This window comes from Elephas maximus, chromosome 19 (assembly GCF_024166365.1).
Source record: "Elephas maximus indicus isolate mEleMax1 chromosome 19, mEleMax1 primary haplotype, whole genome shotgun sequence".
In the NCBI taxonomy this organism is placed as follows: Eukaryota; Metazoa; Chordata; class Mammalia; order Proboscidea; family Elephantidae; genus Elephas; species Elephas maximus.
In genome coordinates, this window is record NC_064837.1 from 43,197,162 (window position 1) to 43,259,585 (window position 62,424).

Here is a 62,424-nt window from a genome sequence, read left to right on the forward strand (position 1 = left end):
ACTAGCCAGTGGGAACTAAGAGGTATCAACCTCAGGTTGAGTTCCCTGATCTGCGTGAGGAATATTCATTTAGGGGTGGAGGGAAACTGTAGGCAGGATCAGAGGTTTTACCTATTCATAGTTTCTACTGATTATTTATTACGAGGCTGGGCTAAGACTCAACCCGGAAGTGGCTGACAGACCAAGCGCTTTTGAAATGGGCTCGACTATTGTTGATGATGCAATTCTGGTGATTTTGGTTCCTTGGCATGAGTCTTTTGGTTCCTTGACATAAGTTCTTTTGTGTCACTGAGCAGGTGTGGCAGGACAGGGTCGTTTGTCAGTCATCGTGGTCTGCTCTGCGCGTGTCAGGCTACTCTGAGCTGGTTAGATCTGGACTCTTCCAGTGCTCTCTCGAGGGTCTGAAAAACAACTTAGAGGAAGTGAGTGACGTGGTGGGGAGGTGACCAGGAGTGGCCTGATACCTGGTGGAGTGCTAATTAATTAGGTGTCTTCAGCCTCCAGAGTCCCCTAACGCTAGGGTTAAGAATGCCCTTCATTGGTGGAAAATGCAGAACAGAATTTCAAATTTTCATGGAATCCAGACTTTCTGGAGCCATTGAGGCTGGATGAGCACCCAAAACTATTGCCCTGAGGTAATCTTTAAACCTTAAACCAAAATTATCCCCTGAAGTCTTCTTAAAACCAAACAATAGTTTAGTTTAACTAGTAAGGAATGTCTGCCTTGAGCATTGTGCTCCTTTAAGATCTACCTATATGGGATCAAATTGACAACAGCAACTTGAAAGACTAGACAGGAAACTTAGGGGGTAGTGAGTTTCTGTTAATGCGAAAGGAACAACTCAGAAAAGGAGCGTGAGAATGGCTGCATGACTCAAAAGAATATAACCAATGTTACTCAATTGTAGGTGTAGAAATTGTTGGTATATGTTCAGCTGTGTATATTCTCAACAACAACAAAAATAAATTATACATACATTTAAAAGAATGCCTTCCATTCAAATTGGAGACATTTGGAAAAATTGATCGTATTTGGTATTGATGAGGCTGTAGAAAAATGAGCACTAGCAAGCTGGCAGGAGTGTGGGCTGAGCAGGCTTCCTGGAGGGCAGTTTGGCATTCTGTAGCCAAAGAATAGGTATATCCTTGGAGTCAGCAATTCCTCTTCTTGGAATTTATCCTAAACCTAAGGGAAAGAGCAAACCAACGCATAAACATATTTCCATAAAACATTCAACACAGAGTTTATAATGATCAAAAATTAAACCCTCGGCTTCATCAAAAAGGAATTTCATCAAAGTAAGCTGTTCACCCCTTTTATTTGTGTTCGTGTGCAGGTGATGGGGTGGGGGCAAGCGAAAAGATGACAAGCAGAGTCCAGGTACAGACGGAGAGAATCCCTTTGATGGATGAGCCATGGAAGGCCCAGGGTACAGAGGGCAGGAACCTACTCTCGCTTAGTCATGTCTGGAAGCAGCCATGTCCCCCTTGTTCCTCCTGACCCCAGCTTCAGGAGGGAAGGCTGGCATCAAGTAGGATGACAGCAATCAGGGCTCCCCAAACTGGACTGATCTTTAGAGCAATTTAGGAGGCATTTAAAAACTAGATTTCTGGATACCACCTCCTGGAGATTCTGATTCACCTGGTGAGGGTGGGCCCAGTCTGAGTCACCCAAAGTAATCAGTGCCACCTCCACTGGCCCTGGGTCCCACCTAGCTCCGCTACAGACGCCTCATGAAGTACCAGCAAGGAGGGCCCAGACAGCTCAAGTGGCACGAGCCCTGGCAGCTGGGAGAAACCCGAGTGGGCCCAGGGTTTTCTGATGGCACACCTGCTCTGGCCCTGTGCTCACTTCTGGAATATCAAGATCAGGGGAAGGCTCAGGGCAAGGCTCCCCCAGGACAGCACAGGTCACCCTGCAGGCTGCCCCAGGCCCAGGATCTCAAGGACACCAGGAGCAGAGAAAATAGTAAGAAAATTGTGTCCCCCTTTTCCTGCTCCGAAGCCCCTCAAAACCAAATGCACTCCAGGCTCCCCCAATTCCACCCACACATGTTTACTGACAACCCTGAGATTTCTCTTTATCCATCTATCAACTTGGCAGTGAGTTCCTGGAGGGCTGGGACAGGTCTGGTTCCTCTCTGCATGCCCTGTGCAGTACTTGGCACACCTTTAGTGCTTGTTAAATATTTCATGAATAAAGGAAAGGAAGAACACTTACCATGTTACCACAGGGTCAAAAAAGGACTGATATCCACACCCAGTAGGCACACGGGAAATGGACATGCTAACCTGGGGAGGGGGACCCATCATTAGTCACCCAGCTAGAGGCTGAGCTTAATATGCCTTGATTTGCAGCAGTACCACATTGATTTGGGCAGCATGGTACCTTCTGATAAGGTATGAAGGTTATGGAGCCTGTGCGCAGGAAAATACCTCGCTTGCAAGACACACACACACACATACACACAGCCTACGATTTCCAGGTTAAGAGCCTCAGCCCTTGCAACATGGATAAACCCTGAAAACATTATGCTAAGTAAAATACGCCAGACACAAAAGGACAAGTATGGTATGATTCCACTTATCAAAATAGAACAGGAAAATGCAGAGACAGAGAGTAGATTGCTGGGGCTGTTTAATGTCTACCTGTTTCTGCCAAATGGTTCAGCAGAAAATATACTGTTATGGATTGAATTGTAGAGACCTGGTGGCACACTGGTTAAGAGCTACAGCTGCCAACCAAAAGGCTGGCAGCTTGAATCCACCAGCAGCTCCTTGGAAACCCTGTGGGGAAGTTCTACTCCGTGCAGTAGGATGGCTATGAGACAGAATCGACTCAATGGCAACAGGTTTTTTTTTTTTTTTTTTTTTAATTTAACTATGTCCCCCCAAAATAGGTGTTGTAAATACTAACCTCTATGCCCCTGGTTAAAATCCCATTTAAGAATGGGTTCCTTGTAATGTTAATGAAGCAGGATTAGTATAGGGTATATTTTGAGTCAGTCTCTTCTGAGGCATAAAAGTGATTAAATGCAAGCTAGAAGCAGAGATGGGGGAAGGTTGATGCCAAGCCACATGGAGATCTCTACAGAAGAAGGAAACAAGCTGAAGAGATAAGGACATTTTCCCAGAGCCCACAGAGAGAGAAAGCCTTCCCCTTGAGTGGGCACTCTGAATTCAGACTTTAAGCCTCCTAAACTGTGAGGAAAATAAATTTGTTAAAGCCATCCACTTGTGGTATTTTTGTAATAGCAGCACTAGACGAATAAGAGATACGAACATAAACTAAATGTGGCAAAACATTAACAACTGATCAATCTATAGGACGATCACAAAGTCCGGAAACACGAATATTTTATTTCTTTATAGACTGAAAATGTCCTTGATGACGTTGTGAATACTGGCCCATTTCTGGACGTTATGGATACCCTGTAGATGAAGGATCTGTGATTTACGTTGAATTATTTTTTCAGCTTTTCCGTAGGTTTGAGATCTTTCAAAATAAAATCTACAGGGGAGTATCTGAGCCTTAGACTAAGCCTCTAGCCCCCCAAATCAGGACCTCACACTCCACAAAGAAGCCCAGATCAAAGACAGACCACAGGCAAGGCAGGCTCCAGATGGATTTATTAGGCTATTTAAATAACACTCATAACCATTTCTGCAAGTAAAAGGACAGAGGAGGATTACAAACCTGAATTCTTCTCCCCTTCCCCTTTCCCTTCACTCTCAGTGGACAGGCTCGGGGGTGGCAGAGGCGGGTAGGACAGCAGGCACTCAGGAGGGTGTGTGTGGCTCCTGCCACCACAAACATATCCTGGCTGCCAGAAGAGAAGGGGTGAGGCTTGCTCTGATCTCGCTCACGGTTCTTGGAGTGCAGCAGGCTGCGGTACTGGATTACAGTTGGTGCCACCAGCAGACTCTTCTATGCTCTCTCCTGTACCGCAGGGGCTGGAAGCCAGAGAACTACATTCCCCAGAATCTCCTGCCAGCAAGCATTTGCTTCAGAGTCCATCAATGACAGGCACTCCCAGCAAACATGAGGTTTTGCAGCATCTTCCAGGTGTTTTCTTGTAAATCATCTGCTTGAGTGTTGCTGGCAGCTGAGAATCCTGCAACGTTCTGTGTCCTGACGGTGGGCAGTGGCTTTCTCTTTCACTTCCCTAGTCCTTCCCCTGGTTTTGTAAATACCTCATTCCTAGCTTAAATCCCTTCCTGCTCAAAACACCTAGAGGGGATTTGGTTTTCCTGATTCCTGCAACTGCCTCAGGACCTCACTCCAGAGTGGGGAACACTTCTCTTGGGGAGGTGATTCCTTGTAGGGAGACTTCCAAACGCTGTCCATCATTTCAGAACAAAAAGGCAAGCAGAAGCTGATGCAGGGGCCAAGCAGCTCCCAGTCACGGAACACACACTGGGCTGTGGGTACTGAGATGCTGGGTGGGATTCCAGTTCTCAAATCAGAAATGTGCTCCTGTCCACCTCATTGGGGCCCATTCCCCTGGGGATGCCAGGATCAGGCAATGACCACAAAGGGCAGAGGTGGCACCTGCCAGTGGTGGAGAGATGTCTGCAGTGCTGCCAAGCCCCCAAAGCCCACCCGGCACCATGCTGGGGTACAGGAACAGGGGGTCATCCTCCTGGCACAAGGGCACGGGTTCTCTGCTGCCAGGCCTCTTGGAGTTGAGGCAGGAGGGTCAGCAACAGAGAATCCAGCACAGCCAGGCCCTCCCAGGAGCACCGAAGACCCCTGAAAAAACCAAGAGGCCTGAGTATGACTGCCTCATCTTACCACTTTCAATCCCCACCCTCCACCAGTGCCAAGTCCCCGGCATCCACAGGCTCCTCCTCACCAGTCCGTCCTCACTTCCCCTAGGTCTGTAGATCTGTAGTTCGGGCTCCCCGAGACCGCCCCCCACACACCTGTGATCCAGCAGCAATAAGCCCTGCTCCAGCAGCTCCTTCACCTCCTTGCTTGTCCCAAACACGTCCCACAGGGTCAGCTGGGGCTCAAACTCCTCCCAGTGCTGGGGAGACCAGGAGGGTCAGAGGTGTAGGGACCTGAGGCCGGGCTACTCGGGGGGTATGGTGGGAGATAAGGGAGAGTCCAGCCCAGCATGGGCAGCTCAGCAGACTCATGCACTGCTTGGCAGGCCCAGATCAATGAGCCAGCAGGAAGGTGGCAACATCACCCCCATTCCATGTCCAGGCCAAAGCCCAGCTCCCAGCCAAGCCACGTCTCCTCTCTTCTGCCACTCTCCCCTGCCTGTCAGGGTCTGGCCAGCTCCAGCCACGGCTTTCTGGCCCAGCTTCAACCAGAGCAGCTCTATATTTTACCGGCCAGTACCTACTGTGCTTTCTATCTGAGGCTTCGGCGTTGCTTTAAAACACTTGGAAACCCATTACCTAATCTCTACCCTCACACAGCTGAGAAAATTGAGGTTCTGAGAGGTGAGAAGATCTGTGCCCAAAGGTGCAATAGAACAGGGATTAGAATCTGGCTTGCTGCAGTCCTACTCCAGGGTGCTCACCACTGTACAACACTGCCCAATGCTTCTGCCCATCAGGCCTGGCTGGACCCAGGCCCCACCTCCAACTGCCAAACCCAGAGAACTAGGAGTTGTGTGTACGTTGAGGCGGGGAGGGTAAGAGACAGAGACTCCGCAAGGCTCAGGAGGAAGGAGCAGTGTGCCGAAGCCTTGGTGCCTTTACCTGGTGAGTGATTCCCAGGTCTGTGCGTAGCCCCATGGCCAAAACTTCCTCCAGCCTGTAAGGAAAATCAAGGAATCTTAGAGAGGAGGCCTTGTGTCTCTCCCACTCTTCCAGCCCTGCACTATGACGCGTGTATGGGCAGCTTCTAGGGGCATGTGGTATGTATGGGGCGGTGGAGGGGGGGCCATAAGTTGGGAAACAAGGATGGATGTACAAATGGGGTGACCCTGGGGGTGTAGGTGTGGGGGACCCCAGGAAAACACCACCATCTGTGCCCTCAGATGCTCACAGCTCCAGCTCGCCCAGGGGCACTCGCTTCCGGGTGCCATGTCCAAACAGCTTCACCTCCTTCATCCAGTTGTCTGGCTCCAGGGTCTGGATCCGAGCCTCCCGAGTATGGCCTCTGGTCCCCTGGGGCAGAAATCGCCCGTGGGCCCCTAACAACAACCATCATCACATTAACTGCAGCCAACTCTGTGTGCTTACTAGATGTTAAAACAGTACTTCTCAAAGTGTGGTCCCTGGGCCAATGGCATCTACCATGTTAAAAATGGAAATTCTCAGGCCTCACCCCAAAACAGACGGATCTGAAATTCTAGGGTGGGGCCCAGTCATCTGGGTTTTAACAAACCCTCCAGGTGATTCTGATGCATGCCAAAGACTGAGAACCACAGTGCCAGGCACTCTATTAAGCATTTTAAAATACATCCTCCGAGGTAGGTATTATTTCTTGCCCCACTTGACAGTACGAGGAAATAGAGGCTTGGGGAAGTTAGGTAAGTGGCCTGAGGTCACACAGCCAGCAAGCAGCAGGCCCCATGACATGCCTCTCCTGAGTCATCCCTTCTATAGTCCCATCTTGTCACAGGGGACTCACCAGGCCCAACGCCAAGGTACTGACCACACTGCCAGTAGTTCCAATTGTGGGTACTGAGCGCCCCCTGTGGGGACGGAGGGAACAGTCAGTGCAGAGTGAAGAGAGTAAGAGGCCCTGGTTAGACTGTCCCACCATCTCAGGCCCTGAGAGGACCCAGCAGAGACCCCTCTCCCCAAGGGCCACAATTCCCTGGTCACACCTCAGCCTGCCCATTCCCCACCTTCAGCCCTCAGCTCCAGGACGCACTTTCCGGGCAAAGTTGGAGACCTCATACTGGCGGAAGCCAGCCTCCTGAAGGACTGCCCGTCCCTTCTGGTACATCTCAGCAGCAAGCTCGGGGTCAGGGGCAGGCAGGGCCCCCTGATGGACCTGGGCAAAGAGCGCAGTGCCCCGCTCCAGGGACAGCTGATATAGGGAGATGTGGTCATCACAGTGGCACAGCAGCTCCTGCAGCTGTCCCAGCCACGGCCCCACCTGCTGTGCTGGCAGTCCTAGCATCAGGTCCACAGAGACGCGTCCAGGGAAGAGGTGCCGGGCCTCCGCCAGTGTCCGCAGAGCATCGCTGGCTGAGTGTGTCCGCCCCAGCAGCCGGAGCTCAGCATCATCGAGGGACTGGGGAGAGGGTTGGGTGTAAGCACGCAGGCCAGCCCAGAGCGGGACAGGAACATCACAGTCTTACTGTAGACACAGAATTGGGGGCAACGGGGGCACAGCAGAGAGCTGGAAGGCAAGCAGACAGGCTGGTCAAACCAGGATGGAGGTCTACCTTTCACATAGGGTCCCCATGTACCAAGTACTTCTATGCAGTGTCTAATTTAATTCTTGTAATCCTCTGATATCAGTTCCATTCTACAGATGAGAAGACTGAGATTCAAAGATGTTAAGGAACTCAAGGCTATACAATTGCACAGTCAGGCCTGGAATTTAGCACTGTCTTACTCTAAAGGCAGAAACCCTGGTGGCGTAGTGGTTAAGTGCTACAGCTGCTACGGTTCGAATCCGCCAGGCGCTCCTTGGAAACTCTACAGGGTAGTTCTACTCTGTTCTATAGGGTTGCTATGAGTCAGAATTGACTCGATGGCAACAGGTTTGGTTTGGTTTTTGGGACTCTGAAGCCAACAGTCTTCTTTTATTTTGAAATATTTCAAACCTACAGAGAAGTCGAGAAAAAGCATTATAAATACCTTCACCTGGATTCACCAATAAACGGCATTTTGCAACACGCTTTGTTTCTCTCTAAAAATACACATATATTATTGTCATTACGCCGAATCATCTGAGAGTAAGTTACTGGGCAGCCCTGTCCAAAAGAACTTCCTGTGATGATGGGAATGCTTCATACCTGCACCATCCAACACAGCAGCCGCTACCCATATGCTGGTGAGCACTCGAAATATGGTTATTTAAGTTTAATTAGCAAATTTAAGCCATTGTTTAGGAAGCAGTGAATTTCTGTTTAGGTGATGGGAAATCTGCCACTGATTAAGGGTAACAGATAACACAGCTGATTAATGGAACTGATGTCACTAAGCTTTACACCTGAAAAAAGCTGACTTGGCAAATGTTGTGAGATATATATATTTTTACACACACATGCACACAAAAAGTGCAGCTGCTGATGCCGTTTATGTAAAACCTAAATAAATAAATTTAATTAACAAATCTAAATAGTCATAAAATTTAATTAGTGGCTACGGTATTGGGACTACACAGATCCTGTACCCCTTTATCCCTACATACTTAAGTGTGCATTTTCTAAGAATAAAAACATTCTCTTATGCAATCACAACCCAATTATAGAATTCAGGAAATGTAACATTGATACAATACCATTACCTAATACAGAGTCATATTCACATTTCACCAACTGTCCTGGTGTCTACTGTAGTAATTTCCTCCTCCCACCCCAATCCAGGATCCAGCCGAGGGTTACTCAGTGCATTCAGCTGTCACTGTCTCCTTAGTCTTCTTTAATCTAGGCTAGATTCTCTGCCTGCCCTTGTCTTTTAGAACACTGACATGTTTGGACAGTACCGGCCAATTACTTTTTTAAAATGCCCCTTAATTTAGGTTTTCCTGATGTCTCCTGGCAATTAGATTCAAGACATGCATTTTCGGCAAGAATAGCTCAGAAATCATACATCTCTTCTGGTATATCACATCAGGACAAAGCCCATGAGCCTAAGTGGTAGGAGTACTAGAAAGGAGGACAATGCTTGGCATGGAAATACGAGGGGTCAACCTGATAGGATTGTGTTTCCCCCGACTTAAAAACCTTCAATAGCTGTCCTATTGCTGTTAGGAGAAAACCCAGATTCCTTAGTATGGGGCTGAAGGCTTTATGGCCCTGCCTTGTAGCTCTCTCTCCAGCCTCTCTAACAGGAAATTACTCACAGCTCCCCCAAAACTTGCAAGGCTCTTTCATATCCTATGTCTTTTCCTGGAATGCTGTTCTCCCACACCCTCCCTCCTCCTCATTCAAACATCACTTCCTCCAGAAAGGCTTCCCTGATTTCTCCAAGCTGAGCTGCCCTTCAGTCTGTACTCTGAAAGTCCTCTGTAGAGACCCTTTATAGGCAGCACTTACCATGCTGCAATGATTTGACTATGTGTCTGTCTTCCCCTTGTGTTTTCACTCATTCAAGTTACAAACTTTTTTTGAGGACTCATACTATGTGCCACATGGGTAGCCATGAAGACTTGGATGAGTCTGTTGAGTAGACTCAACGGCAACTGTTTTTTTTTTTTACTATGTGCCAAGCACTATGGTAGAAGTTTGGAATACAGTGATGAACAAAGAGGCTGATGGTTTAGCACAGCAGCAGATAATTAAGCATTTACAAAAGTGTCACCATACACTTATCACTGCCTACTGTGACGGTACCCTGGCACCCAGAAGGAACTCAGTAATTGTTTCCCCAGTGAATGAGTGTGACCAGAAGAGAGACAGCACTGAAGGTTTGGGTGCACTAAGAGGAGGCGGGTCAGATGGTTACCTGGAGGCCAATAGACAGCCTGTTGACCCCTGCTGTCCCAAATGCTGCCAACCTGGTGCCTGGGGAAGAAGTGGGGTTGGCCTCCAATGTGACCTCTGCATCTGTGGGCAGGTGAGTTGCCTGAGCCACTGCCTCCAGGACAGCAGCCACAGTGTGGGGACTGGCCAGGCTGGGGGTACCCCCACCAAAGAACACAGACTCTACCCTGAGAGGAGACAACAGAGAAGATGAGACCTGGGGGAGCCCTTGCGGATCCCTGCACCCGTGCTATCCAGCCCCCGCCAAATAATTCCCAAGACCCCACATACAGCCCCCAGTACCCACCGCCGCACCCCGCTGAGCCGCAGCAGCGTCTGAGCCTCAGTTACCAGACAGCTCCTGACCGCCGCCTCGTCCACGCCGCGGGGGATGTACTTGTTGAAGTTGCAGTAACTGCAGCGCTTCTCGCAGTACGGCCACTAGGAGGCAGTGTATGCACGAGGTTAGGGCTGGCCCCGGGCTGCCCTGGTGATTTCCAGGGTTCAGTCGCACACATGCCCGTCCCCATGTCAGGTTCCTCAACAGTGGCTGAGACATCTGAGCTGAACAACTCCACAAGGCAGGTCGAACTAGGATTATTACACCCACGTCATTATGAAAAAACAGGCTCAGAAGGGAAATGAACTTCAGGTCTCCAAACCAAGTCACCTCCCTGCCAGGACACCGAGGGGTTCCATCCCTGACCTCATCTGGGGGCGGGAAAAGACGACACGTGAGTTCACAGGGTCATAGGCTGCCACCTGGGCTCTGGATCGCCATGGACGTGTCCCGCGAGCTCCGCCCCCCACACTCACGTGGACGTACAGCGCCGCGCGCTGGCTCCGGGGCGCAGGACCCCGGGGTCCTCCCGCGGCCTCCGCTTGGTGGCGCCTCTGGGCAGCTTTGGTCGCTGCCACCCAGCCGCGGGGCCGGAACCGGGGGAGCGTCATGGCGTTCGGTGCGGCGAGCAGGAACCCAAGCCCGAGTCGCGCCCAAGATACAAAGAGTTCCGCGAGGCGGGCCAAGTGAGCCACAAGGGCGGAAAGAGGAAGGAGGAAAGGCTGCGTGACGCGGGGGCACCGCCCCTTGCTCGAGGAGGTGCCTGGAGAGCCCGGGGCCTCGGGTCTGCGACGCCACCTGCTGGACACCGGCGTCCTCACCGCAACCTCCTGTCGGTCCTCTTCCGGGGCAGGCGTGGGGCAGACTCCGTCCGTGCCTTTTAGCACTCTGTGAGTTCCGTGACCCATCCAGGAACTCTCCGTTCTAGCAATTTCTTCACTTTTTTAAGCTCCTGGCTCAGAGCTGGGTGCTGGAAACATGTAGGTGAATAAAACCGGGTCGCAGCCTGACAGCAGAGAGGAGAACCAAGAATCCTCAACAGGCAACAAATACTAATTCGACACCTGCTGGATACCAGGCCAGCGTGCTAAGCGCTGTGAGTACCATCTGTTACAAGAGCCTGGGAGTCAATGGGCGTGGAGAGGACACTTGGGCTGCATCTTGCAGGAGCAGAAAATCCCAGGGGGAACTGGGTAGGCTGTCATCTCCTGGGTAAGGCTAACCCGGGCACCTGGGGCTGTACCTGCTGGGAGGGGAGTTGGAGATGGTGTATGTGGGAGAGACAAGATGCAGCTGAAGGGCTGAGAAGGCAGACCGCTGAAGAACTGTCTGATGAAGTGAAAAAGATCATGGTATTTGGAGTCAGACAGCTGGGTTCTAATCCCAGCCCTGTGACCTTGGGCGAGTTACTAAGCCTCCTTGAGTTTCAGTTTCCTCATTTGTGAAGTGGAGCCAGTACCTACTTTATAGAGTTTTTGGGACGATTTCCAGAGAAAAATGTACATGGAAGCCGATAGCATAGTGCCTGGCGCCTGGAGTACCCTGAACACACATCATTTCTTTGTGAAAATAAAGAGGAGACCGCCTGCTGCTGCTGCTGGGGGCAGGCACACTGGGAGGTAAGGGTTTCAGGCAGGAGGAAGTTTTCCATCTCTGTGAACTGGGAGCCTGTGTGTCTTTTGGAACCCAGCTGTTTTGATTTCTGGGGTCAAGCTATAGCCTGCTTTACCTGGCCCTGTCCACCAGGGAAGCCCCAGGTGCAGGGCTTCTTTTTAAGGTACTGAAAATATTCTAAAATGGATGTGGTTATGATTGCACGTATCTGTGACTCTACTAACACCACGGAATTGTACACTTTAAATGGGTAAATCATATGGTATGTGGATTATATCTCAGTAAAGCTGTTATATATTTAAAAAATTCTTCTTGCCTCAAAGCTAGAAAAAAAATGTACAACAAAATTCTAACTCACAAAAAAAGAGCACACTTACTGGCCTGACAGAGACTGGAGAAACCCTGAGAGTATGGCCCCCGGACACCCTCTTAGCTCAGTAATGAAGTCACTCCTGAGGCTCACTCTTCAGCCAAAGATTAGACAGGCCCATAAAACAAAACAAGACCAAAGGGGCACACCAGCCCAGGGGCAAGGACTAGAAAGCAGGAGGGGACAGGAAAGCTAATAGGGAACCCAGGGTCGAGAAGGGAGAGTGTTGACATGTCGTGGGGTTGGTAACCAGTGTCACAAAACAATGTGTGTACTAATTGTTTGATGGGAAACTAGTTTGTTCTGTAAACCTACATCTAAAGTACTTTAATAAAAAAAAAAAAATTCTTGCCTGACTAATCTGTCAACAATATGAAAAATAATTAAATGTGTATACCCTTTTACAAAATTGGGTTGGCATCTCAAAGGGATGCCAGAACCAGCTGCTGTTGAGTCAATTCTAATTCATGACGATCCCGTGTGTGTCAGAGTAGAACTGTGTCCCATACGGTTCTCAGTGGCTGGTATTTTGGAAGTAGATCATCGAGCCTTCCTTCCAGGGTGCCTCTGGGTGGGCTCCAACCCCCTCCAAGCTTTTTGTTACCAGCTGAGGGCATTAACCGTTTGTACCACCCAGGGACTTCCAAAGGGATGAGGTGAGGATTAAACTGAGTAGATAACCTGTGCCATCAAGTCAGTTTCAACTCATGGCAACCCCATGTGTTACAGAGTAGACCTGCACCATAGGGTTTTCTTAACTGTAATCTTTACGGAAGCAGATCACCAGGCCTTCCTTCTGTGGCACTGCTGGGTAGGTTTGAACCACCAACTTTTTGGTAATAGTCAAGTGAAAACCATTTGCACCATCCAGGGACCAAATTGAGGCAGTGTACATCAAAGTGATTAGTACCATCATTGTCAAGGAATAAATTGTTGTTAGGTGCCATCGAGTCAATTCCAACTCATAGCAACCCCATATGGAGAACTGCCCCATATAGTTTTCTAGGCTGTAATCTTTATGGGAACAGATAACCAGGTCTTTCTGCCATGGAGCTGCTGGGTGGGCTTGAACTGTCAACCTTTTGGTTAGCAGCCAATTGCTTAACTGTTGGGCCACAGGGCTCCTTTGACAAGGAATATAAAACCCGTTGTCATTGAGTCGATTCCGACTCACAGTGACCCTACAGGACAGAGCAGAACTGCCCCATAGAGCTTCCAGTGAGCAGCTAATGGGTTTGAACTGCTGACCTCTTGGTTAGCAGCCAAGCTTTTAAGCACTGTGTGGTGACAAGGAATAGGGAGACTGAAAATGCCAGTTTCCCCTCAGGCTTTCCCCCTGTCCATCCCCCAGCAGCTGCCAAAATAGCACACCAGGAAAAGACCAAAGAAAACAAAGAAGCTCTTTATGCCAAATCACAAAGACAAACGAGGAAGTGAGAGGGAGGGGCAGGAGGAGGGCCTGGGAGGACACCCTTCCACACCCCATTCCTTTCTTCACAATTTCAGAAGCTGTTCCATCTCCTTTCGAAGTTTGAATTTCTGGATCTAGAGGAAGAGAGAGGAGTGAAAGCCACGCTTGGGACCTCTGCCAGCTAGGGTGGCCAACCATCTGTTTGCCTGAGATTGAGGGGTTTCTCAGGCTTTTACTGCTACAACCAGCAAAGCCCAGGGCACACCAGAATGCGCTGATGAGCTGGACACCCTACTTCCATCCTCTCCACACACACTCTTGTCCATCACTAAGGGAGTCACGGGCCTGGCTGGCAGGCCTTCTGTACCTGGGTCCCCAGGCCCCAAGCTACCCTGCCCTTCCACAAACTCCTCCACCTTACCCACCTTTCCCGAGATGGTGAGGGGGTACTGGTTGACAAACACGATGTAGCGGGGAATCTTGAAGTGGGAGATCTGCAGACCAGAGAGAGGGAAAGGAAACGTGAGGGTGGGTGGGGCCCTGGGAGTGGGGAAGGGAAGGGGGCTAGGCTTGGCTGGGAGTCAGGCTCGTCAGCGGCCAGAGCCACCCACCAACCTTCGCCCTGGCTGGGTATCAAGGAGAGATGGTTGAAGAACTGAGCAGCGTCGGTGGGGTGGGGTGGGGGTGTATTGAGGCTCCCACCTTCCCTTTGCAGTAAGCCTTGATCTCCTCAGCCGTGGCCTTCTCCCCGCTCTTTAGCCGGATGCAGGCGCAGATTTCCTCCCCCATTCGATCGTCCTTCACGCCCACCACCTGCCAAGTCAAACACCAGACATCACTGGCCTCATCCATGGCTCCTGCTTCCAGGGTCTCCCCTGGCTCCCCTGGGCTGGGTGCCTCACCTGCACTTCCTGCACCTGTGGGTGTTTGTGAAAGAAGTCCTCGAGCTCCGCGGGGTAGATGTTCTCCCCGCCCCGGATGATCAGGTCCTTGGAGCGGCCCACAATCTTGCAGAAGCCTTCCTCGTCCATCATGGCGATGTCTCTGCAAGGAAAACTCAGGCATGGCTTCTCACCCTGCCTCAATGGGCTGTCTCACTCTCACTCATCAAACAAGCGCCTACTCTGTGTCTTTGCACTGCTCGAGGCTCTGGGGGATGCAGCATGAACTAGATGCCTGCCCTTGAACTTGGAATCTAGTGGACGAGGCAGACAAAACAAAGAAACCAGTACCTCTAACATATTCTCTCCATCTCTCTAAATATATCTATATATTTTTTCATGGCTGGCTTCTTTTTTATCATTCCATTCTTAGCTCAAATGTTTCTTCCTTCAAGAGGTCTTCTCTGAGCACACAGTCTATAGGAAGCCCCCTTCCCACCACAGATACCTTCTCTCCTGTAACCCTATTTTATTTTCTTCCTGGTGTTTATCAGTGTTTGAAATGGTCTTGTTTGTTATCTATCGCCTTCCACCAGACATGCGGGAGAGCGATCAGGGCCCATCTCATCTTGCTGTTGGGTGGACTACCAGTGTCTAGACTCGTGCTGGCACATAACAACCAAAAAACCAGTTGCTGTTGACTCAGTTCTGACTCGGCGCGACCCTGTATGTTGCAGTGTAGAACTGTGCTCTGTAGGATTCTCAAGGCTGCGACCTTTCAGAAGCAGATCGTGAGGGCTTTCTTCCGAGGTACCTCTGGGTGGGTTCGAACCACCAGCCTTTCAGTTAGCAGTCAAGTACTTAACCATTTGCGCCACCCAGGAACTCTGCTGGCACATAGTAGGTAAGTAATGAGTAACCAAATCTTGATGCTAAATTGGGGTGCTGGTGCAGTGCACTGTCGTAGGCTCTGACATCTGAACTATGTTTGATCCTCCCAATAGCCCTACGTGTGACTATCCCTATTTTACATGTTTTGGAAATTAAGTCTCTAAGTGGTGAAGGGCCCATCTCAACACACATGTTCTACCTGTCCTCGTTTAATATTCCCAGCTCAGCCTTGGGACCCCTAACCTCCCCTCAGCAGCCAACCCTCCAGCCCGCCCTGCCTTCTTACCCTGTCCGGTACCACTTGTCCTGGCCGACCGCCTCCTCGGTTTTCTGGGGCTCCCCCCAGTAGCCTAGCATGACGCAATACCCTCGGATCCACAGCTCACCAGGCTTATTCAGCTCCATCAGTGCGCTGGTCTCCGTGCTCACAATCTGGGCCTGGGACAAGGCGACTTCAGGCTCGGGGCTCCCATCCCCTCACTTTGGGATGGGGGCCCTTGGACAAGGGGAGAGATTTGCCTTCCCTCTCCCCAGTAACGAGTGCCACCCAGGAAAGACAGACAAAGGCCAAAGTAGATACCCATCACCAGGTGGAGATCTGAGCTGGGCCCAGGCTAGGGGATCCAAGGAAACGGAGTGGGTCGGGAGATGCTGCAGAGGAAGAGGCCAGTGGAGGACCAGGCCAGCTGAGGAATTATAAACTGTGTAGAAGAGAAGCAAGTCTCCTCTTACTTCCCAACAAGCAGCATATAAGGAAGCCAGAGAGGGTGGCATGGCAGCACCATGTGACCAGTAGAGGCAGAATCTGAAAACCTAGCTGAGGAAAGGGCCACAGCCAATGGACCCAAGAACGCTTTGTCTCTGTGTGCCTCAGGGTCTGCATCTGTTACATGAGGAGAACTGCACCTGCCTCTGCCTTCCTTGGAGCCCTGGTGGCATGGTGGTCCCTGTTAGAGTGGCAGGGACAGGTGGATAGATGTGAGGGACTAATGTCACTGCACACTCACCCCTTGCAGGACTGGGCAGGGAGGCAGGCAGGAAAGATTCACACCACGATAGCAGTTAGTCCCAGGGAAAGCAGCTGCTTGGGCTCACTGGCAGTGACCCCACAGAGACAAGGGTGCAAGCGGGAAGGGGGAACCAGGTATGGGCTGGCATAAAAGCACCAGTGTTAGAGCAGGAAATGCTGTCATAGCTGTGAACTTGAAACTGAGAGGTGTTCTGGGTCACCTTTTGAGAAGCAAGGGACCCCTAAAGGGACAGGCTACTTGGGCAATAAAGTGTTTACGCCTGAGCAAAGGAGAACTCTGAGAAGGGAGAGGCGGGAGTCTGTAAGGGAGACAGCTGGGGAGGAAAAATCTCTATGCTCTTGCTCCTCTGTGAAACTGCCCTGGCTACCCCAAGACAGATGGTGAGGCTTGGCAAAAACACACCCCAGACAGGAAGGGAAGCTGAGGAGAAGTTCAGCTGGCAATGGCTCAGGACCTCTGCTCCAACCCTCTCCTCCTCTTGCGCTTCAGCTCACACAGCAGGCTCCAGGCCAGACCCAGTGAAGACCCTGCATCTCGTGAGCTGTGTGGGTCTCAAATTGAAAGTGATACATGTCTCAGGGGGTGCGTCCCAGCTGAGTGGTGGGAGTTGGGGGCCTGCCCATGGTCTGGGGGCTGACCCCAGTGGCTCACCTCCGTGTGAGGCATGACTCTGCCCACACTTTCTGCCTTCTGCTCCACAGTGTCCTCAGGGAAGTTCATGAAGGTCACTGGACTGTTCTCTGTGGTTCCATAAGCAATCTAGAAGTGGGGGAAGGGTGTTTGGAGGAAGCTCAGGGACTGCAGAGGGATGGGGTGAGCTACCCTGGTGAAAACGGGAAGGAACTTATAAAAGGCAAGGGGAGAATAGAGGGCAGCTGAGTGGTGGGAAGAGAGATGGGAGGGTAGAGGTCAGGGGTCAGGAGGAAGATGTGCTGGGGCAGACTAGATCCTGCAGGGGCCCCAGATCTGAAATAAAATTGAGAACAGGGAAGCCATTCTCTTCCAGCCAGGGCTCCCTCTCTCTGTCTCCTTGCTTCCCTAGAGTAGCCATTACCAATGCTCTGACTCCCCATCCCCCACCCCCAGGCCATCTTAGCCCCCCTGATTTCAGGCCACAACAACCCCGCCCCTGCCTTCCAAGCCGAAGTTCCCATAAACTTGATGAGAAAGCCAGCCTGCCTTGGCCCAGCTGGGAGCAGCACAGACAACCTCCTCCCTCAAACCTGGGACAGATGCCTGGCCTTGGGGTGGGTGCCCCCTCCACAGTTCTGGAGGGTTTCCTGTGCATCTATTTCCATCAAAATAAAAATACAGCTAAAGCAGAGATTTAAAAAGCCAGCGGCATCCCTCCCACACACTTAGTGGTTGGCACATCATGAGCAACAGAAAAACCAGAAGCCAGCCTTGGAGGAGCCCAAATACCGTCAGGGAATGTTCTGAGCCACGTATGACCCCCATGGAGAGGCAAGGGGTGAAAGGGTCTTGGGAGAAGAGCAGGCGCTGGGCCCAGGTCTCTGCAACTGGGTCCTAGGGGAGGCAAGAAGGGCTAGCTGCCCTGTACTCGAGGTCCCCTCCTCCTCTCCTACGTTCAGCAAAGACACCAGATCCTTTGTCTGAGCCCTTTCCTGCCCCCGCCAAGTTCCCCCATGTCACCTGGCATGGCGTGGGCACAGGGGGTCTGGCGCTGCCTTGGAGATCTGGTCCCCCCCCACACACACACTGACAATACCCCCTGCCAGGCAGCCCAGAGCTGGCCCTGGGGATAAAGCTTCCATCCTGCCCGTCCACCCTCCCCATTCCACAGGAATTTGAACACGGGCTGGCAAGTGGGCACACAGAGGCCTGGCTGGCTAGGGCGGGCTGCCTGGAACCTAGGGTCTGGCAGAAGAGCCATCCAGCGCTGGTCCTTGGTAGCCAGGACCCCGCCTGCTCATCCGCCCCACTGTGCTGGGGCCACTGCCCTCATGTGGCCTCCACCAAGTACACCTCGGCGCCACTTGGACTGCCACTCTGAGACCCCTCAGGGGTGGGTCCTGACCACTGGGGGTGGGGATGAGGGGACAGGGATATTTTGGGGAGATTGAGGGGGCGGTGTGATTATGCTTGTTCAGTTGCCATGACTGGGTGCCTGTGCTCTCCAGGTGTGTTTATGAATGATGGGGCTCGCTCCCCACACTGCTGGTTAGTTATCCTTCAGCCTGGGGTGGGGGGGGAAGGATTAGAGGGGACAGGAGACAGCAGAAACCCAACCCCAGGGCCGGGAGAGAGGGCCCCGGGGTGAGCCCCAGGGTGGGGAAGGAGCTCCCATATCCTTAGGGTGGGCTCTGGAGTGCCTAGGCAGATGCAGGCGCGCGCCACTACAGCAGCCCTCCTGTTCAGCAGGCACTGCCCAAGAGCCCCATTAAAGCGCCGGACCAAGGCGGGACTTGTGTCCAGGCCCCCCTTCCTCCCTCCACCAGCAAGGGCACCCCGCCGAGAAGGTACGGGAGGGGGGCGTGTGGAGGCTAAAGCTTGAGCAAACAAATAAATGCAGGTCCAGGGAACGCCTCCCTCCCTCCGGTGTGAACTCAGGCCTCTAGACACACCCCTATCTACCCGACCTGACCCGTCTGCAAAAAAAAAAGCATGGGGAAAGGAGGTAGTGAGAGAAGCAGGATCTGAGTGCAGGGGTTCGAGGGACGGGTTCGCGGGATGAGGTTCTGGGGCCACAATCCCAGCCCGCCAGTCCGCCAGCTAGAGGAGGAAGGGCCCCCGCCCAATCGACGACCAGGGCGCATCTCCAGGCGCGAGGGGGTTAAGCCTGGTGGCCCCGATGCTCCACGTAGGAGCTGGCTCCAGCTGCCGACTGCGGTCAGGGCCGCGGTATAAGTAGGGCGGGGGACCGAAGGCCGAAGACTCGCCGCTGCTCACGCCAGGCCACCGTCGCCACCGCTGCCCCAGCCCCGGCCCCAGGCTCCCGGCCATGGCCCGCCCGGTGCTCCTGCTCAGCCTCGGCCTCCTGGCCGGCCTGCTGCCGGCGCTGGCCGCCTGCCCCCAGAACTGTCACTGCCACGGTGACCTGCAGCACGTCATCTGCGACAAGGTGGGGCTGCAGAAGATCCCCAAGGTGTCAGAGAAGACCAAGCTGCTCAACGTACAGCGCAACAACTTCCCGGTGCTGGCTGCCAACTCGTTTCGGGCCATGCCGAACCTCGTGTCGCTGCACCTGCAGCACTGCCAGATCCGCGAGGTGGCCGCCGGCGCCTTCCGCGGCCTCAAGCAGCTAATCTACCTGTACCTGTCCCACAACGACATCCGCGTGTTGCACGCTGGTGCCTTCGACGACCTAACCGAGCTCACCTACCTCTACCTGGACCACAACAAGGTGACTGAGCTGCCCCGGGGGTTGCTCTCCCCACTCGTCAACCTTTTCATCCTGCAACTCAACAACAACAAGATCCGCGAGCTGCGCGCAGGCGCCTTCCAGGGCGCCAAGGACCTCCGCTGGCTCTACCTGTCAGAAAATGCGCTCAACACCCTGCAGCCTGCTGCTCTGGATGACGTGGAGAACCTTGCCAAGTTCCACCTGGACAGGAATCAGCTGTCCAGCTACCCCTCCGCTGCTCTGAGCAAGCTGCGGGTGGTGGAGGAGCTGAAGCTGTCCCACAACCCCCTAAAGAGCATCCCTGACAGTGCCTTCCAGTCCTTCGGCAGATACCTGGAGACCCTTTGGCTGGACAACACCAACCTGGAGAAGGTGAGCTCTTGGCTGGCACACTGCCCTGGCTCCTTCCCCTCCAGAGGCACAGGGAGCCAAGGCCACCACTGGGCACTACCCCCTCTCCCCGCAAATTCTCTCTGCCCCTCTGGTTAACTTTAAGGTGAGGAGAGGTCCCCTTGGGCAAGGGGCTTTACTACCTCTGTCCCTTATCTTGTCATACCCCTCTAATCCCTGCCCATCTGTCCTGGTCCCTAGTCTTAGCCACTGCCCTCGTAGGGTTTATACTTATAAAACGAGCTGGGGGCTGCCCTGGCCCCACAAATGGTCCCCCTAGAAGGCATCTACAGTGCCCCCAAACCTCCCCCCGCCCCGCCGTGGGCAGCTGCCACCTCTTCCTGTTAGGCCTTCTGCCCCTCCCTGATGTTTTTTCCTCGTCTCCAGTCAACCTACCACCCAATAAAGGAAGGTTTGTTTATTGAGGAGCCTTCCAGAGGAGCTGGGCAAATCAGGCCCACAAAGAGACCCTGTTCCTGATGGGGACTGTGAGTGTGTGCTCAGGTGGGGTGGGGCTGGGGGGGGTGAGGGCAGAGCAGATACCTGAGAAAGATGCTCCTTTACACCCCTCAGTGGCCCTGGCAAACTCCCTGTCCTGGCCACCCATACATAGCTCCACTGCAGTCCTCAGGTCTCTTTAAACAGAATTAGGGAAGTCAGGGCCCAGGGACCAGGGGCTTGCAAAGGTAAGAGCTGAGGACCACTGTCGACAGGACCCCAGGTGTCTCCCCAGGGAAGACTGGCTGGGCCTTACTTCCCCCTAGACTGCCAACTGCCCTTTGCCCACCCCAGTCACCAGATCATCTCCTGGCTCCATCCTCAGCCCTCTTTCCCGTGGGATGCCCAGCACCTGGCCAAGTGGGTCTACCTTGGGGAGGGGCGGAACACTCCTTGGGTCTGGAAAATTGCCCTGATACCAGGGCCTTTGTCTAGGAGGTTTGGTGGGGCGGGGGGTCCGGGCAAGAAGGAGGAGACAATCTTCAGGACAGTCTGGTCACCAGAGAACCTCATACTCCAACCTGAGCATAGGCGAGGGCACAGGCCTGGAGATGGAGGACAGAACTGAACCTGGACAGGAGCCAGCCTTTGGGCAGAGGGAGACTTCCTGAGCCTACCCTTCATCAGTCCTGTTGCCCTCCCCAGCTAAAGTTAGAGTCCCCTGTGTTCCACCAATGCCAGAGTGCCTTTTCAGTGGGCAGCAGAGCTGGGTATCTATCAGAGGCTGACCTGAGGCAGGGGAGGCCAGGTAGGAACTGTGGTGCCAGGGCCAAGATGTGGGCACCAATAGAACATTTCCTCTGGAGCCGCCCAACCTGACCCAAGTCTCCACCAAGGTGGTTCCACAAATACTGACTGGCAGGCAGTGAAGGAGCCATGAGGACAGAGCTGGGGAAAATCCCAGAACCCTGGGGCTGTGGGGAGCCTGGGCCCACTGCCCACCCCACCAAACACTGACCAGGTTCTCCATGTGCCAACTTGGGCTGCTGGGACCAAACCCTGGCTACCTCCCCAGTCCCTGTGTTTGTGCAGGGAGTGTGGTGCCAGGGGAAGAGTACTGGGTGTCATCCTGCAGCTACTCTTTACTGCCTGGTGTGACCCAATACAAGGACTTAACTTCTTAAAGCCTCCAGTTTCCCATCTGCATAGTGGAAATCTCAAAAGGTCAAGTCCTGGGTGGTACAGATGGTTAACGTGCCTGGCTGCCAACCAAAAGGTTGGAGGTTTGAGTCCATCCACAGGTGCCTCAGAAGAAAGGCCTAGCAGTTTATTGCCCAAAAGTCAGCCACTGAAAACCCTAAGGAGCACTGTTCTACTCTGACACACATGGGGTCACCATGAATCTTTATCTCAAAGGGTGCTTCTGTGAACTAAATCATCTGTCACAACTGCTTTGAAAACTGTAGAGCTTCTCAAGGAACCACTGCTTATGTTCAGGAAAGGACCTGCCCCTTTTAGGCAATAGGGCTGGGAGAGGCTAGGGACCGAACTGGGGGCTCACTCATGCCCAACTTGCTCCCCAGTTCTCAGATGGTGCCTTCCTGGGTGTGACCACACTGAAACATGTCCATCTGGAGAACAACCGCCTGAGCCAGCTGCCCTCCAACTTCCCATTTGAAGGCCTGGAGACCCTCACGCTTACCAACAACCCCTGGAAGTGTACCTGCCAGCTCCAGGGCCTTCGGCGGTGAGAATATCCCCACCCCCACCCAGCACCCACCCTCATGGGATTTAGTGGAGACAACTGGCCCTGCACTAAGACACCCTCTGCATACCTCCTAGATCTGCTACCTAGTAGCTGTGGGACCGGGGAGCCTCAGTTTCCCCATTTGTAAAATGAGGATGACAGTGCCAGAGGGGCCAAGTTGGTCCTGGCACCTGGCTCACTGTCCCGGCACTCCCACATCCCTTCCCCAACCCCAGCAACTGTCTGTCTCTCCAGGTGGTTGGAAGCCAAGACCTCCCGCCCAGATGCCACCTGCAGCTCACCCTCCAAGTTCAGGGGTCAGCACATCCGGGACACAGCTGCCTTCCGCGGCTGCAAGTTCCCCACCAAGAGGTCCAAGAAAGCTGGCCGCCATTAAAGAGGTGGGAAGCTCCCCCACTCCACTCTCTGGAGATTCCAGCAAGTGAGGAGGGTGTCCCAGGATACTCCCTCCCCCAGACCAGACTCTCCATTTCTGCAGGGAGAGGAGGGGAGGACTGGGCCCCAGTTAAGGGAGGAAACGATTCCGCCCAGGACACCCTCTATCCTCTCCAACCACTGCCTGGCTCCCATGCAGGCTGTGGGAGTCCTGACCACCGGTCTTTCCTCACTGCAGGTCCTGGCCCAGCCGGTCCTGGTGACTGGCCTCTGCCTTCTGCTGGAGAGACTACTGACCTTCCCACCCTGACCCCACCTTCTCCCCATAGCCTCTGCCAAAGCACAGAGCTGCCATGCCTAGATGTCCTGGCAGGGAGGCCTTGGGCACTCCACCACACACCCAGCTCCCCCAGATGGTGGCCGGAAGACACAGTGCCCTCCCTAACCATTGCTCCTGGCCCTATGGCCACGGCGCCTCACAAGAGAAGCTGTCACTGAGACCCCCAAGTCCCTCAGAGCCAGATGGGGTGGACATCAGGATGGCCACCCCTCCAGAACCGCCCTTCCCTCTGCTCCCCTCTTCCTGCCATTTGGAAACCAATATCAGATCCTTGTCCTACTCCTTGCTTCCAGAAAGAGTCTTAAGCCCATACCCCAACTCCACCAGCCCCCCACCCACCAGGACGCTCTAGCAGGACATCTGTGCTTTGCTGCATATCCTCCCAAGCAGCGTTTCTTCCCCAGATTTCTATAAATATAAATTTATGTGTGTATAATATTTACTCCCCTGTCACCTGGCTCCGTGACGCACCAGCAGCTGCTGAGATCAGACAGTATTTTTTCATGTTTGCATTCTGGCCTGAGGGTTGGCCAAGAGGCTACGGCAGGTTCCTGGCTCTCCCTCAGAGATCAGGCCTGCGCTCGTTCCCACTCCTGTCAGTCTGTTCTCACACCAGGCCAGGCCTGACCTGCCCCTGCCCGCAGCCATGTCCCGGCCACCACTCACCACCAGCTCCTTCATGTTCAGCTTGTTCATGATGACTCGGACCAGCTCTGGGGGTACAGGGGACCCAGCAATCACACCTGAATCAGAAAGGGCTGACATGACTCCCCCCCTTCTCCAGGTCCAGTGGCCTTCTTTCCTCTATAGCTCATCCTAGGGAGCAGCATGCCCTTCTCTTCCCACGCCCTGGACCTGGTCCTATACCTGGCAGCCAGCCCTGGCCTGGCCTCTAGGGACGCTGCGGGTTTGCCCCCTCCCACCCATATCTCTGTAGTAACTTCTTATCCCCTAAATAGAAGACTGGGAACGTATCTAGCTCACCCAGGCCATTTCTGGGGGGTGAGCCCCAGGCAAAGTAGAGCCAGCAGCACCCTCCCCTCCTTGGCCACCCTTGGCCCCATCCCACCTCCACACATGGCTGAGATGTCGTAACTGGAGAAATCTGCCTGGTTCAGAATGTCCACATACATGGTAGGGGTGCCATACAGGAAGGAGCCTCTGTACAAGGTAAAGGGGAACATCTCAAATTAGGCTTGGAAGTGGAAGAGAACTCCTTCTCACCCACCCCACCCTGAACCTGCAGCAAGGGTCAAGACAGAAGCTTATAGGTAACAGGCAGGAAAAACTCTTCGGAGGCAGGAACTGGTCCTTTCCTGGGGCTTCCCAACTACCCCTGTTCCCAGTTCTCCTTGTTGGAGGAAGGAGACATCTTGAAAAGGGGCAGGGGCCAGGAGTGAAGACTAGGAGGATCTTATAAGCCCAAGGGTAGCCTGTTCACCAATGCTCACTTCTCTTTGCTGATAGCCTCCAGCACCATCTTGCCATTGAAGCTCGGAGAGGACAGGATGAGGGTGGTACCATGCATCACGCTCACCATTGTGCCCCCCACGGAACCCAGGCAGTGGTACAGGGGGCAGGGCAGGACCATCCTTATCTTCTCTGGTTTCTGGAGATGGCAGCAGGAGACTGGGTCTGTCATGGAGCCAGAGCCCCAAGAGCCACTTCCTCCAGCTGGCAGGGGGAGCCCCCAACCCTCCCCCAGCTCCTACCCAAGCCACCCTCTCCCTGTAGCCTGGTTTGGAGTGCTAGCCAGCCCTGGGCACTCTCCCTAGCACGCCCTCACCTTCAGGTGCATTTTCAGGCGCTCCCCGATCATGTTGGAATTGTTGACAATGTTGTAGTGGGAGAGGGTGGCTCCCTTGGGGGTGCCTGTTGTTCCCTGGCAAGACAAGCAGGTGTCATCCTGGTCTCCTCCTCCCCATCTCCTTCCCACCCCACTGTGCAGGAGAGCACTGGACTGGGAATCAGGAGACTGGGCTTCTTGACCCAATCCATCATTCATTCATTTAATACGTATTCATGAAAGCTCTTCCATGTGCCTGTGCTGTGCTAGGTGCTAGAAATGTGTAAGAAAAGAGTATAAATGTGTAGAAATGTCCTCATGCTGCTCATAAGGTGGCTCAGAGGACTCTGCCCCCCACTAGCTGTGTGGGCTTGGGTAAATTCCCTCTCTGGGTCGCAGTGTCTCCATCTGCTGAATGAGGGGGCAGGCTCCACCAGCTCCAACCTGCAGTGGCTCAGTGAATCTGCCCCTGCCCTTGAGAGCTGGGGGAAAGGGACACTGGTTGCTGGTGTTTCCCAGGGCAGAGAGGGTAGTCAGGACAGGGCACTGAGACCTTGACTTCAGGCCAGTCTCAGGAGAGAATGTCTGCCCTCCTGACCGCCTCTGCTATCTCCCCATTCCCAGGGAAGGATCATGGGACCAGAAGTTAGTGTGCCAGCCTGGGCTTGGGGCCTATGGCCTCTGCTCTACCGAGGTGAACTGGATGTTGATGGGGTCATGGCAGGACAGGAACTGCTGGGCATAACGGAGCTGGGCCATGTGCTGCTCCGAGCTGCCAGCCTCCACCACTTCCTTCAGGAGCAGGGTCCCCGGCAGAGGTTCGTCTATTGAGATGAGCGTGGTCAGGTCTGGGAGCCTGTGGGTGGGGAAGGTGGGAGGAGTCAAGGGCTGAGCAGGGGGTGAGAGAGTCAGGGATGCTGCATGCTGGCCCCTTCCCTGCCCCGCCCTGCAACACACTCACCTCTGACTCTTCAAGGCCCCCGGCTGGGCCCACTCCAGCTCTGGACAGATCTGCTTCAGTATGTCATAGTAATTCTGGGTCTTGAATTGCCTGGGGAACACTAGGGCTTTGCAGCCCACCTGTGGGAGGGGAGTCATCCCCCTATGGTCAGCAGGAAGCCCTGGGATGGGGACTAGGGGGACTCTCACTCATCAACTATTATCTCTCATTCACAATCACCCCTACTTTGACACATGTGCATACCCTCTGACACACACATGTACCCTGTGACATACACACACCACACCCTGGGACACCTACAGACACCAGCTCACATGCACCACCCCAACACACACATATGTACTATACTCCAGGACAAATACACACATGTGCCACACCCCAAGACATATACACACATGTGCCACACCCCCAAGACACATACACATCATGCACCAGGAAACGCCCCCCAACTTGCAGACGCTACCACCCCAACACACACCAGTCTGTGTCTGACCAACCACCCTCTCCACGGAGTTGGGACCTCCTCCCAGCCACACAGCCTAAGGAAGGACAGACTGAGTATAACCGCCTGTGCACGCCCTCCCTCGCTCCATATCTGCCCTCTGTGTCAGCAGGAGGCCCTCTGTGCCAGGCACCAGCTGGGCCCCTCCCCCACGAAGAGGTCCTACCTTCTTAAGGGCATACTCCAGCTCTGTCGCCTGGTAGGCTGGATTCACAGACACCTGGTGGGGATAACAAGGACATGTCAGTATCCTAGGCAGACCCTGTCCCTCCCGCTGCCCCTCCACCCTCAGGAGGCACAGAAACACCATGTGGGCAGAGGCAGTACCCTATACCCTTGGGCCCCCTTGGCAGGCCTCAGGAGAAAGCACCACCTGGTCTGAGACCAGCCAGGCACTGGTTTGACTCTGGGGCCAATGATGCCCCCTTCACATACCCATCTGTGCCAGGCCAGCCCCTCCTCACCAAAATGATGCCCGCCTGAGCGGTGGCCAACTGTATGAGCACCCATGCGTACGAGTTAGGTCCCCACATGCCCAGCCGGTCGCCCTTGCGAAGGCCAATGCTCAGGAGCCCTGAAGCAGCTTTATCCACCTAGTGTAAACAGACAGGGCACAAGGAGTAAGAAAGGTGTAATCAGGAAGTGGCCCGTGATTCCCACCCTGAGCCCTTGGCCCAGGGGTTCACATCAGTGTGCATCAAAATCACCTGGGAACAAGGGGACAGGCAGATTCTCAGGCCTCAGTGGGTCTTCAGTGGAGCCTGGGAACATATATAATTAACAAGTGCCCCAGGAGATTGTGATGCTGAAGACATCGGCCCACCTCTGCCTAAGCTGTGTCCCCTTCTTCTGCCATCCCTTGGGGTTCTCAGGTAGCCCCCAACAAACTACCCCATAGCCAGGTGTCCACCCTCTCCCTTGCCCTCCCACGCTTACCCAGATAGAGCAGCCGGGGGGCTAGCTCAGCCATTCAGGGGGTTGAAGGTCAGGACCTACCTCCTCCTTGAGCTGGGCAAAGGTCAACCTGACATTTTCCTGGATGACAACCAAGGCCTCTCGGTCTGGTAGCCTCTGGGCTGTGGCATCCAGGCACCATCCCACTGTCTTGCCGATAAGACGCATTCTGGTGTTACCCTGAACATAGCTGAGGCCTCCAATGGGCAGGAGGTTATCGTCATCCAGATCTCCAGAGCTGTGGAGAAATGGGACATGGTCTAGACTACACCAGGGCGGGGCTCCGTGGCACCAAGGATCTGGCCCACCTGGCTGGTAGGAAGGCTGCTTACAATGCCTTGGGGGCCATTAGATCTTCTCGAAGTCTTCTTGTAAGACAAGAACACCCCTTGATCCTCTCTGCAACCTCAACCCTAAGCAGCAAAATGGGAACAAGGTTGCCCCAAGCTGGGTGAAAGGGGCCCTCCCTCACCTGTCTGGGAAGGTGCCCCAGGGAAACCCAGGAAGAGTCCACTTGCACAGATAGGCAGGATCCTACAAAGCACGACCTTACTCACACCCCCATCTCCTGCTCATTGGGACCCTTCCTGAGGAAACAATGAACCCTTGCTTGGACTGAGAGCTAAAATCTAAGGCCTTAGGTTCCTGGCTCTTTGGCGGGTCAGTTTCTCTCCTCTGGGCTTAAAGGTCAAAGACAGAATCAGAGAGGGATTCAGGGGGGCAGATGGAGGCCCTATATTTTGACTGGCTCGCCATGTACCCAGCTGGGTACATGTGGATGAGAAGAACCCACCCTGCCTCCAATCCTTCAAGTGGCCCCCAGGCTTGGGGCTCCAGCTCTCAGATCATGTTGCAGATAAGAGGCTGGTCCAAAGCAGCCAGCTAAGACAGGGAGGGTGAGGAAGATGTCAGATAAACCAGGGGCACCCAAAGCTGGCTCCGGTTCTAACCTGGGCCCAGGGCTTCCTGACACCACTCAACACTTCTTGCTGAGGAGCCCAAGTGCCAGGACTCCTCCGCTGTCACCTGGGGCTACCCCTGCCCTTTTCAGGACACAGGCTGGTGGGAACAGATCTGGGCAAAAGCCTGCGCAGTCCATAAGCAGCAACCTGCTCTCTGGATTCCGTTATCAGCCTTCCAGGAACTTCGGCTCTCCTCCCAGTCCAGTAAAGAGTGACTCCCCAGTGAGGGTGCCAAACCAGACCTATGTCTTCCAATTCCTGCTCCAGTGAGCTCTTCTCCTCACCACTTATTAACTGCGGGACTGTGGGAAAGTTACCAAGAGCCTTTGTTTACTCTTCTGTAAAATGGAGATAAATAGACCTATTTGGCCTATCGTGGGTGAGCATGAGGTTCAAATGAGTACAGACCTACAAAGGCACTTTAGAAGCCATGAAGTGCTATACAGTTGATAGGCATTTACCATCCATTCATTAGACACACACTCATTGAGCACCCATACGTGCCAGCTACTATACCAGCAATGGAGAGCAAATAAGCCATGGTGTTTCCCTTAAGGAGCTTCCTGCCATGGAGGGAATTAAACATATCAGCTTCTTCTCAGTAGGTTGTTGTTGTCAAGTGTCACGGAGTTTAACCGACTCATAGTGACCCTATAGGACAGAGTAGAACTGCTCCATAGGATTTCCAAGGAGCAGCTGGTGGATTAAAATTGCTAACCTTTTTGTTAGCAGTTGTAGCTCTTAACCACTGTGCCACCAGGGCTTCTCAAGGGTCCTATAAGCACTTGCAAAAAGGAGCCTGACTAAAACTAAGAACCTGGGGGCTCAAGTAAAGCTTCCTTGAGGAAGCTATGCTTTAGCTCAGAGCTGAAGGTTATCCAACAGGGTAAGGTAGGCCCAGAAACTCTAGGTCCAGAGATCAGTGGCCTTCCCTACCCATAGGCCCAAGTGGATTCATATTGTTTATGAACTGATGAGGGAAGAATGGGCAGTAATACCAGGATCCAGTCCTCAGAATGACTCCTCAGCCAGGGATTGGCTACCAAGGGAGTGGTCCTTAGCCCAGATGGCCCCTGCAGCATCTACTGCTGTCCAGCCAGGGGTATTCCCAGCACACCTAAAGAACAGTCAGAGCCAGCCCTCAGGGTCCATACCACCAGTGACCACCTGGTAGATCTGCAACCTGGATCATGCCCTCTCTGATGTTCACATATCCACATGTGGACCTGGGTGGGAGCCCTGCAACTGTCATCTAGAGTGGACAAATGAGGACACACAGTCCCAAGCAGACCATGTAATATGTGGAGATTTCTAGACTTCTTAATGGCCTTTGTGGAGTCTTTGGATGGCGCAAGCGATTAAGTGCTTGGCTACTAACCAAAAGGTTGGCAGTTCGAACCCACCCAAAGGCACCTTGGAAGGCAACGAAATGTCACAGCCTTGAAAACCATATGGAGCACAGTTCTACTCTGTGACACCAAGGGTCACTATTAGTTGTAATTGACTCAATGGCAATGAGTTTTTCAAGGGCCTTAAAAAAAAATCAACAGACTTAATTTTCTTAGTACAGGTTTAGATTTACGGAATAATTGAGCAGATTGTTTGGGTTTCTCTGTTACAGAGAAACTTAATCCTAAAAAACACAGGTGGGAATTATGAACTCCCATTCTACAAGTGAGGAAACTGAAGTGCAAAAAGGGTAAGTGACCTGCCTGGCTGGTAAATAGCTGAACCGGAAGCTAAGAATCCAGCACAATTGCCTCAAGTGACAGCTATGCCTGCCAACACTCCACCTCAGGACAGGGAAGGGAGTGGGTCTGGACAACTCTTGTTCTATTTACCTGTAAACTATCCCCTATCTGGTCATCAGAGATTATCTAACCTCATTTTTATTGTTTTCCATGGTTTCTACCCACTGGTCTCAAGAAACTGGGGACGGGGTAGGACAGAGTAGAGGTGGGAACAGGTGGTTCCTCCTCCAAGGAATTAAAAGAGTTCTAGAAACTCCTATCAAACCAATTTGCCCATAAACATAAGAACCACCCAGCATTTTGAAAGTCCAAGTGCAAACAGAACTGACTCTTCTGCCCTCCTTCCCCATACCCACCCTCAACACCTGGACAAAAAGGGCGGCCACTTCTTTTCCTTAATCAGAGTGGCATATGTCCCTTTTATAATCTGAAAAAGACAATAAAGAGATTTGGTTTTAGGAAAAGTTTTACTTTGTTTTTCAATGTGGGATGAGAAGTTTAAGGAACTGAGGAAGAGAGCGAACCATTCCAAATTCCTCAAACTGAAAGGACTAAATACAGTAAATATGTAGTGAAGCCTTCTTTCAACTATTTAGACTGGGCGTTGCAAAACCATGGGCCCTCGGGGGCTAGGTGGGACCCTGATAAGTAAAACAGCCAGGTAGTTGCTGGGAGGAAGCTGGAGGCAAAGTGCCCGTTGCCACTGAGTCATTTCTGCCTCATGGAGACCCCACATGTTATAGACCAGAACAGTTATGTGCTCAAAGAACCGGTGGTTTGAACCCACACAGAGCTGGCGACATGCTTCTGAAAGGTCACAGCGCTGAAAACCCTAGGAAGCAGTTCTACTCTGCACATGTGGGGTCACCATGAATCCACTGGAATCCACTCAATGGCAGCTAACAACAACTATCTTTATGGAACCAGATCACCAAGCCTGTCTTCAGTGGTGCTTCTGAGTAGGTTCAAACTGCCGACCTTTAGGTTAGTAGTCAAGCACAAACCATTTGCCCCTTTCAGGGATTACTTCAACTTCCATACAAGGTTTAAAAAAAAATTCTAGGGTTTGAGCTAGTGTTGATACAGTCATAATTAAACTAAGGGACAGATTATACTGTTTACCTTCTCATCAGAAAAATAAAAGCAGCATGTATGCGTCTGTGCAAAAAGGTTACCCACATACATTAAGTAATCAATAAAGCTGGGCAAACCAAGGAAATACATCTGTCTGTGATCTGTCTTAGAAATAACTCAAGAAAAGAAACAACTTCAGCTTTGAATGCAGCAGGATTCTCCTTCCCGGGAGTCCAAATAAATGATAAAGTAGCTTATGTTTTCTGTGTATACCTTATGGTTCACTGTCACTAGTAGCCTGACCAGTAGGTCCCATCCAGGAATGCCCCTTCTTCAGGCTCAGGAGCACAGAGCAGGCTGTGACACACGGCTTCTTGTTTAGAACATGGCTCACTAGGTGATAGACTTTGGTCCCGAAGGCAGCCCCCAGATGGAATATTGCTCCAGAAGGAACCTAGTATCTACCTGATGACTCTCGGCTTTACAATGTATTTCTAGGAATGTGTGCAGAGATTTTTAAAGACAATTTGGGAGTGTAATGATTCTGCTTTGTGGAAAACATGGGCACTCTCGGTGGGAAAGCACAGAGGTGGGTAAATTTCCTCAGGGTGTTTGAACAGAAGGGAGAAAATGAACATTGAGCATCTCCTCTATAATGCTGTCACACAGGTTTTCTCACACAATTGTCCCAACAGCTCATGGGAGACATGTGCTTTTAACCCTGTTTGAATCTTTCTCAATGGAGAAAACTGAGACAGAGAAATAAAACAACTTGTCAAAGATGCTACAATAAGGTTGATGAAAACAGCCTCATCGTCCGATCACAAACGGCTTGCCACTAAAGCACACCAAGGGACACTGACACACTGAATCCCTCAATGACCGAATCTCCCACAGAGTCCTAGGAGAAGGACAAATGGTCAGTAAGGATAAGAAAAGATGTCTATGTCATAAACCAAAGCAAAACAACCAGGAGTTACATGTTGCCCAAGAGATCAGCAAAGATGAAAAGTATTGATATTATCATAATGTCTACCACTTATTTTCAAATGATGGCAAAAAAAAAAGTGTGTGTGTGTGCATGCTCATATGTATTTATAGATCTAAGACAGAGGTTCCCAGGCTGCAGAAAATTCCACTGCCTCAAGCAGCTTGCTTGGCAGGTCCCCATAGTTTTACATTAATACCCTGGTTCCTTTGCTTGGCATGCCCCATAGCTTTACATTAGAATCCTGGTTCCCCTCTCCTTAGCTGCTGCCCAAAACTAAAGGAAATTGGCAGAAACTGGTTTAGGCACCACACTGAAATTCAGGATAACCTTTTAGCTCATTAAGTACCTCATACATAGTAATTTCCCCACGTCTGGGTGGAGTTGAACCACTGTCTTCTGGACATGCGATGCATGAAGTCATACATCAACTCACTGAGCCTGCATAGTATGTTTAAGAATGTTGCTGATGTAACCTGTATGAACTTCCTGCTTGTGAACCCCTTAAAAGTAACCTTCCCACTCACCCTTACTGAGCAGTCTTTGTGGCAGTAGCCCCTATTGTACCTTTCCTTGCACAAAGAAAGGTGACTTTCTACTCTTCTACCTCGGTCTCTCGTTTATTGGCTGAAATGAGTTGCGCCAAGCAGAACCTGGGGTTTCCACCCGGCAACAGAACAAGACAGCGAGATAGAGAAACCGCCTTACTGACCCTTAAAAAAAAAAAAATCCGTTCCCATTGAGTCAATTCCAACTCACAGCGACCCTATAGAAGAGAGTAGAACTGCCCCATAGGATTTCCAAGGCTATAAACTTTATGAAAGGACCCCTGGCAGGGCAGTGGTTAAGCGCTTGACTACTAACCAGAAGGTTGGCGGTTTGAATCCACCAGCCACTCCATGGGGGAAAGATGTAGCAGTCTGCTCCGGTAAGGATTACAGCCTTAGAAACCCTATGGGGTAGTTCTACTCTGTGCTACAGGGTCGCTGAGTTGGAATTGACACGATGGCAATGAGTTTGATTTAATCTTTATGGGTTTAATTATTCCACTGAGTCCAAAAAGCTGCTATTCCAAAAATCATATATATATATTTATAATATGCTCATATATATAACATACTCATATATTATATATATACATACTTACATTGTTTTTGTTGTTAGTTGCCTTCAAGTCAATTCGGACTCATAGTGACCCCAGGTGTACAGAGTACAACTGCTCCATAGGGTTTTCAAGGTTGTGACCTTTCAAAAGCAGATGGCCAGGCCCGTCTTCAGAAGCATCTCTGAATTGGTTTGAACTGCTAACCTTTCGGCTAGTAGTCAAGCGCTTAACCATTTGTACCACGCAGGGACTCCTATATGTACTTGTATTATATATATATATAAAGTAATTAAATCTATCCGATGCCATATTAAATGAAAAGTTACTCGAAGGGAAAATATAATAAATCCCTAGTCCTCTCTTGTCATTGTTGGGTGCCCACGAGTTGATTTCAACTCATAGTGACCCATGCAACAGAGTAGAACTGCCCCATTGGGTTTTCTAGGCTGTAATCTTTATGGAAATAGATCACTAGGCCCTCCCACAGAACCACCGACTTCTCAGTTAACAGCTGAGGGGTTAACCATTGCAACACCAGGGCTCTTTCCTAGTCCTCTATCCGTACCAGAGATTGCTATCTTTCTCGTGGAGTCTATATTTAATTTCAAAATTCCACAACAGGTATTCTTATCAAAGAGTATTCATATTAAGTACTAGAAAGTGGTTTCCTCTAAGTGAAAGTTTATGCTTGCAACTGAAGCCAGTTTGTGTTATTCTGGCTTCCCGTAATGAGTAAGAGGACAAGAAGAGGGGATGACTCAGCAGACAGCTAGAGCACAGGGACTATAAAGCTGCCCTCAATATTGCCTAGATAAACTTCCCAAAGTAGAGAAGATTCATAAAATGGCTATGAACTTCAACGTAAAAACAAGAAAGAGAGACAGCACAGAATGTTGACAAGGACATGGAGAAATGGGCTAGGGTACAAATTGGTACAAACTTTTTAAGCGGGCAGTTGTTGAAGCCATGAAGCCAATAAGGCTTAGGATTCAGGACTGCTCACCAGCCTGGAGCCCCGGGTGCTGGAAGTTCCCAGGAGTTGGAGAGGAAAGGCTGGTTGCAAATCAAGAAGCATTTCTATGAAGGCATTTCTGGCAAAATGCCTAAAGAGATGTCATAAGAAAAGGACCTGAAACTTTAAGCCTCCAGCAATTTGTAGCTTTTCTTATTCTAAATTAATATCCAATTGGCACGAATGTGGTGTTTATAATTTTATATTCTTTTTCCTAAAGAGGGCACCCAAATTTGTGTAAGTTTCAGACCCCGTAAATCTAGATCCCTTCTGATTTGATTTTATCTGCCTTTTTTTTTTAATTCATTTTGTGTGTGTGTGCTTTAGGTAAAGGTTTACATAGCAAATAAGTTTTTCATTGAACAATTAACGCACATACTGTTTTGTGACATTGGTTGCCAATGCTGGGATGTGTTAACACTCTCCCCTTCTCAATCCTGGGTTCCCCATTTCTATTTGTCCAGCTTTCCTGTCACCTCTTGCCTTCTCGTCCTTGCCCATAGACTGGTGTGCCCATTTAGTCTTATATACATAACTGAACTACATGTATTATTATTTGTTTTATAGGCTTGTCTAATCTTTGGCTGAAGGGTGAACCTCAGGAGTGACTCAGTACTGAGTTAAAAGGGTGCCCGAGGCCATACTCTCAGGTTTTTTCTAGTCTCTGTCAGACCAGGAAGCCCGGGCTTTTTTTGTGAGTTTAAAATTTGTTCTACATTTTTCTTCAGCTCTGTCCAGGACCCTCTATTGTGATCCTTGTCAAAGTAGTTGGTGATGGTAGCCAGGCACCATCTAGTTATGCTGGACTCAGTCTGATGAAGGCTGTGGTAGTTGTGGTCCATTAGTCCTTTGGACTAATCTTTCCCTTGTGTCTTGTTTTCTTTATTCTCCTTTGCTCCAGACGGGGTGGGACCAGTAGACGTATCTTCGATGGCCGCTCACCAGCTTTTAAGACCCCAGCTGCTACTCACCAAAGTAGGATGTAGAACATTTTCTTTGTAAACTATGTTATGCCATAGTTTACATAGCTAGGTGGCCCCCAAGACCATGATCCCCGGCCCTCAGCCCTAGTAACTCGGTCCCTCAGAAAGTTTGGATGCATCTATGAAGCTTCTATGACTTTGCCTTGGTCAAGTTGTGCTGACTTCCCCAATATTGTGTACTGTCTAACCCTTCACCAAAGTTACCACTTATCTATTGCCTAGTTAGTGTTATGCCCTTCCCACCACTCCCCTCCCTCATAACCATCAAAGATTTGTTTCTTTCTGTGTGTAAACCTTCCATGAGTTTTTATAATAGTGGTCTTATACAATATTTGCCCTTTTGTGGTTAACTTATTTTACTCAGCATAATGCCCTCCAGATTCATCCCTGTTGTGAGATGTTTCACAGATTCATCATTGTTCTTTATCATTGCGTAGTACTCCATTGTGTGTATGTACCAGTTTGTTTAACCATTCATCTGTTGATGGGCACTTAGGTTGTTTCCATCTTTTTGCTATTGTGAATAATGCTGCAATGAACATGGGTGTGCATGCTCTATTCATGTGACAGCTCTTATTTCTCTAAGATATATTCCTAGGAATGGGATTGTTGGATCATATGGTATTTCTATTTCTAGCTTTTTAAGAAAGTGTCGTATTGTTTTCCAAAATGATTGTACCTCTTTGCATGCCTACCAGCAGTGCATAAGAGTTCCAATCTCAAAAAAAGGACTGGATTTACTAGTCTGACAGAGACTGGAGAAATCCCGAGAGTATGGCTCCCAGACACCCTTTCAGCTCAGTAATGAAATCACTCCTGAGGTCACCTTCCAGCCAAATATTAGACAGACCATAAAACAAAATGAGACTAAATGGGCACACCAGCCCAGGGGCAACGACAAGAAGGCAGAAGGGGACAGGAAAGCTGGTAATAGGGAACCCAAGGTGAAGCAGAGAGTGTTGACTCATTGTGGGGTTGGCAGCCAACGTTACAAAACAATATGTGTATTAATTGTTTAATGAGAAACTAGTTTGTTCTGTAAACCTTCATCTAAAATAAAATTAAAAAAAAAAAAAAAGAGTTCCAATCTCCTCACAGCCTCTCCAACATTTATTTTCTGTTTTTTTTTAATTCGTGCCAGTAGTGTCGGGATGAGATGGTATCTCATTATAATTTCGATTTGCATTTCTCTAATGGCTAGTGGAAACCCTGGTGGGTAGTGGTTAAGTGCTACAGCTGCTAACCGAGAGGTCAGCAGTTTGAATCCACCAGGCGCTCCTTGGAAACTCTGTGGGGCAGTTCTACCCTGTCCTATAGGGTTGCTACGAATCGGAATTGACTCGACGGCAATGGGTTGGGTTTGTTGAGTGGCTAGTGATCTCGAGCGTTTCCTCATGTGTCTGTTAGCCGCCAGAATGTCTTCTTTGGTGAATTATTTAAGATTTTAAATAGGCATACTCTTTGACTCAACAATTCTACTTTTAGGAACCTATCCTAAAAAAAAAAACTAACCGATGCCTAAAGGTATAAATGAGGACATTAATTGCTGCTGATGAAAGAATTGGGGAAAAACTTTATTTCTATGAACAAGGGATTAGATAACTGAGTTATGGGGCATCTATACAATGGAAAGGAGCCCTGGTAGCATAGTGGTTAATAGCTCGGCTACTAACCAAAAGGCTGGCAGTTCAAATCCACCAGCTTCTCCTTGGAAACCCTATGGGACAGTTCTACTCTGTCATATAGGGATGCTATGAGATGGATTTATAAAATGGAACACTATGCCATTAAAATAATGAAGACACCTATATGTAATGATACGGGTGGGAAATGTCCGATAAGCTTTAGGTAAAAAGAACACATATATTCCAGAATAGGCGAGCTGACATTTACTGGTGTATCGTCATGCCAGCTCTCCTGTAAATACTCCAGATGTATGCACCCATTTTACAGATGAGAGAATGGGGCTCAATGAACTACAGGTCCTCACCCAAAGCCACGCAGCCAGTAAGTGGCCAAGCTGGGGTTCAAACCCTGGACTGTTTGGCTTCCAAGTCCACTCTCTTGGAACACACTGGTGGACAGATTCTGGTGGCTTCCCTAAATCCTCAATACAATACAAATCTTTGCAGAGTTTTATGGCTTAAAAAGGACTTCCACATGTGTCTCATATGATTCTAACATCAATCCTGGACTGATCATTATTCCATCTTTCTGTGCGTGGTTAAAAAAAAAAATACATATATATATATACACACACACACATATATACACATATATCTCCCCACTACTCCTCTGTCAGTTTGTCATACTATGGGAGCTTGCATGTTGCTGCAATGCTGGAAGCTATGCCACCAGTATTTCAAATACAAGCAGGGTCACCCATGGTGGACACGTTTCAGTGGAGCTTCCAGACTAAGACAGACTAGGAAGAAGGACCTGGCGGCCTACTTCTTAAAAAAATTGGCCATTGGAAACCTTATGAATAGCAGCGGAACACTGTCTGATATAGTACTGGAAGATGAGCCCCTCAGGTTGGAAGGCAATCAAAATAGAACTGGGGAAGAGCTGCCTCCTCAAAGCAGAGTTGACCTTAATAACACGGATTAGTAATGAAGGTCAAGCTTTCGGGACCTTCATTTGCTGATGTGGCATGACTTAAAATGAGAAGAAACAGCTGCAAATATCCATTAATAATCGGAATGTGGAATGTACGAAGTACGAATCTAGGAAAACTGGAAGTTATCAAAATGAAATGGAACACATAAAGATCAATATCCTAGGCATTAGGGAACTGAAATGGACTGGTATTGGCCATTTTAAATCAGACAATCATATGGTCTACTACATAGGGAATGCCAAATTGAAGAGGTATAGTGTCGAATTCATCGTCAAAAAGAACATTTCAAGATCTATCCTGAAATACAATGCTGTCATTGATAGGTTAATATCCATATGCCTAAAAGGAAGACCAGTTAATATGACTATTATTCAAATTTACGTACCAACCACTAATGCCAAAGATGAAGAAATTGAAGATTTTTATCAACTTCTCCAGTCTGAAATTGATCAAACATGCCATCAAGATGCATTGATAATTACTGGTGGTTGGAATGCAAAAGTAGGAAACAAAAAGAAGGATCATAGTTGGAAAATACGGCATTGGTGACAGAAATGACGCTGGAGATCGCGTGATAGAATTTTGCAAGACCAACAACTTATTCACTGCAAAAACCTTTTCTCAACAACAGAAACAGTGACTATACACGTGGACCTCACTGGATGGAATACACAGAAATCAGATGGACTATATCTTCGAAAGAAACAATAGAAAAATTCACTATCGTCAGTCCGAACAAAGCCAGGGGCCGACTGCGGAATAGACCATCAATTGCTCACATGCAAGTTCAAAGTGAAGCTAAAGAAAAATAAAACAAGTCCACAAGAGCCAAAGTACAACCTTGAGTATATCCCACCTGAATTTAAAAACCATTTTAAGAACTGATTTGATGCATTGAAAACTAATGACTGAAGACCTGAGGATTTGGGGGATGACATCAAGGACATCATACATGAAGAAAGCAAAAGGTCATTAAAAAGACAGGAATGAAGGAAAAGACCAAAATGGATGTCAGAAGAGAATCTGAAACTTGCTGCTGAATGTAGAGTAGCTAAAGCGAATGGAAGAAATGATGAAGTAAAAGAGTTGAACAGAAGATTTCAAAGGTGGGCTTGAAAAGACAAAGTGAAGTACTATAATGACATGTGCAAAGACCTGGAGATAGAAAACCAAAAGGGAAGAACATGCTCAGCATTTCTCAAACTGAAAGAACTGAAGAAAGAATTCAAGCCTACAGTTGCAATACTGAAGAATTTTATGGGCAAATCATTGAATGATGCAGGAAGCAACAAAAGAAGATGGAAGGATAATGGTCTGGCTGAGACTGAAGGAATCCCAGAAGACATGGTCCCAGGCTCTCTGTTAACCTAGAACTAAAACCATTTCCAAAGCCAACTCTTCAGACAAAAAATAGACTGGACTATAAGACATAAAATAATACTCGTGAAGAGCATGCTTCTTAGTTCAAGTAGATACATGAGATTAAATGGACAACTCTGGAGGCAAATTGAGAAGGCAGAAAGGGATAGGAGCTGGTTGAATGGACATGTGAAATTCGTGGTGGAAAGGAGGAATGTGCGGTCACATTATATAGACAGCAACTAGGGTCGCATAACAATGTGTGTATAAATTTTTGTACAAGAAACTAACTTAAGCTGTAAACTTTCAACAAAAGCACAATAAAAAGAAGAAAAATAAATTGAGGAATCTTTAAATTAACTGGCGAATTATTAAAAATAAATAAAGATGTTAAAAAAAAAAAAAAGAAGATGGAAGGAACATACAGATTTGCCATACCAAATAGAATTGGTTGACATTCTGTCATTTTAGGGGGTAGCATATGATCAAGAACCAATGGTATTGAAGGCAGAAGTCTAAGCTGCAATGAAGGCCCTGGTGAAAAACAAACCTCCAGGAACTGACAAAATATCAATTGAGATGTTTCAACAAATAGATGGAATGCTGGAAGAGCTTACTGGTCTATGCCAAGAAATTTGGAAGACAGCTCCTGGTCAACTGACTAGAAGAGATTCACATTTGTGCCCAAAGAAAGGTGAACCAGCAGAACATGGAAATTATCAAACAATATCATTAATACCGACGGGAGACTTCCAGAAATTCAAGCCAGATTCAGAGAGGATGTGGAACCAGGGATATAATTGCTGTTGTCAGATGAATCTTGGCTGAATGCAGAGAATACCAGAAAGATGTCTACCGGTGTTTTATTGACTATGCAAAGCCATTCGACTGTGTGGGTCATAAGAAAATTAGGAGGAACCTAAACATAGACAAAGAGGCAGTAGTTCAAACAGTACAAGGGGATATTGCATGGTTTAAAATCAGGAAAGGTGTGCGTCAGGGTTGTATCCTTTCACTGTACTTATTCAATCCGTATGCTGAGCAAATAATCCGAGAAGGGGGACTATATGAAGAACGTGGTATCAGGATTGGAGGAAGATTCATTAACAACCGGCAATATGCAAACTTGGATTCACAGACAACATCCATGGAAGCAGCAGTCAAGAAATCAAACCACACTATGGAAAACAATCTGGCACCTCCTTAAAAAGCTAGAAGTAGCAATACCATATTATCCAGCCATCCCACTCCTAGAAATATATCCTAGAGAAATAAAAGCCATCACAGGAATATGCATATGCACACCCATGTTCATTGCAGCATTATCCACAATAGCAAGAAGATGGAAGCAACCTAAGTACCCATCAACAGATGAATGGATAAATAAATTATGGTACATATACACAATGGAATGCTACACAATGAAAAAGAACAATGACGAATCCGTGAAACATCTCACAACATGGATGAATCTGGTGGGCATTATGCTGAGTGAAATAAGTCAATCACAAAACGACAAATATTGTATGAGACCACTGTTATAAAAACTCCAGAAAAGGTTTACACACAGATAAAAAAACATTCTTTGATGGTTACAAGGGTTGGGAGGGATCGGAGGGGAAATTACTAACTAGGTTCTTTGGTGAAAGGAAAGACAACACAGTATAGGTGAAGTCACCACAACTTGACCAGGGCAAAGTCATAGAAGCTTCCTAGATACATCGAAACACCTGGAGCGACTGATTTACTGGGCTGGGACCATGGTCTCAGGGAGCGTCTAGGTCAATTGGTATAACACAGTTCATAAAGAAATGTTCCACATCCTACTTTGGTGACTGCCATCTGGGGTCTTAAAAGCTTGTGAGCAGCCATCTAAGATACATCGTATTAGTCCCATCCCATCTGGAGCAAAGGAGAATTAAGAAAAACAAAAACACAAGGAAAGTATTAGCCCAAAGGACTAAAGGACCACATGCACCAGAGCTTCCACCAGCCTTAGCCCCGGAGAATTAGGTGGTGTCCAGCTACCACTACTGACCACCCTGACAGGAATCACAACAGAGAGTCTTGGACAGAGTGGGAGAAAAACGTCGAACAAAATTCAAATTCACACACACAAACACACACAAACAGACTTTCTGGTCTCACAGAGACTGGAGGAACCCCCGAAACTATGGCCTCCAGACACCTGGTAACTCAGAACTGAAACCACTCCTGAAGCCCACTTTTCAGACAAAGATTAGACAGGACTACAAAACAAACAATAACACAGGTGACGAAGGTGTTTCTTAGTTCAATCAAATATACAACATCAAATTGGCAACTGCTGCCTAAAAGCAAGACGAGAAGGCAGGAAGGGACAGGAACTGGATGAACAGACACAGGGAACCTGGGGTGGAAGGGGGGAGAGTGCTGTCACATTGTGAGGACTGTAACCAATGTCACAAAACAGTATTCGTATAAATTTTTTAGTGAGAAACTAACTTGAGCTGTAAACTTTCAACTAAAACGCAATGAAAACACAAAAGTAACACCAGGCTGACTTCTTTGAGTTTAGCCTTAAACAGGTGAATATGTATTTTGGCAGCCACAGGAAGGGTAGGGTATTAGATTAACTAGGGCAATACAATGGAGCCCTGGTGATGCAACAGTTAAGAACTAAGGCCGCTAACCAAAATGTCTGCAGTTAAAATCCACCAGCCACTCCTTGGAAACCCTATAGGGCAGTTCTACTCTGTCGTACAGGGTCGCTATGAGTTGGAATCAGCTTGAGGGCAACAGGTAGGGCAATACTATGCAGCTCTGGTGGTGCACTGGTTGAGAGCTACAGCTGCTAACCAAAAGGTTGGTTAGCGCTCCTTGGGAACCCTGTGGGGCAGTTCTACTCAGTCCCATAGGGTTCCTGTGAGTCAGAATAGACTTGACAGCAACGGGTTCGGTTTGGTTCAATGCAATACTTTATAGGTAAGTGTCCAATCAATAAAATATTTCAATTATGTAAATACTAAAAAAAAAAAAAAAACCAAGAGATGTATATTGCATTGGGCAAATCTGCTGCAAAGACCTCTTTAAAGTGTTCAAAAGCAAAGATGTCACTTTAAGGACTAAGGTGCACCTGACCCAAGCCATGGTGTCTTCAATTGCATCACATGCATGTGAAAGCTCAACAGTGAATAAGGATGACTGAAGAAGAATTGAAGCCTTTGAATTATAGTGTTGATGAAGAATACTGACTATACCATGGACTGCCAGAAGAAGAAACAAATCTTTCTTGGAAGAAGTACAGCCAGAGTGTTCTTGCAAGTGAGGATGACAGAGATTCCGTCTTACGTACTTTGGAAATGTTATCAGGAGGTACCAACCCCTGGAGAAGGACATCACGCTGGTAAAGTAAGGGGTCAGCAAAAAAGAGGAAGACCCTTAATGAGATGGACTGACACAGTGGCTACAACAGTGGGCTCAAACATAGCAATGATTGTGAGGATGGTGCGGAATTAATTGGGCAGTGTTTCATTCTGTTGTAAGTAGGGTTGCTATGAGTTGGAACCGACTCGACAGCACCTAACAACAACATATATATATATATACCATTTTAAGTGTACAATTCAGTGGCATTAATTCACAATGTTGTGCAACTATCACCACTATTTATTTCCAAAACTTTTTAAATCACCCCAAATAAAAATTTTATACCCCTTAAACAATAACTCCCTATGCCCCTCTTTCCCCAACCCCTGCTGTAACCACTGTTCTACTTTCTATTTCTACACATTTGCCCCTTTTTCCCTTTTATGGATGAAGGAAGCAGAAGCAGCAAGCGGTTCATTTTCTTAAGGTTCCAGCTTCAGTGGGTGGCAAATGTGGGCCCCTTTGTAAGCGTACTGCTCTTTACCCTGTGGCCCATCCACAACTTCCTGAGAACCCCAGGGGCTGCAGCGGCAAACCTGAGAGCTGATGGAGCCCTCTGAGTGCCATGAGGACACAGAGACAGCCTCCTGGAAGTGTCTTTTAGCAGCCGCCCTCACCCCACTTCCGCTCTCACAGGCCTTTCCACAGCAGGTTCTGGCCCTTTGCCATGACTTATTTATAGCACGTGATTCATCCTCTTCTCCACCCTTTGATCTCACTGTTCTTCCTCAGGTTACAGTCCACCTCTCCTGGCACCAACCACAGTGGTTTTGTCTCCTAACTGTACAGTCACCTGACTTGCCCCCACCCAGTGTTTGGTTTGTCACCAAGCCAGGTCCCGTGGGGCTGCATCCTCTTGGGGGGGCGGGGCTCCTTTCCCAAATTTGCACAGAAACACCCTTCAGGCTAGTGGTTGACCTGCTCATGGCACCGTGACATGGGACGAGAGATAACCAAGCTTAGGGCAGAAAGGGATAATCTTGAAAGCTTGTACCCCAGTGTTGGCTCTGCCCTGCCCCAGTGTGGTCTTCAAGCAGGAACTGAACAGAGTTTCTGCTTCAAGACCATGGCTGATAGGTTCAGGCAACTTCAGGTGGAACTCAGGGAGCAGCTGTGGCATTCTGTGACATTCTGGGGTCAATGACACTGCCAGAGGCTGGAAGCCACTGTGGGAACAGAAGATTGATTACACAGCTCTGACAGGGTCAGGTAGAGACCATTGGCAGAGAAGGGCCCTGGAGGAGCCATTGAAGGCAGGGCAGGTCAGATACCTGCAGGGCCTGAGCAAACAGGCCTGCAGTCAAGAATCTACTTGAGGGAGATGCTGTTTGGTTTTCCTCTTGTTATATATTACCTACTGGGTAGAGGCTCTCGGAACCCAGGCCAGAGGCTTACAGGTAGACCCCGCCCTGCTGGAGGCTGGGATTACTTGAGGTCCCAGCCTCTTAATCCTTTGGGAGGCCAAAGCAGGGAGGAAGAGCCAGTGAACTCTCTGAACCATTGTGAGGGCCCAGGCAACTACAGGAACATCCCCCATCTGGAGGCCAGTCCACTGTTGCCCTGGAGAAGGCAGCATGCTAGCCACCAGCAAGAAGGCCTTAGAAACAAAACTGAAAGCAATATCCCACTCTATCTCAAGTCATGGACTTACCCCTCTTCTCCCTCAATACATACACACAAGCATTTGGTGCCAGGCTAGTCTCTAGGCCAGAAGAAAAACATAAATCATCAACAAAGATAAAAGACAAGCAACCATTCGGGTTTATAAATTTCATATTATATAAGACAAAGGATTAGCATCTAGCCTGTGTTAAAAAAAAACTCACAAATCAATAAGAAAAGGACAATCTAATTCAACAGATATTAAAGAATATTAACAGGATATTCACAGAAGACATTAGCAGTAAGCATTTCAAAAACTGCCCACTCTTCCTGATAATCAGGAAATGCAAATTCAAACCATAATGAGATATTCTTTGACCCCACCAGATTGGCATACCCTTTAAAGACCAGCAGTACTTGCAAGGACATGCGAAGACAAGGACTCTTGGTCACTGCTGGCGGTCCTAGCAGCACAGTCTCTAGAGCTAAACAATCTCTAGAGCTAAAAATATCAACTCTTCCACACGGAAATTCCACTGCAAGAGATTTAGTCATACAATGGACTACTATACAGCAGGTAAAAGGAGTAACCTACATCTAAAGGTATCAAGGAGTTCCTGGGTGGTGCAAATGGTTAACATGCTCAGCTGCTAACCAAAAGTTTGGAGGCTGGAGTTCACCCAGAGACACCTGGAGGAAAGGCCGGATGATCTACTTGCAAAAAGTCAGCCACTGAGAACCCTCTGGAGCACACTTCTACTCTGACAGACAGGGGTTACCGTGAGTCAGAATCAACTAGATCCCAACTCGTTTATAGGCCTCAACACGAATAGATCTCAAAACACATATTGTGGAGTTTTAAAAAATGCACACATTGATACTGTTTTTGCTAAAATTATGAAAGCATGATGTGTATTCCTTCTGAATACAAAAAATAGCAAAAACTAAGATTACTTATTACTTGCACGGCATGATTCTAAGGGCTTTACCTGTTTTAACAAATATCAGTTTTAAACACAGACCAAATGATGCAGTATACTGTTTCTTTTACTCATAGGTAAGCCAAAACCTCCGACCTCAGTCAAAGTACTCACCCTTGTGTGGGACATAATTCTAGCTAAATGGGCCAGTGCAGCTCCTAGCTCATGGAGGATTAGACAGGCTCTCCCCCTATCTATTCCCCTTGCACACCACACCAGAATCATTAACCAAACACACCATTATTCCAGTCCACGTGTGGCTCACTGCACTGTAGTGCTGCATCCCCTCGGGGGACTCCTTTTCCTAATTCGCACAGAGACACCATCGGATGAGTGGCTGACCTACTAAATGGCACCATGACATGGTGGTATAGATGGCCAACACAAGGACAGGAGGGGGCAACCTTGAGTTAACAAGTCTGAACCTGAAATTGCTGTCTTTATCTTGGAATGAAGTTATAATAGGTTATATACCTACATAGATGGATGACACATTTGTACCAGCTACAACACGCGACTATTGTTCATAAATATGAAGGTACTATTCTGACATAGGAAACTCTGGTGGCGTAGTGGTTAAGTGCTACGGCTGCTAACCAAACAGTCGGCAGTTCAAATCCACCAGGCACTCCTTGGAAACTCTATGGGGCAATTCTACTCTGTCTTACAGGGTCACTACAGGTCAGAATCAGCTCGATGGCAATGGGTTTGGATTTTTTTGTTTGTTTGTTTATTGTGACATATAAAATCCAAATTACCTTAAAAGCACTACTGAGGGGTCATTTCCCTAACTGATGGCCATTAAAGGCCCAAGAATCACAAGAACGACTAGAATGTTAAAAATGATTCTCACACCATATAAAAAATTAACTCAAAATGGATCATGAACTTAAAAGGTAAAATTATAAAACATTTAGGACAAAATCTTCAGGATGTAGGACTAGGCAAAGAGTTCAGAGACTTGACAACAAAAGCGTGATCCATACAAGGAAAAACTGATAAGTGAGACTTGATCAAAATTTAAAACTGCTCTGCAAAAGATCCTGTTAAGAGGATAAAAAGATAAGCTACAGAGTGGGAGGAAATATTTACAAACCACATATCTGACAAAGAACTCATATCTAGAATATATAAAGACTTGTGAAAACTAAATAGTACAAAAAAATTTTTTAACTAGAAAATGGGCAAAACACAGGAAGAGAAATTTCAAAGAGGACATACAGATGGCAAATAAGCACATGAAAAGATGTTCAAGTTCATTACTCATTAGGGAAATGAGTAAAACCACAATGAGATATCACTGCACACCTATCAGTACGGCAAAAATAAAAAAGAGTAACAACACCAAATGCTGGCAAGGATGTGGAGAAACTGGGTCACTCATACATTGCTGTCCAAATCAAAAACCAAACTCGTTGCCATCTAGTCAATTCCGACTCATAGTAACCCTGTAAGAAAGAGTAGAACTGCCCCCATACAGTTTCCAGGGAATGCCTGGTGGATTCCAGCTGTGGACCTTTTGGTTAGCAACTGTAACTCTTAACCACTATGCCACCAGGGTTTCCACATTGCTGTTGGGAATGTAAAATGTTACATTTTGAAAAACAGCTTGGCAATTTCTCTTAGAATTAAACATGCAACTATTACATGAGCCAGCAATTGCATTCCTGAGCATTTATCCCAGAGAAATAAAGACATGCTTACACAATATCTGTACATGAATGATAAAGCACCTTTATTCATAACAGCCCCAAACTGGCAACAACCCCGATATCCTTCGATGGGTGAAAGGGTAAACAAGACTGTGGCACATCCATACCACGGACTAAAAATGAACAAACTATTGATACACGCAACAACCTGGATGGGTCTTCAGTGCTTTGCTGAGTGAAAAAAGTCAGTCCCAGAAGGTTGCATACTGTATGATTCCATTTATATAACATTCTTGAAATAACAAAATTATAGAAATGGAGAATAGAACAGATTAGTAGCTGTGAGGGGATGGGAATGGGGAGGAGAGGAAGACTCTTGAGATAGATTGAAACAATCTATCTGCAACAATCGGCTCAGGCATAGCAGCGATTGTGAGGATGGTGAAGGGCCAGGTGGTGTTTCATTCTGTTGTACCTAGGGTTGCTATGAGTCAGAACTGACGAGACGACAAGAAGGAAGGGGTGAGGGCGGGGGGCAAGTGAGTGTAGGCATAAAAGGGAAACATGAAGGAATCTTGTGGTGATGGAAATGCTCTTTTGTACCTTGACTAAACCATCGTCAATATCCTGGTCGTGACGTTGAACTAGTTTTCCAAGATGTAACCACTGTGAGAAACTGGATAAAGAATATATGAGATCTGTCTTATTATTTCTTATAATTGCACGTGAATCTACAATTACGTCAAAATAATGTTTAAAGGTCCTCAGACTACATAATATTGGTTATTATTATGGATTGAACCGTGTCCTCACCAAATATGTGCTGTAAATCCTAACCCCATACCTGTAGTGTCCTATAGGGTTGCTATCAGTCAGAATCGACCGGAGGGCACTAGGTTTGGTCTTTTTTTGGCTTCTACCTGTGGTTATAATCCCCTTTGGGAATGGACTTCTTTGTTATGTTAATGAAGCAGTATTAGTGTAGAGTTGTCTTAGGTCAATCTTTTTTAAGATATAAAAGAGATTTAAACAAGCAAGTGCAAGCAGAGATGGGGGAAGATAGATTCCAAGCCACATGAAGATCACCAAGGAGCCAAGGAAGAGAAACTGAGGAGACGAGGATTTTCCCCTAGAGCTGGTGCCCTGATTTCAGACTCCTAGCCTCCCAACAACTGTGGGAAAATAAATCTCTGTTTGTTGAAGTCACTTATTTCTGGTATTTCTGATACAGCAATACTAGATAACTAAGACAGTTAGCAAGGAAAGCTAGGTTGTTTAATGTATTACACACATTTTAATGCTTTTTGGCAAGGTTAAAGGGCCACTTTTCCCAAAAGCGCCCCTCGGTTTTTGAGTGAAAGAAGCCAGACGCCAGTATATACTCTACAATTTACATGAAGTTCAACAACAGGCCAAACTAATTTATAGAGACAGATCACAACAGTGGTTGCCTCTGGTTGGGGAAGGGAATTTACTAGAAAGGAGCACAAGAGAACTTTCTAGAGCTGCTCTGTCCATATGGGAGCTACTAGTCACATGTGATTATGCAGCACTTGAAATGAGGCTAGTCCAAATTGAGGTGTGTTATGTAAATATACACCAGATTTTGAAGACTTAATATAAAAAAAGAACATAAAATCTCCCATTAATAATTTTAAAAGATTAACGCTAGAATGATAATGTTTTTGATATAATGGGTTAAATGAAACAGTATATCATTAAAATTAATTGCTCCTGTTTCTTTTTACTTTTTTAATGTGGCTATTAGAAAATTTCAAATTATTTATGTGGCTCACATTATATTTGTATTGAACAGCACTGTTCTAGAGTGATAGACAAATTCTATACATTGATTGTGGTGTTGAGTAATGAGTATGTTGTTGTTAGGTGCCACAGAGTCAGTTCCAACTCATAGTGACCTCATGTACAACAGAACGAAACACTGTCCAGTCCTGCACGATCCTCACCATCATTGCTATGTCCGAGCCCATTGTTGTGGCCACTGTGTCAATCCATGTCATTGAGGATCTTCCTTTTTTGCTGATCCTCTACTTTACTAAGCATGATGTCCTTCTCCAGGGACTGGTTCCTCCTGAAACCATGTCCAAAGTGCATAGGACAAAGTCTTGCCACCCTCCCTTCTAATGAGCCTTGTGGCTCATTTGTTTGTTCTTCTGGCAGTGTTACAGTCAATATTCTTCACCAACACCATAATTCAAAGGTATCAATTCTTTTTCAGTCTTCCTTATTCATTGTCCAGTTTTCACATGCATATGAAAATACCATTGCATAGGTTAGACGCACCTTAGTCCTCAAAGTGACATCTTTGCTTCTGAACACTTTAAAGAGGTCTTTTGCAGCAGATTTGCTAAATGCAATACGTCGTTTGATTTCTTGACTGCTGCTTCCATGAGTGTTGGTTATAGATCCAAGTAAAATGAAACCCTTGACAACATCAATCTTTTCTCTATTTATCCGGATGTTGCTTATTGCTTATTGGTCCAGTTGTGAGGATGGACATTTGTTAAAATTCATTGTACTGTATGCTTAAGATCTGTACATTTTACTGTATGTAATTTATACTTCATCACCTCCCTGAAGGAGTTAACAGCCTACAAAGGACACAGATTACAAGGAACTTCCAAGTGATAGGGGCTACAATAAAGATTTTGTACAAGACACTCCATGTTGGTGGAAGCTTCCATTTTCAGCATCTTGAATGGAACCCAGAGTGTTTGTGCGTATGTAGAGAAAGTATGTAGGAAATTTTTATTTGGATCCAGCAAACTCTCTAAAGAAGACATCTCTAGAAGTCTAAAACACCTGGGGTGGGAGGCATCCATGCTACAGACTTTCCCTTGGGAAACACGTACACAGCAGTAGTGGCCTCAGGGAAAGAGGGGACAGGAGTTGCAGGGGAGGGGTGCTGATTCAGAACACTTGCCCTTGATGGGATCACTAAGGTACACAAAAGATCTAGCTCTTAGCTTTCTAGGGTCAAAACCCTCCATGTTTCCGTTCACTCACAGCGGCCTAGAGAATGAGAGTATGTCGAGGCCGGAAGGAAATGCGACGACCTCTTGTCCGACCAGCTTGTCTTACAAAGAAACCAAGGTCTAGAGAGGCTGTGTGACTTGTCTGAAGTCATCCATAGTTAGCCGTGGCAGGACTGGGACTTACTTCCCTGACATCTAACTCCCAAATTGAGAAACAAAAGGAGCACCAACTAGACTCATGAAACACTATTAGCAAACTAGAATCACAATTATTTCCAAAGGGCAAGGCACCTGGCAGCTAGTACCTGTCATCTAGCAAGACATTCTCTTAGTAAGGGCCACTGAAAAGGAGATGAAATTACAGCCCATACATTGGCTTGTTGAACTTAAGATCAGCAAACTAGCCCTTTCTGCCAACATAAACACAGGTTTATCAACATATCCTGAACAACTCCACCTTTGCTTAGGCAATTCCCTTGGCCATAATCGCCTCCCTCCTATACTCAGACCCTGTTCCTAAACTATGTACCTTGCAATCGTTGCAGGAGAGAGCAAAGCCATTGCTTCATGAGCTGTGTTGCGTGCTGCAGAAGCTGATTCCGACTCATAGAGACCCTATGTGACAGAGTATGACTGCTCCATAGGGTTTCCTAGGCTGTAGTCTTTACAGAGCAGATCACCAGGTCTTTTCTCCGGCGGAGCCGCTGGGTGGATTTGAACTGCCAACCTTTTGGTTAGCAGCCAAGCACTTAACCATGGTGCCACCAGGGCTGCTTTGCTGATGAGTACTGCCTGTAATATAGCTCATCACTGCAGTGTCTTGAGTGGTTCCTTGGCGCCTGGCTATATGCTAAGTATTTTCTTAGGAAACCTCATTTAACCCTTATTATAATGCTTTTTTATAACGCTAGTTATACCTGAGAAAAGTGAAGTTCAACTTAAGTCCCAAAGCTACTCAGCTAGGAAGTTGGTTTGTTTGAACACAGATCTCTCACATTCCAAAGTTTTCCCCTGTAGGTTAAATAAATAAAATAGCGTGGGGGAGGTTAGAAGGGCTTCATGCTCAGGAAGATTGGGGATCACAGCTTTTTAGGAAACCTTCGCTAATCTCAGAAACCCTGGTGGCGTAGTGGTTAAGAGGTACGGCTAACCAAAAGGTCAGCAGTTGGAATTCACCAGGAAACTCTATGGGGCAGTTCTACTCTGTCCTATACGGTCACTATGAGTAAGAATTGACTCAACAGCAATGTTTTTTTTTTTTTTTTCTCCCCTAATTTTATTCCCGTCAATCAGATTCTTCCTTGTTTTGATTGACACCCTTGATGGTATACAACTTTCTGCTTGAATCTCTGAGTCTGTGGTCTTCCCCTCTACCATCTCTCTTAGGCAGAGCGAAAGCAAGGTCATTCCTCTTTGTCTCCCCCATTGCACCCTGCACAGTAGATTGCACACCTACTGTGGACAAGGCAGAAAAAGGTGACTAAAACAGACGTGGGCATTCCCCGATTACAGTGGCCAAGTGTACAGTTTATCTTCTATTGTTACTGCTAGGCTGGGAGATCCCCGGTGGAGTGCATTGGGACAGCACCACCAAATCATTTGTAAATCATCTTTTAGAGATCTATGGGAAGAGTCTATTTTTTGTAACTACTTATGATTTCCACCCAAACACTTCCTGGGTTAATATAAGTCCTTCATATAGAAACAGTGTTTAAGTTGCCAAGACCATCTGATGACAGTCATCCTCCTCCCTGGAAGGTAGACCATAAAGTCCACGCACACCTCCACCCCTACCATCAGCACTGTGTCACTGGAGTCCCAGCTCTAAGCATCATGCCCAATATTGGAAGGCTTAAGCCACTGTTCTCTCCCTCTTCCCCAGCTCTGAGTGCTCCCAACACCCCAGATGCAGCTGTCTCCCAGGCAGCCCTAGGTCAGCTTTTGGGGAGGTGTGGAGGAGGCCTGCTCATATTCAGGTTTCTCCTTGGATTCCTCTCTCCAAGTTTCCCTGAAGCCCCAAACTAGCCCATCCAACTTGCCTTGGGGCAAAGAGGGTATGTGGACAAAGGAGGAGTGGGTGGTTCGGGGATCCAGAGAACAGACAGCTCCTCTTTCCTCCCAGGAAGAAGGCTCTGGATAGCCCTGCCTTTGATGGAGAAATGGGTGTCCAGTAGGCCCAAAGACTGGACTTGTGTCCGGGCAGAAGCTACCATCTTGGCAACTGGCCAGGAGAGAGGACCAAGTCCAGGGAAAAGGCTGTTGAGAAGGGGATCCTTTCGTACTCTCACATCAGTTGGAATCCTACCCAGACATCATTTGAAAGTTCTCAGGGACCAGCCCTGCTCCAAAGAAAAGGCTGGAGAGAGGAGCAAGCCTTTTTCAACCTAATAACTCAGCAATAGGTAGTATTAGCAATAATCTAACCTGGTTCAGAGGTTAGGTAACACGCCCAAAGAACATGTAGCCAGTAGGTGGAGGAGTCAAAGCTGTAACCTAAGTCAGTAGTTTGGTTTGAAGGTTCTTGCTCCTTCCTATCTGGCAAAAGTGGGGATGCAAAAACCCATAGGCCTGGGGTGTTAGGCTGTGTGTGTGACCAGATCAGGAAGAGCAGTGGACAGAAGCTGGGAGCTTTCTGCTCTTTGACACCTGGAACACCCAATGGGACCATATGTTGATTTATCTTTCCACCCTATCAGACCTCAGGCCCCTTGAGGGCTGAGGACTGAGTTCTATGGTCTCTATATCCACAGCATGACAGATAACATGGCCTTGTTGTTAGCTATCCTGGCTCACAGAGACCCCATGCATAACACTGCCTGGTCCTGCACCATCCCTGCAATCTGTTATGGGTTAGACTGTTGTGATCCAGTGATCCATAAAGTTTTCATTGGTTGACTTTTGGAAGTAAATCTCCAGGTCTTTCTTCCTAGTCGGTCTTACTCTAGAAGCTCCATTGAAACCTGTTCAGTATCATAGCAACATGTAAGCCTCCACTGACAGATGGTGGTAGCTGCACATGAGGGGCATTTGTCGGGAATCAAACCCAGGCTTCCACATGGAAGGCAAGAATTCTACCACTGAACGGCCACTGCCTTAACCCACTGGGCTTTCCCAGAAAACCAGGAATAGTGATATTAAAGATGTTAAAACCTGATGAGCTTTCTAGCTTTCAAGAACCATCAAGTTCAAAACGTAATTTTAGAATTCTAGCCAACAGAGGAATTTGCATCTCCCTCCAAGTTTCCCCACCTTGACTATTTTTTGTTGTTGTTCACCAAATTGAATTCTCTCAAACAGCCCTGTTCAGGCTTTTGCTTCCTTTTCCCAGCCCAGGCCCATACCCTGTTTGGTGTCCAAAATCCAGTCCTGACCACAGACGTAGTATCATGACCTTGCTGGGTAACAGGGCTAAGAGCAGGCCCAGTTGTGCCCACGCCTCCCTCTGCTGGGTGCTAAGATAACCACCACTGATAGCATCCCAGGGAGCCTAGCTCTGTGTAACCAATGCTATTTTATATTTGCAATCTTAAGGATTCCTACTTATTGCAGCAAAGCCAATGGGAACCACTTGCAAGCAGGACAAAAGAAAACAGGCCCAGGGGTAGGTTGCTGTGTGTGGTGAAGTCAATTCTGACTCGTAGCCACACCTAATAGGACAGAACTGAACAGCACAGCTCCCTAAGGGTTTCCTAGGCTGTAATCTTTTGGGAAGCAGACTGCCACATCTTTCTCCTGCAGCGCAGATGGTGGATTCTACAACCACCTACCTTGTGGTTAGCAGCAGAGTGCTTAACCACTGCACCACCAGGGCCTCTTAGAAGGAGCAAAAGCAGTGTTTACCAGCAGCTGATAAGGCTTCTGGGAAGACACCAAGTTTAGTGGCCTGGGGGAGGCAGAATGCCCAAGTTTATCCCAGAATGGGGTCCAGCTCAGAGGCAGTGTCCCGGCCTTGGCCCTTGACCCTCCCTCTCAGGCTGAACTGCTTAAGGCCCGCAGCCCTGGCCCTTTATATGCCCAGGATGGGAAGAGTCTAGAGTCCAGGACCGGAAACAAGGTCAGCAGAGGGTCAAGGTCAGCCACCAGCTGCTGATCCAGCCCGCGCCGACCACCCCACACGCTAGCACCTAGGACGTTGCCTAGGTGCTAGGGTTTTGGGTACTACTCCCCAGTGCACGCCACCCAGAGGTGGGGCTGCCGTGGGCTCAGCAGGGCCCCCACGGGCTCCTCCGGGGGGGCTGCCCCACCTCCTCTCCTCCCCGGGGCGGGGGGGTACCTGACAGAGCGGACTCCCTGCAAGATCGCTTCCCGCCAGCCTCGGGAGAAGATGGCCCGGGCCCCCAGCGCCCTCGGGCTCCCCGCACACAGCCTCCCGAGGCGCAGCATCCCGGAGCAGACAGCCATGGCTCGCTTTGACCCAGTCCCAGGCCAAGTAAACTTTTAAAGTAAGCCGAGGCGGGGCTAGCTGGGAGCCGACGGGGAGGCGGGAAGGGTCGCCGCTGCCTATGGGGTGCGGAAGCCTTGGACTGGCGGGGCGGGGCGAGGCGAGGCGAGGGGGAGGTGGCCCCGCTCCGGGCCACCTTCCTTCGGACCCGCGGCCCTCCCCCTTCCACCCTCTGAGAACTGCTTTGGTTTCTGTCCAGGTCCCAAGGCCCGGGCGGCAGCCCCAGGCGGGTCTCGCCTCCCAACCACTGGGGCCTAGGTATTGTGGCGCAAGAGTTTGTGGATTTCTTAGAGGGGGAGCCGGGGAGCTCAAATGCGGGGCGGGGCGGCAAGGCCAAGACTGGTCCCGCGGCGGGTTTAGCGGGCGGGTCACGTGCTGGCTCCCGGAGTCGCGAGCCAGAGCCCAAAGGAGCCAGCATGGAACAATCCCAAGGCGTGCCAGCTGGAGCAGACGGCCGTGGGAGGAGGGGAGAGAAGGCCGCCGAGACAAAGGGTGCAGTGGGTGAGCTCCCTCCAGGCCCGCAGACGAGGGGCTGAGTCTTGGCTGAGGCCAAGCGTCAGTTTACGGAGGGACCCCTCTCGAACGAGGCAGCCTCGCATCCCTCCCACTGCGTCTCCACGGTCGGGTTGGGTTGACCTTACAAGAGAAGGTGGTATCAGAGACTGGGACCTGTCTGTCATGTTTTTCTGCTCACCTAGCTCGTCCCTAACACAGTCCCCGTACGATGCCATGTCGTAGGCGTTGGCTGGAAGGCTTCCCCCACAGACCCTTCTTACTCTCCTCCCACCCCTCCTTAGGGTCCTTAACACCTGGGCTGAGCTGCAACGGAAAGAAGGTCCAACTCTCGTCCTGGCTGAGGAAGGGGGTAGTGCCTGGCCAGCCAGAGTGGCACAGTTTATAAATGTGTCTTGGCGTAGCCTCTACTTTTCCTCCAGAGGAGCACGGGGAGAGAAATGAGGGAAAGGCCTGCAGGATGACCTCCCTTCACCTGACCTCGAGGCATGTTGTAAGCAGGGCCAGGCAGAGGTGACATTTGCCCTCTCTGGGAACTGTGGCTCCACTGAGGTCATGAGGAGTCCACTCTGCTTCTCTTCATGGTCCTCAGAGTGACCTCAAAAACTCCTGGAGTTCTGGCTCCTGGAGGGGTCCCCCACACTTCAAACTGGGGGTGGCAGGAGGGAAGACAAAGGAGCAGAGATTATGAGGACCTGGACTTGCAGAGACTTGCCTTTCTAATTAGAGTAGTGCTCTGCCTCTGATAGTCCAGCTGGGGAATGTGGGGCATGGAGAAGTCCCCAAGTCCTGGGTATTGCCCTTCCTGGCAGGCTCAGCCACTAGACTGCTGGGTGACCTTGGGTAAATCGCTGCCCCTTTCTGGGCTTGTGAATTGAGGAATGGATACTGATCTCGCAGGCCCTCCTCTTTGCTAGTTTGAGGTCAGTCCTGGAGAGAGTTCCTCCTTAAATCTTGCTCCAGCCTTGACTTTCCCAGACACTGGGCATTCCTAACTCTTCTGCCTCCAGAAGGTTCCTGAGGAGGCAGCAGTGATATGCCACCACCCATGGAATCACAACCACCAGTTAACAGGGCAGACACATATGCCAGGTTTCTTCATGGACATTATCTCCAGTCCTCACAGCAGCCTTGCAGGGACAGACACACCTTGGAACATGTCTCTGATTTTAGGAAGGAACTCAGTCCCAGAGAGGTGTAGTCACTTGCCCGAGGCCAAGCAGTGGGAACAGTGAGCAGGAGTACAAGCCAAGACTCTCCAACAGTCACTTTGTGGCTTTGGGCAAGTCAGCAGGTCTCTTCAGCGTGTAAAATGAAGATAATAATACCAACCTCACAAAAAGGGTTGGGGTAAGATTTGAGTGAGGTGACACTGACCTGTACTCAGCTAGCTGTCACTGATTATTTCTTTCTCCATTCTCTCCTTCCTCCCCGCCTACATTCTAAGGCCTTCCACTGGGCTGTTGTTGTTGTGTACCATCGAGTCAATTCCAACTCACAGTGACCCTATAGGACAGAGTAGAACTGCCCCATAGGGTTTCCAAGGCTGTAACCTGTATGGGAACAGATTGCCATGTCTTTCCTGCCACACAGAGGCTGGTGGGTTTGAACCGCTGACCTTTCGGTTAGCAGACAAGAGCTTAACCAGTGTGCACCCCGGGCTCCTTCTCCTCTGTACTAGGTATTGCAAACCTTTTTCAGGAGGAGGAATCATTTTCACTATCTGCAAAGCCTTGAGGGATCTGGTAGGCACTGGTTCCATGGAGGGGGAGGGGGGCAGGGAAAAAGGGAAGTGAAGCGAGCTGACCTGGGAATCACTGAGTCATGGTAGGGATCACATGGATCCATAATTCTAGGGTCCCTGGTAGGGAACGGGGAGCAGATCAGGTCAGCGATCCAGGCCCTCTAACTTTCTTCCCCCTCCTGTCTCACCAACCGCAGCTTAGGCCAACTACATCTGCTGTGTGCTGCACGTGGCCTGTGATTTTGCTCTGCCGTTGGCTACGTGGAAAAAGCCCCTTTGTTAGTCCCCTCCCTTTGCCAGTATCCTTCCCTTTGCCAGTACCCTTCCCTTCTGTGTGTCAAAAATGGGTTCAAAATGTAAACATCATTGATTTTTTAAATTCTTAGCATCAACCTATGAATAAAGTACACTTGCTCCCAGTTAGATAATAGAATGTAAATGATCCCTTGGACTGCTAAGGTTACGCTGGACAGTAGTTGAGAGGCAAGAGAGCAGCTAATTTCCTTACCTTACAAACTGAGGCATCAGAAGATCGGATGGGTGATGAATATGAAATAAAGTTACAAAGGCAATTACTATATGTATAAAAATAACATAAATCTGTGTCAGGAGGACGTGGGGAGTGAAGATGCGGGTGTAAATCCTTACAGGTCACACAGAAAAAGAAGAAATAGCAGAATAAGTACATTATTTAGAGGAAAATGGCAGCAGTTAAAATAGTTGAAATTCATTCCCTTTGGGACATGGGCCTGGGGGAGAGGGATGTAGGAGAGAACGATTGCTTTTTAGTAACGCTTTTTTTTTCTTATCTAATTTTCATAAGAGTGTGCATATTTACCTTAATAAAAAATTTTATTTACAAACCTGAGGGAAGTTTCCTAACTAGCATGATTGATCAATTGCAGGGAAAATCCTGTCCATCTCAGGAGTTTTTCACTGTACAGCAGTGAGCACAAAGGGGTTAGTGAGGTCTGAAGTCGGCCTTGGTATCAGAGCTGGGTAGAATCCCAGCTCTGGTGCTTTTTTTTTCTCAATGACCTTGACCAAATCTCTTTTTTTCTGTTGTAATTGGCAAGTTGCTTTCTCCCACTGGAGGTTTTGTGTTCTCCCACTGTGATTTGTCAAGATTGGTTGTACTAATGGCCCCAGCTCTTCATTCTTCCCTTTGCCATGGGACTTTGCAGTTCCTCTCACTAAAGAGGCATGGTCTATTTCTCTGCCCCTTGACGCTGAGTTCAGTCTGTGATTTGCTTTGGCTGATGGGATTTTAGTAGATCTGATGCTATGAGCAGGATAAGACTTGATGGCAACAGGTTTGGTTTTTTCAGTTCTTGATGCCTGCAGAGACTTGTGGGGAAAAAAAAGAAAAAAGATAACCCATTGCTGTCTAGTAGATTCCAAGCCATGGTGACCCCTTGTGTGTTAGAACAGAACTGTTCAGTGAGGTTTTCTTGGCATAATCTTCATGAAAACAGATCTACAGACCTTTCTTCCGTGATACTGCTGGGTGGGTTCGAACTGCCAACCTTTAGGTTAGTAAACAAACAAAAAAACCAAAACCAAACCCATTGCCATCGAGTCGATTCAGACTCATAGCGACCCTAAAGGACAGAGTAGAATCGCCCCATAGGGTTTCCAAGGAGCGCCTAATGGATTCAAACTGCCAACCTTTTGGCTAGTAGCCGTAGCTTTTAACCACTACACCACCAGCGTCTCCTTTAGGTTAGTAGACAAGCGCAAACCATTTGTGTCACCCAGAGATGCTGACTTGAGAAGACACCTGTGCGTTTCTACCTGTATTCTTGCTCTCTAGTCCCTAGGTATAAATGGTTAATGCGCTTAGCTACTAACAGGAAGTTTGGAACTTCAAGTCCACCCAGAGTCACCTTGTAGGAAAGGCCTGGTAATCTACTTCTAAAAAACCAGCCTTTGAAAACCCTGTGGAGCACAGATCTACCCCGGCCGCGAGTTGGAAGTGACTCCACAACAACTGTTTTCTTGCTCTCTCCTCTCACCATGAGAAAGATGTGCCCAGCATAGCCCACCTGTGCCAGGAGGAAGTAAGAGACACAAGGACCAGCGCCAAGTCATCCCAGCCAAGGCCCTCTAGATCAGCCAGCAGCCAGCCACCCCCACTCCCTCAGACGCAGGATTAAGCCTAGCAGAGATCAGCAAAACCACCAGCCTACCTGCTGTTGACTGCAGCCCAACACACAGTAAACGTTGTTGTATGCCATTGATAGTTTCTAGTTGTTCGTTATGCAACGTCATATCGGCAAAAACTAGCTGATACAAGCGCCTAACACAGTGCGTGGCACAGGGCAGACATCCAGTTAACTTTTACTTGGAGGATGAGGGGATGCCCCTCCCTAAGCCTTAGTTTCCCACCTCGATTGTTTCTGAAGATTAGAGAAAATTGTGAATGTAAATGACTGAGACATCAAGCATTCAAAAAGGTAAAAAATATTGTTAAAACTGACCCTTTTCTCCGAATATTTTATTATTAAAAATTCAAACCTACCGAAAAGTTAAAGGAATTTTATAGTACCCACCTAAATTCCATCACTAACTTTTTAGTACACTTGATTTATGATATTGCATTGTTTTTTTTTTATTACTGCCGTAACAAATTACCACAAACTGAACAGCTTAAAACAATGCAAATTTATTATAGTTCTGTAGATCAGATGTCTGATAAGGGTCTTAAAAAAAAAAAAGTCTTATTGGACTAAAATCAAAGTGTTGGCAGGGCTGCATTCCTTTCTGGAGGCAATAGAGGGTAATACATTGTATCGCCTTTGCCAGCTTTTAGAGGCTGCCCACATTCCTTGGCTCATGGCTTCCTCCTTCCATCTTCAAAGCCAGCAGAAGCTAGTCAAATCTCATGTCACATCTCTCTGACCCACTTTTCTGCCTCTTTCCATTTTTAAGGATTCATGTGCTTAAATTGGAGCCCTGGTGGCTCAATGGTTAAACACTACAGCTGCTAACCAAAAAGTTGGTAATCTGAATTAACCAGCCGCTCCTTGGAGCCCTATGGGGCAGTTCTACATTGTCCAGTAGTGTATGAGTCGGAATCGACTCAACAGCAACAGGATTTTTGGTGCTTAAATTGGACCCTTTTGGACAATCCAGGATAATCTCTCCATCTCAAGGCTCATACCATTAATCACATCTGTGGTCCCTTTTGCCATATAACATAATGTATTCACAGGTTCTGGGGATGAGGACATGGACATCTTTCAGGGATTGAGCATTGTTCTGCCTACCGCACATACCCATCTTGTTTTTTATTCACTCCAAGATGAACTGCAGCTGTCAGTACGTTTACCCCCACATACTTCAATATTCACATCAGCAAGTAGAGTCCAAGATCTGTTCACAGTTTTTTCTTTTGAGGTAAAATTCACATACAAAGAAATGAGCAATTCTTACGTATGCCTTTGCAAATTTTGACCAATGGCTAGACCTGTGTGTAACCCAAATCCCTATCAAAATACAGAACATTACCATCACCCCCAAAAGTGCCCTCCTATCCCTTCCCAGTCAAGGGCCACCATCCTAGAGACCACTGTTCTGATTTTTTCCAGGAGAGATTAGTTTTGCCCATTCTAGAACTCTATATAAATGGAATCACACAGTATATACTCTTGTATAAAAATTTTTTAAAGGCCCCTTTGAAGAATTTTCTTCACCATACATCTGAGAAGGGAGGTGTCTAGTAAGAAATGCAGCCATCAGGAAGGAGAGGTGGAAAAAAGGGGGCAATTCTGCTGGCAGCCAATAAGAAAGAGGGGAGGGGACCACGAAGGGAGTTTCCATTTTGAAAGGGGAGATTACAGTCACTTGAAACATAATACTTACACTCCACCAATCAGATCCTGCAACCAACGCCTAAAAAAACAAGACTGGCAACAATTGTTCTAAAAACAGATGTCTCTGAACTTCCAACTGAAACTGAAAATAAGGAAGTTGCTCTCTCAACTGCTGCCTAGCTGAGATCAGCAAAACCATGTAGCCTACCTGCCGCTAGCTGCAGCCCAACACACAGTAAACATTGTTGTATGCCACTGATAGTTTCTAGTTCATTTTGCAACATTATATCGGCAAGATTATAACGAGTAAAATTATTTTTATCAAAACCTGTAACAGACACAGGCAGATGTGATCTTAAAAGGTCCGTGTTTTCTTGCTGATGGATCAAAATTGAAAAGCCACATAAACTACAATCCCAGCAAGTGCCAAAAGCTGTGAAAGCCTTGCTTTTGTAAAGAGCCTTGGTGGCATAGTGGGAAACCCTGGTGGCATAATGGTTAAATGCTACAGCTGCTAACCAAAAGGTTGACAGTTTGAATCCACCAGGCGCTCCTTGGAAACTCTATGGGGCACTGTGTCCTATAGGGTCACTATGAGTTGGAATCCACTTGACGGCAGTGGGTTTGGTTTTTTGGTTTATAGGACAGACATCTCTTTCTTTGGATGATGAAATATTTTTGCCTTTCTTGGGTCAAAGTCAGGAGCTAAAGTCGACTGGGATAAAGACCCAGTGATATCAGGCCAACTATAATTTATCTTCCTTTACTCAGCTTGGTTCAATAGGCATTCATTGAACAGTTACTTGGTGCCAGGCACAGTGCTGGGCTCTGTGGCTGGAGATATGAATAGGACAGGGCATCTGCCCCCAAGGAGCTCACTGTTCAGTGGAGAGCACCAACCCTGGACTGACAATGACATGTGGTGTGGCCAACCCCTATGAATAAGAGGTGAGGGCTTTTAGGCCTGGGCTATGTATCAGAATGCTTCCAGATGCTGTACCACACCCAAGCTAATCCATTTTGCCAGTCCACCATTCTCAGTGTGTAGGCAGCTTCTTCTCTCATGGCCTTAAGATGGCAGTTCCAGGCATCACACATAGACCCAGCCAGCAAAGATGCATGGCAGCCCTTGATTAGTAAGAAAAGCCTTTCTCTGGAGCCCCCAGCAGATTTTCCTCAGGTTTTGTTGTTATTACTGTTGTTATTGCCAAAAACCCTAATGCAAAGCAGGACGTAGAGGGGGCTACAGGCACAGTACAGCCAAAAAGCGCTGCAGGCCATCAGCAGGAAGAGTTCACTTTCTGTCAGGGTGATCAGGCAAGTTTTCCTGGAGCAGATGCCATCTGGACTGGGCCTTGAAAGGTGAAAAGGAGGTTGCAAAGAGAGGTGGGAGAGGGTATTCCACAGTGAACAGCATGAGCAAAGGGGAGGAAGTGGGTTTATTCAAGAGAAGAGTCGAACAGTTTTACAACAATCATTTTTTAAGTCATCCAGGGGCCAAGAGCTTTGTATTTTTTTTCTCAGTTAATCCTTATCAAATGTATAGCTTTCTGTGTAGATGGGGATTTACGACTGAGGAAATCCAGGCTTGGGGAGATAAAGGTGTTTGTTACAGATTATTGTCCCCCCAAAAATGTTTTGAAATCCTAACCTCTGTATCTGTAAATATGACCCTATTTGGAAATAGGGGTTTTCTTTTGTTATGTTAATTAGGCCATACCACTGTAGGGTGGATGCTAAAAATAATCATATAAAAAGAGCAGAAGACAGCCTGAGACCAGAAGAACTACATGGTGCTTGGCTACTACCGATGACTACCCTGACAGGGAACACAACAGAGAATCCCTGATGGAGCAGGAGAACAGTGGGATAAAGAAAAAGTGGGATGCAGGCCTCAAATTCTCATAAAAAGACCAGACTTAATGGTCTGACTGAGACTGGAAGGAACCCAGAGGTCATGGCCCCCAGACCCTCTGTTAGCCCAAGACTGGAACCATTCCTGAAGCCAACTCTTCAGACAGGGATTGGACTGGACTATAAGACAGAAAATGATACTGGTGAGGAGTGAGCTTCTTGGCTCAAGTAGACACATGAGACTATGTGGGCAGGTCCCGTCTGGAGTGCAGATGAGAAGGCAGAGGGGGACAGGAGCTGGTTGAATGGACACATGGAATACAGGGTAAAGAGGAGGAGTGTGCTGTCACATTAGGGGGAGAACAGCTAGGGTTACATAGCAAGGTGCGTATAAGTTTTTGTATGAGAGACTGACTTCAATTGTAAACTTTTGCTTAAAACACAACAAAAAGCAAACAAACAAAAAAAAAGCAGAAGAGACACAGAAATACACTCAGGGGAAGACAGATGCCAAGGAATGCCAAGAACTATAGACAAGATAGGA

General features: G+C 48.5%; 3 protein-coding genes across 4 annotated transcripts; 1 reads left to right on the forward strand and 2 right to left on the reverse strand.

Moving 5' to 3' along the window:
• Nucleotides 1-977: 977 nt before the first annotated feature.
• RSAD1 (radical S-adenosyl methionine domain containing 1) lies at nucleotides 978-11,060 on the reverse strand. Of its 2 annotated transcripts, XM_049859309.1 has the most exons (10): nucleotides 10,422-11,059; nucleotides 9,913-10,046; nucleotides 9,589-9,793; nucleotides 6,839-7,204; nucleotides 6,593-6,656; nucleotides 6,005-6,152; nucleotides 5,716-5,770; nucleotides 4,927-5,030; nucleotides 2,222-4,753; nucleotides 978-1,186 (listed from the first exon to the last, which is right to left on the reverse strand). In XM_049859309.1, the coding sequence occupies exons 1-9, from the start codon at nucleotides 10,851-10,853 to the stop codon at nucleotides 4,636-4,638; spliced, it is 1,626 nt and encodes a 541-aa protein (XP_049715266.1). In that variant the 5' UTR covers nucleotides 10,854-11,059; the 3' UTR covers nucleotides 978-1,186; nucleotides 2,222-4,635. The 2 variants fall into 2 exon arrangements, with proteins under 2 accessions (XP_049715266.1, XP_049715265.1); XM_049859308.1 differs by lacking the exon at nucleotides 978-1,186 and having other exon boundaries at nucleotides 1,220-4,753; nucleotides 9,957-10,046; nucleotides 10,312-11,060.
• A 2,256-nt stretch (nucleotides 11,061-13,316) lies between these two features.
• Nucleotides 13,317-54,114, reverse strand: ACSF2 (acyl-CoA synthetase family member 2). Its single transcript, XM_049859307.1, has 16 exons — nucleotides 53,787-54,114; nucleotides 27,064-27,259; nucleotides 26,532-26,660; nucleotides 26,234-26,287; nucleotides 25,566-25,684; nucleotides 25,295-25,460; nucleotides 24,605-24,700; nucleotides 24,270-24,427; nucleotides 23,888-23,979; nucleotides 23,485-23,561; nucleotides 16,795-16,902; nucleotides 15,399-15,550; nucleotides 14,243-14,384; nucleotides 14,043-14,153; nucleotides 13,766-13,834; nucleotides 13,317-13,474 (listed from the first exon to the last, which is right to left on the reverse strand). Exons 1-16 carry the CDS (start codon nucleotides 53,912-53,914, stop codon nucleotides 13,424-13,426), a joined length of 1,848 nt encoding a protein of 615 aa, XP_049715264.1. The 5' UTR covers nucleotides 53,915-54,114; the 3' UTR covers nucleotides 13,317-13,423.
• On the forward strand, nucleotides 19,068-22,479 carry CHAD (chondroadherin). Its single transcript, XM_049859310.1, has 3 exons — nucleotides 19,068-19,879; nucleotides 21,919-22,082; nucleotides 22,338-22,479. The coding sequence occupies exons 1-3, from the start codon at nucleotides 19,106-19,108 to the stop codon at nucleotides 22,477-22,479; spliced, it is 1,080 nt and encodes a 359-aa protein (XP_049715267.1). The 5' UTR covers nucleotides 19,068-19,105.
• Nucleotides 54,115-62,424: the final 8,310 nt, after the last annotated feature.

Bases quoted from the DNA above. Each gene is read 5' to 3' on its own strand.
- RSAD1 (XM_049859308.1), bottom strand. From the start codon at position 10,853: ATGGGTCACGGAACTCACAGAGTGCTAAAAGGCACGGACGGAGTCTGC. The intron at 10,047-10,311 runs GTCAGGGATGGA...ACTGCCTCCTAG, and splicing joins TTTTCCCGCCCCCAGATGAG to TGGCCGTACTGCGAGAAGCG. The intron at 7,205-9,588 runs GTAACCATCTGA...CCCTCTCCCCAG, and splicing joins GGCTGTCTATTGGCCTCCAG to TCCCTCGATGATGCTGAGCT.
- CHAD (XM_049859310.1), top strand. From the start codon at position 19,106: ATGGCCCGCCCGGTGCTCCTGCTCAGCCTCGGCCTCCTGGCCGGCCTG. The intron at 19,880-21,918 runs GTGAGCTCTTGG...CTTGCTCCCCAG, and splicing joins ACAACACCAACCTGGAGAAG to TTCTCAGATGGTGCCTTCCT. The intron at 22,083-22,337 runs GTGAGAATATCC...CTGTCTCTCCAG, and splicing joins CAGCTCCAGGGCCTTCGGCG to GTGGTTGGAAGCCAAGACCT.
- ACSF2 (XM_049859307.1), bottom strand. From the start codon at position 53,914: ATGGCTGTCTGCTCCGGGATGCTGCGCCTCGGGAGGCTGTGTGCGGGG. The intron at 23,980-24,269 runs GTGAGCATTGGT...TACCTTGTACAG, and splicing joins GAGGCTATCAGCAAAGAGAA to AGGCTCCTTCCTGTATGGCA. The intron at 16,903-23,484 runs GTGAGTGGTGGC...CCCCACTTCTAG, and splicing joins TGAACATGAAGGAGCTGGTG to ATTGCTTATGGAACCACAGA.